This window comes from Solanum dulcamara, chromosome 4, assembly GCF_947179165.1.
Source record: "Solanum dulcamara chromosome 4, daSolDulc1.2, whole genome shotgun sequence".
NCBI classification, from domain to species: Eukaryota; Viridiplantae; Streptophyta; class Magnoliopsida; order Solanales; family Solanaceae; genus Solanum; species Solanum dulcamara.
This window is the reverse complement of record NC_077240.1, coordinates 39,864,657-39,936,745: the sequence shown is the minus strand read 5'-3', so window position 1 is coordinate 39,936,745 and position 72,089 is coordinate 39,864,657.

Sequence of the window (72,089 nt, the reverse complement as noted above, 5' to 3'; positions counted from 1 at the left end):
AGTGTCTTCTTTAGACTTTCAGTGTATCTATTCCTGTTGGTGAGTCTATATTAGTTGAGAGGGTCTATAGAGATTGTAATATGTCTATATATCACAAAGATACCATGGCTGGCTTAGTTAATTGGACATGGTTGATTTTGATGTGATTCTTGGCATGGACTTGCTATATGCTTGTTATTCCTCTGTTGATTGTAGGACTCAGATTATTAAGTTCAATTTTCCGAATGAGCCTATCTTAGAATAGAAGGGTAATCTTATTGTTCTTAAGGGTAATTTTGTCTCCTAACTTAGGGCCATATAGTCGATCTCTAAAGGGTGTATCTATCACATCGTTAGAGTCAAGGATAATAGTGTTATGTCCCTTACTCTTGAGTCAATCCCGATTGTAAATAAGTTTTCTACAAAATTTCCTGAGGGTTTATCTAGAGTCCCTCCTGATAGAGAGATTGACTTTGGGATTGATGTTCTTCCTGATATGCAACTTATTTCTATTCCACCATATAGAAAGGCTCCTACTAAGTCTCACCTTGGGGCGCTCCTTTCCTATTCATGTGAAAGAAGGATGGATCATTGAGAATGTTCATTGACTACCGTTAATTGAACAAAGTCACCATAAAGAACAAGTATCCCCTTTCTAGGATAGATGATCTGTTTGAGCAGCTTCAGGGAGGCACATATTTCTCAAATATAGACTTTAGATCAGGCTACCACCAATTAAAAGTGAGAGAATGTGGCATCCCAAAGACTGCTTCCCAAACCCGGTATGGTCACTTTGAGTTCCTTATTATGTCCTTCGGTCTGACTAACCCTCCGGCAGCATTTATGGACTTGATGAATTAAGTGTTCAAATAGTATTTGGACATGTTTGTGATTGTATTTATAGATGATATATTGATCTACTGGAGGAATGAGGAGGAGCATGCTAAACATATCAAAATTGTTCTTCAGACACTCGAAGATAGAGAGTTGTATGCTAAATTTTTGAAGTGTAAATTTTTGCTTGTTTTTGTGGCATTTTTAGGCCATCTTGTGTCCAGCAAGGGAATATGAGTTTATTCTCAAAATATTGAAATGATTAAGAACTGGCCAAGGCCTATATCCTCGATTGATATAAGAAGTTTCTTTGGTTTGTCCGCCTACTACTGTAGATTTGTTGAAGGGTTCTCATCCATATCTTTAACATTGACTAAGCTAACTCAAAAGAAGGCTAAGTTCCAATGGTCAGATTCTTGCGAGAAGTGTTTTCAAGAATTAAAAACAAGGTTGACTACTACTTCAGTGCTATCCCTACCCGAGGAAACATATGGTTTTGTTATTTATTGCGATGCATCTAGAGTTGGATTGAGTTGTGTGTTAATGTAGAATGGAAAGGTTATTGCATATGAGTCCAGACAACTTATGGATCATGAGAGAAATAACCCAACTCACGACCTTGAGTTGGAAGGTGTAGTATTCACTCTCAAGATTTAGCGTCATTATATCTATGGTGTGTACGTGGACATATTCACAGACTACAAGATCCTACAATATGTGTTCACTCAGAAAGAGCTGAACATAAGGCAGAGGAGATGGCTTGAACTGTTCAAGGACTATAATATGAGTATTCTTTAGCAACAAGGTAAATCTAATGTTATTGTTGATGCTATTAACAAGTTATCTATGGGGAGCACTGCCCATGTAGAGGCGTGAAATAAGGAGTTGGCCAAAGAAGTGCATAGGCTTGCATGTTTGGGAGTTCAACTTATTAACTCTATTGATGGTGGAACCTTTGTTCAGAATGGGGATGAATCATCTTTAGTTGTAGAGGTGAAAGAAAAACAAGATTAATATCCCATTTTCCTCCAAATGAAAGATGATATTCAAAAGCAAAAGGTTATGGCTTTTTCCAAAAAGGGAGATGGAGTGTTGAGGTATCAATGGAGATTGTATGTTACAAGAATTGATGGTATTCAAGAGAGGATCATGGCAGAGGCCCATAACTCCAAGTACTATATCCATCCAGTTTCTACAAAGATGTACTATTATTTGAGAGAAGTATATTAATGGATTGGAATAAAGAGGAATATAGTAGAGTTTGTGTCCAAGTTCCCGAACTTTCAACAAGTTGAAGTTAAGTACCATAGCCCTTGTGGAGTGGCTGAAAACATAGAATTTCTAGAATGGAAGTGGGAGATGATCATATAGACTTCATAACAGGTTTACCGCGATCCCATATACAACATGACTCTATTTGGGTGATTGTGGATAGGATGACTAAATCAGCCCATTTCTTGCCAATTAAGACTACGGACACCAAACAGGATTATGCCAGACTGTATCTTCAAGAGATTGTTAGACTATATGAAGTTCCTTTATCTATCATTTCAGATATGGGAGCTTAGTTCACTACCTATTTTTGGATGTCATTATAGAGAGGTTTCGGTTCAAGAATGAACCTTAGCAGTGACAGACAGCCAAGCAGATTGTATTATTCAAACTTTGGAGGATATGTTGAGAGCCTATGTCATCGACTTCAAAGGTAATTAGGATGATCATTTACCTCTAATTGAGTTTGCATACAATAATAACTTCTAGTCGAGCTTTCGAATGGCTCCTTATAATGCTCTATATGGAAGGAGATGTAGATCACCAATTAGGTGATTTGAAGTTGGTGAAGCTTAGTTGATTTGACCAGAATTTTTTCATCAAGCTATGGAAAAGGTGAAAATCATCTAAGAGAGGTTGAGAACTGATCACAGTCACAAAAAATCCTACACTAATTTTAGGAGGAGAGATTTGGAGTTCGAAGTGCATGATTTGGTATACTTGAAAGTTTCACCTATGAAGGGTGTAATGAGATTTGGAAATAAAGGGGATCTTAGTCCCCGCTACATTGTTCCTTATCATATTGTGAAAAGGGTTGGTAACATAGCATATGAATTAGAGTTGCTATCAAAATTAGCAACTATTCATATTATATTTCATATCTCTATGTTTATAAAGTTTTTTGGAGATCCTTCGCGTGTTCTTCAAACTGAGAGCATTGGGGTGAAAGAGAGTTTGACTTATGAAGAGGTTCCAGTACAGATTCTTGATCGTCAGGTTCGCAAATTGAGAACTAAAGAAGTATCATCCATCAAAGTCCTATGGCGAAACCAGTTTGTTGAAGAAGCCACATGGGAAGTTGAAGAGGATATAAAGTTAGATACTCGCATCTATTCGTGCCTCCTAATGATGATATTGAGGGTAATGTTTCTTTCTCTAACCTTTGAGTTGGCATTTATCCCAAGTTTGAGTATTTGATATGTATTCTTGAGTCAGAATAGTGATTGTTTGGCTGATTAAGTATTTGAATTCTGATTGAATTCATGTCGTGAATGAATTCTTAGCTTGTCTATCATTTAAGGTAGAATAATCCAAAGGAAGAGGTATTATAATACCCCCAAAGTAATTACCTTAAGAGAACACTAAATGATCAAAAAGTTTCCACAGAGGCTAGCCATGAGACCCTTCAAGGGATATATTGATCTTCACGTTCTGTGCAGAATGCCCGTGAAGAGGCCTATCAAGTAGAATATAGGATAAGCAAGGGAACAAAGAAGGCTATACAATACGTGGTGCTTATCACCTTCCATGAGCCCAAACACATAGAACATTGAGACATTCAAGGACCATGGGAGAGGACCTCCCCCAAGCAAGCCTGAGTCTATGAACACAACACCCTTCACGGACCATGGTGGCCTCCGTAAAGGGAAACCCTTCCTGACCCATGATCAAGGACAGGATCATGACACCCACCATGGATCGTGGTGAGCTTCACTAGCCGTGGTGGCCTTCCGTGAAATATGTCCGCCCACTTTTAATAAAGGGCATTTCAATCTTTTCCCACCTTTTCCCAGTTGAACCCAACATGTTCAAGGACTAAAAATCAGTCTTTTATCATACCCAAAAAGGTTTTTCTCTTATTCACACTTGTAGTTTCTTGAGAGAAGTAATTGGAGAAAAAAAAAGAAGCTAGGATTCAAGGTCTTCGAGGAATCCCATCGAGTTTCATTGTATCCTCTAACTTCCAGGTATGTAAAGCTGAGCTAAAATATGGACTTTGTTCCTCCATGTGCCCATGATTGTGATAGATTTATTGTGATTGGATTGAGTACCCATGATTGTGTTTGTAGTGATTTTCTTCCTTAAAATTAATATGTTTTACTGATTATTGAGAAATTAATGTTTTCTTTGAACTAGTTTCTTGAACATATGATTTAAACTATCTATTTGATGAACCCTAATAGCATGTTGATGGATATTGAATGTATATGCTAAGGATTGAGTCTAGAGCCTTGAAATTGTGATTGGGATGTTAGCATGATAATAGTATTGATGAACTTGATAATCCTTTATATTTTCATAATTGAACCCAAGTGAATGGTTTCACCTGAATGTTGTCATAAACAAATGTCCAAACTTCTATTAAATAAATGATTGAGAAATTGATGTGTTGAAATGATTGATTTGCTAGAATTGATGAACTGATAAGAGTCCATTTGAGACTTCTTGATTTGGATTGATAGTTTTATGAGATTTGAGTCTTGAGAGGAGTATCGAGCACCAAATTGGGTATGAGTAAGTAATAACTCCAACCCAATAATTACGTCGCCAAACATTAGAGTGGATTCAACCATTAGGTCGGATGTTTCTTAACTTATTATCCTGATGTAATAGGACTCGATTGGTTTTAGATCCATGATTGGTTGATTCTTTCTTACCCTGGCAAGGTGTTGAATGATGTGGCAACAATATCGGCTTGTTTTATTATCACTAGCTCAAAAGTGATGGTTTTTAGATAAGAGAAAGTACCTTATAGGTCTTGATAGTACTCTGATTGGATTGAATTGTATATGATTGGTCTCTATCAAAATTGTACCGTTGTCTTTAGACTTAATACATCTTGATTGAGTTACTTATCTCGATTGAGTTACTTGAATTGATGTTATTCTTCCTTATGCATGTTTCATTCCTCCATATTACATACTCGTACATTCTATGTACTGAAGCCCATTTAGGCCTGCATAGTTCTATGATGTAGAAACAGGTATTAGAGATCATCTACAGGCACATCGTTTAGGATCTATTTTATGCAGCTGATGGGTGAGTCCTTCCTACTTTCAGAGGATACCATATTTATCTTTCTAGCTGTTTAGTTAGTTTTCTTCATTTGATTTGAGGTGTCCATGAACCTGTCATTGGCAATACTTAGATTGTTGATATAGGCTTCATAGACTAGATTATGATGTTGTCAATTGGTTTTGTCTTTTGGATAGTTTCATTCATAATAGTCTTATTGATTTGATCTATTAGAAAGAATTGTTGGCCTTTGGCCTTATTTAATGAGTTGTGTTCTTTATGAGTTATGTCTCTTGTTGATAGAATACGATTGAATGAATGCATGAATAGGACAGGTGGTTCACTTGAAGATCAGCAATGGTCTTTGAGTGCCGGCCATGTCTAGGGTACCTTCCTGAGGCATGATAGGTAAACTACTTCTAAAAGTTATTCAATGATTTCACTGAAGATTCAATGAATTCCAGGGCTGTAGCATTTATAGATGTCAGGCATAATATTCTTTACTTTGATATCCAATGTTTCATTAAACTACTAATTACAGGGTTTATATTACAGTCATGGTCTTCCGATCTCTTAATGCCTACCTTTATTGACAACCTACCTACATCGTTGAGTGGGGATAGGCATGAACAAACAAAAATGCATTAATTTACCATCTTGTTTAATAACTAAACATGGTGTAGAGGTATGTGTCACAGGCATCCTACACATGTATCATCATGGTTAACCCTAGAACAAATTCACGGTAGACAACACATTCATCCTAATGTTGGCCAGAGATTAAAATAGTAAAATCAAGAATGTAGGAGTAACAATAAACAAAGACCCATTCTCAACCAAAGCAATTTAGCGTTATACCATAATCTTATGGCTACAGCCCTAAAATAAGGAAACTTAGCCACTCATTGTTTGAATAATAATAATCAAAGTAATTAATGACATTCAAGAGTAGTTAAAATAAAATAGAAGAGAAAAATAACCCTAGAGTAGTTCTTCCTTCGTTTCTGTTACTTATCTCCAAAATAAAAGATTGAATGAATAACAAAAATTATAAGTGTTCTATTTATAGTGTTGAAAAATGCAAAATTACGTAGCTGGCACTGAAGTCTGTGACACTGAATTTTTTCATTCCTTCACAGTTTTCAAATATGCAGTTCCTCGGTGAAATTATACTAAACATCAGCAAGGTCCATGATGCAGACTCTACTGTCTAGGCGAGAAAAATTATGAAATTTGAAGTCTTCACTTCGGGCTTCAGCGTGGTGCGGAGTTGCTCCCTTCTAGTTTAAATTTTGCATTTTAGCCTCCCAACTTCAATCTTAAACTCCAACTTTCATCATGATGCTTTTTTAAGGTCAATTTTTCCTTGTTTATCCCTAAAAGTAGATAATCACATTGGTTAGCTTCAAAAGCACACAAATGACTCTAAAAATGAAATAAACTTTGGGATTTTGTTTTCAAACTAGACTAGCATTATGGGTTTTATTGGCTATTGGGCGCATAAATACGCCCAAGCACCACCCACAGTTATAGTTTTGTTTGTCCTCGAACAAACTCCCAAACTCATGTATGCAAAACTTAAACAACATGTGCATAAGAAAGTCCTACTAAAACACACCTGATTGCATGAAAAGCTCACCAAACAACAAGCATGTTCTAATTTCCTCATGATAATGATTAATCCAACACAACCTAACCCCAAGAGTTGACTCAATAATGCAGCAAACTCATGTGAGTTGTTCAATCATGAATCATGCAAAATTACCACACCTTCAATAAACATGTTCCCTCACCATAATGAATTTACCCATATTCATTAAAAAATAATTCCAATCTAAACAACCATGGATATCAAAAATGAAGTTCGCTCACTCTACCCAATGAATTCACATTGTAATGTAGGCTAGGAGACGGGTAGGTCATATTTTTGTATAGGAATAATGACTATGTTGTTAAGCGCTTTAGTACATTAACATTTCAAACACATTCTTTAACAACCTCATTTTTACCCCTTTTTCTTTGGAGTTTACCCATTTCTTTTTAAGCACTTAACACTTGTTTTAGGGAGTTTTTCTCTTTTTCATATTTTTTTTTCAATTTTAATTATTCTTTTCAAAACACCAAGGTTTATTTTTGCACTCCCTAACAAACAGATTTTATCTATCACAGACCATTGATTATTACTTTGTGGCACAAGATTGTAACTTTTCATACTCCTTTTCTTTCTTTGTCCTAAATCTTAGGATCTTTGGATTAAATTCATGGTCTCAATAAAAAAATGGGAATAAGATTCAAACAAGCCTACCATCAAAACAAGTCAAAGGCTCAAAAGAGGTTAACTATGGATTTACATCAAGGTGAATATAACAAAGTGGTATAAAATGAGGCTACTAAAGAAATGCCTAGATCACCTCCTAGACTCTAAACTCCTTTTTTTTCTCGCTTTACACACATCAGGCAAGTTCTAGCAATCAAGATACAACATGGAATATCAAACCATCCTGACATACATGGCACATTCCCAAATCAAGAATGGCAACAATTAACTTTGAACCAAACAATCACATAAATTCAATATTAAGCATGCATAATTTGAGACTAATAAATGAGCTTAGGTGTTTTTAACTAGCAATTAAATTTCATGCTTTTCACAAATCACTTCCTAATTACACAACCATATAGCCTAGAAAGACACCATACATTCACACTACACAATGGCGACGAATACCCTTAGGATGGCCGTCATCCATCAATTATCGGCTGATGTTACTCATCTATGAAATTACTTAATTGTAGGACACTATAACTTTTTGTACGATTCAAAGGAACTATCCATGAGCAAAGAACTGAAAACTAATGCAATGGAACCCAAAACAACTAAAACAATCCAATAAACAAAAACCAAGATAATGTATTTACAATTTTTAAACAAACGTCAATCCCCCACCCTACACTTAAAACATTAGAACTATCCAAAGTGGTACAAAATAACATCATAAAGTACAAGTAAGGTAGGAGATTGGCCTATGTACTTATCCATCCCTTCTGTATCATCAGGATCCTCAAGGGCCAAGGGTGAGACCTCTTCTCCCTCAACATCAGACTCAAACATCAGACCTGATCCTTAGTTTATCCTCATAAATGAGGACATCATCATGAGTGGGATCAAAGAATTTGGGATCGATTCTAAGTACAACCCTTGCATGATCATTCAGAGGGTATTAGTTTTACACCTCACTTAGATCAGTCACTGTGGATGGTCGGCAACATGTCCTGTGATATCATTTATAACCAATATATACGGGCCATGATCATCTCATTTCTCTTTGTTCGCTCCATCCAAGTTAGAGTGGCCCAAATATTGTGTCTGGACCTTTAGTCTAGGTGACATCAAAGGGCTTAGAAGCGAGGGGTACCATGTAATCTAAGGTCTTTTTGGGTTCCCTATCTTGTTGGTACAACAAAGTAATCAAGCCTCTAATGGCATACCCCTACCTCTGTGCACCCCTTCCTTTCTCATAGATGACTTTAGGACAACTCCAACATTTATGTCCTCACCTTTCATGAGGGCGTAAATAAGGCATACCCTGTCCCCAGTGACCTTTATGAATTGGAGCCTGGGTATGGGGTAGTGCATCATAATTTTGACCTAGAATAATGCTTCCCTATTCATGTAGCATAGGGATAAGAGAAGTGGAAGCCTTTATGCCCATGAAGCCCCAATTTAGCTGTCGACCGAGGTCAGCATAGAGTTAGCTAAAGGACTTGATAAGGAGGGCGGATGGTCAGCACTATCAATGTTGCTAGAGGTAACTCAACAGGCTCCAAAATCTCATTGATGACCATGGGGGACAATGGGACATCAAATCCTCTAACTATGACATAATAAGTTTGGGTGTCCAGTTAAAAGTTCATATAGAACTCTCTAACCACGTGCAAGTTTTAGGGTTGTGGGTATGCAAATATGAAGCTCATGTTAAGCTCCATTTACCTCCACATAATCTGGGGAAACTCCTTCTCTAAGATTTCATCATCAAACGGCATATCCGATTCGGCATGGCGCTTATACCTATTTTTCCCTGCTTTGTGCACATCCTTTAGCTTATATCAATGGGCCTACCTTTGTGGGATTTTAGGTGCAGGTGGTACTATGGGCACACCTATCTCTCTCTTTTCCGACTACTATTAGACTTATAGCTATGCCCGAGATCAAGAGGTATAGGATCCTAAGGCATATTGGTAAGGTGGCCTATTATCTTTAATTGTCAGTGGAGTTAACCTCGGTTCATTTAGTATTCCCTGTACTAATGTTGAGGAAATGTGCTAGTGATCCTAATGTCATGGTACCTTTGAGTAATGAGAATATTGAAGAAAACTTGACTTATGAGAAGGTTCTAGTTGAAATTTTGGACCGCCAAGATCAAAAGGTAGAGAAACAAGGAAATTTCATCCACTTAAGTCTTATGGAGGAACCATGAAGTTGAAAGTGCTATATGGGTAGAGAAAGTGAACATGATGAAATGATATCCTTATCTCTTTCTTTCCATTTCGGCTTAAGGTATTTAGCTATTCATGCTCGAATCCTCCAAACTATCATGTTCCAACCTCTCAATGACTTATTACATACATTAATACTCATGAACCTGATTTTAAATAATAATTAAAATTGCATTATTGCATTCATGCTGGGTTGTTAGCTATACACTCTACTCTACTCAAGTTAAGTCTTACCTCATTTGAGGATGAATGTTACCAAGGGGGAAGATATTTTAATATCCCCGGTATTTGAAGGTTGAAATATGAAATAAGGTTAAGCGGTTAAGCATTGCAAAAAAGGCCTCGGAGGATTTTAGGTCAAGTATCCCAAAAGATAATTTTTTCTAAAAATTACATTTTCAAAAGGGTGAATGACAAGTCCGCATTGTAGACCTGCTCCCCCATAGTACAATTTCTCCAAGTCAAAATCTAACCAAAATCTCATTCGCTCAAAATTGACCTGTTAGGGGATAAGTCTGCGTCATGGACTTGGGTTAGGTTTTTTCTCTGAATTCAATTTTTAACTGAGGATAATTTATACATTTTCATAATTATTAGTTAATAAAAATGGACATTTTTAGGACCTAATTCATCTATATGAACTAACTTAAAAGCCTAATTTCATTAATTCTACCACAACTCTTCTATTCCAATAATTGTTTCTGTACAAAAGCTATCAAAATTCTATTGAATACCTTCAAGGGATTCTCTCATGCTCTCTATTAACAGTTCCTATTTCTTTAAGTTTCTTTGGTCTTCTCGCTCAAGGCATGTAGGTATTTCATCCTAGAGTACTTTACCCAATGAAGCCCAATAAATTCTCTACTTTTTCAGTCAATTAAAGTATATATTTTTATGGGTTTATGATCTCTATTTTGATTGCATGAATTATGATTCTAATTATGATTATGAATCTATTTTAATATAAATTGATGATTATTTCATGGATTTGAAGAGCTTTTTCATGCATTTTCCTATATTGATCTTTAGGATTCATGATATGGATTGTGTGTATTTTATATTATACTTCCTCTTGATATTAGTTTCATGAATTATGTATGAGTTTATATAAAGTATATGATCATGCATGTTTTCAATTCAATTTTATGATTTCCAAGCCAATCGATCATGTATTAATGTTTTTACCATTTTTTTAAGTGTAAGCTACGATCATGAATTTCAAGTATGTAAGCAAGTTTTATGAATGAGGAAGACTTATGACCCTAATGATGTTTCTATGAAAATGGTTCTCAATGAGGGAAGACCAACACCACATTACATGAATCACATGATAATGAGTTATTCCTATCAACAAGTTATGAAGTATGATTATTAAAGGCTTATGATTTATGACAAGTATGATTTATGATTATGATATAATATGTATACTGTGGGATGTTGATATAGTATTGAGGGGACTTTGAGGTGGGAGCTCGACATAAGCCTTAGTACTAACCTCTAGTCCCTTAAACTATATTGACACCTTAGGTTTACCAATATGGCCTCTCTAGTGTATCCACATATAGCAATTAATGATGATAATGTTGGATGAAGTCTACCCTGGAAAGTAGCCCCTTCCCTTCTCGATGTAGGGATCATCGAATTCCATGTAATAGCTCGCATAGTCTTATTATCGGTTACAGTTATCTCCCATATATGTATGGTCCTTATGATATTTTAAATGACTAATCTTATCCCTTACTTTTATATAATACTCTTATGGCTTATTTTTCATTGATCTTTCTTATGACTACATATGATTTTACTACCCCTTTTTATGAAGCTATTTGAAATAATCATTTGCACAACACGGTTTTATTATGTATTCTATCACCTATATTATATCACAATGTATAGATGGATGCTCCATCTTATACTTATGGCTAGTCGCTGACTGATTTGAAGATTGTGTGGTGGCTCCTCATGCTTCAAGGGCAAATCGAGTTATTCTTTCCTCTTATTGTCATTTTTAGACTATGATGATGTTTAAATACTATTCTATGTCATGTCATTACTTTCTTTGAGGGTGATCTAGGAACATGTCCTTGTCCCCACCTAGGTAGTCATGTAGAGGCATGTTGGATATATTTGTAAGAAGTCTATGTTGTCTTGATTCTCTCTAGATATGCTATGCTTTCTAAGACTTTTATGATTTTTTGCTTATTTGTTATCTTATGTATGCTTATGATATGCTAAGAGGCTTGGTTAGGGTTTCTTTGGGAATCCTAATCATTTTGCCACATCTAGGACATAGTTTGGGTCGTGACAAATATGCTTTAAAATAATTATATAACAAAGCTAACTGCTCAAAATGTAAAGGTGGCTGCCCAATTTTTTGAAAAAAATATAACACCTATATATATATATATATGCGTGTGTTTGTGTATGTGTCATCGACATTTACTTACCCTAAGATAGTCTTTTATAATACTATCACCATCAAAGAAAATCAAGTTCTCGTACGTCACAAAGTTCGAGTTAAGAAATTGGAAAGTTGGAGTTGATCCTATCATCAATAAAAATCCTCTTGAAGTGCAAATATTATCTTAAATAATAAGGAACATTACAAATATCTCTCTCCTTAAGATATTTCGTCTCGAAATTTACCTTATGCTAGGCCCGGAACAAGTGTGGACATTGGGTCTTTATTTCTTCTTTTCGGTCCTAGGTGTCTTCTTTTCGATAATGCTTCCTCCAATGCATATTTATTAACGGAATTCTCTTGTTTCTAAGCTACTTTATTTCATGAGCTTGAATTCAAATAGGTTCTTCATTATATGTCAAGTATGGATTAACCTCAATAGATTCAACTGGAAAGATATGAGATGGATCAGAACCATATCTTCTGAGCATAGAAATATATAATACATTGTGTATCTTGTCAAACATGAGCGACAAAGTTAATATATATGCAACTAGTCCAACTCATGCAAGTATCTCATGAGGTATGATTCCAAACTATATTTTCCTATGGCCACATTTCATAATCTTTTTCCATGGAGACACCTTTAGGAACACTTTATTACCAACTTGATGCTTAATATCTCACCTTTTAAGATGAGCGTAAAAGTTTTTTCTATCCAAAGAAATCTTTAGATGATCCTTGATTACCTTTACCTTGTCTTCTATTTGTTGCACAATTTCAAGACCAATAAGTTTTCTTACACCAAGTTCACTCCAACAAAGAGGGGTATGACATTTTCTTCCATATAAGACTTCATAAGGAGGCATTCCAATACTCAATTAGTAGCTATTATTATAACCAAACTCTATCAAAGCCAAGTGTTTGTCCCAACTACCGTCAAACTCAATAATATAATCTTGAAGCATATCTTCCAAAATTTATATCACTCTTTCTAACTGACCGTCTATCTAGGGATGGAACGAAGTGCTAAATTTCAATTTAGTCCCAAAGGCTTCCTGCAAGCTATCCCAAAGTCTAGATGTAAACCTTGGATGTCTGTCAAATACAATAGAAATAAGGATCCCATGCAATCTTACAATCTCATTAATTTATAATTCAACAAAACACTCAAGTGAATAATCCATTCTGACTGCCAAGAATTGAGCACTATTTTTAGTCTATCCACTATCACCCATATTGCACCATGATTTGTTTTAGTCTGAGGAAGTACAGAAACAAAGGCCATAGTTATTCTATCCCATTTTTTGGCATCAACAAGGGTTGTAGCGAACCAACTGGTACCTGATGCTCTGCCTTTACTTGTTAACAAGCCAAACATTTGAAATGAACTAAAAATGTCTTCATATCATTCCACCAATAGTGTTCTTTGATGGTCTGGTATATATTTGTACCTCCAGGATCCATTGCATATGGTGAATTATGTGCGTCATTCAAGATTTCATACCTCCATTTCTCATCATTAGGAATGCATAACCTATTTTGGTAAAAAAAGACACCATCATCCCTTAATGTAAGATTAAGCATTTCACCATTTTGAACTTCTTTGGTCAATTTTACGACTATCTCATATAACTTTTCTCTTCTTTCAATTTTTCAAGTAATATTGACTTGACTTGCAAATTAGCAATAGCCTAACCATACAAATCAAATGCAAAACACATATTCATGTCTCTTAAATCAATTAACAAGGGCAAAGGACTCAAACATAAGCTTGCAAAGGATTTGCGACTTAAGGCATCTGTAACCACATTAGCTTTACCCGGATGATAGTCAATAGTGGAATCATAATCTTTGATGAGTTCAAGATATCGAACATTGTCTTAGGTTTAGCTCTTTATGAGTATCCAAGTATTTTAAGCTCTTGTGATCGATGAATATATGATATTTTTCTCCATAGAAATAATGCCGCCATAATTTTAAGGCAAACACCATAACAACAAGTTCAAAATTATGAGTACGATAGTTCAATTCATTTGGTTTTAATTTTCGATAGACATAAGAATGAGTTTGCCTTCATGCATCAAAATACATCCCAGACCACGATGAGAAACATCACTTATATCACGTACTATTTTTCCTCCATTGATAGAGTAAGTATAGGAGCTTGTGTCAACAAGAATTTGAGAGTTTCAAAGCTCTCTAGGCATTTTTCCTCACAAGTGAACTTTACTTCCTTCTTGAGGAGTTTAGTCAAAGGAGAGGCTATGATGGAGAAGCCTTTCACAACCTTCTATAGTATCTTGCTAATCCCAAGACACTTCTTACCTCAGACAAACTTTTGGGAGGTTACCATTTAGCAATGGATTCAATTTTATTAGGATCCACCTCCACACCTTCGGTTGACACATAATGTCCCAGAAAAGCCACTTCATTAAGCAAAATTCACACTTGGAAAGTTTAGCATAAAGTTCTTTCTCCTTCAAAATGTTTAAAATAATTTGAAGATATTTATCATGATCTTGACCACTCTTGGAATATATAAAAATAGTATCTATAAAGACAACCACAAATTGATCAAGATAAGTCTTAAATAATCAATTATTTAGATTCATGAATATTGTAGGAGCATTTTAATCCAAATGGCATCACCAAAAATTTATAATGACAATACCGGGTGATAAAAGTAGTTTTAGAAACATCTTTCTCTCTAACGCGCAGTTGGTGATATCCGTACTTCAAATTAATCTTTGAGAATAATTTAGCACTCTTCAGTTGGTCAAACAATTCATCGATCCTTGGAAGTGGATATCTATTCTTGATTTTTATATGTTGAATTTTCTATAATCAATCAAAGCATAAGAGTACCTATTTCTTTTTTACAAACAAGACAGGGTCTCCCCAAGGAGAAGCACTTGGACAGATAATACCATTTTCAAGAATTTCTTGCAATTGAGTTTTCAATTTCCTTAATTTTAATGGATCTATTCTATAAGGAGTGAAAGAAATAGGGATAGATCCATGAATAAGCTTGATCGAAAATTCAACTTCTATTTTCAGGGGAAACCTAAGAAGTCTTTCTGGGCATGTTATGCCCCGTACTTTTGTACTTCGAAAAGCTTTCTTAAACTTCTTAAAGGTTTCCACGTGACCAAGATTATCTATAATATTATCAAATAACTCTAAGGAAGGGAGGATGTGATGCACCATAAGTGGGAAGGTTGGAGATAGGGTTATAAGGATTTAAAACAAGTTGGGGGCCAAAATAACAAGTCATGGGATTCGACTTACTTGCGTAAGCTAGAAACTTGGATGTCTTACGTACTTAAGCTATTGGAGTACATGTTGAGCTTATGTAGCAAATATTACATAGGTTCTTAAAGTGAGATGAGATGAGGAACCCACGGAAGAGGTGGAAGGAGGCGTAGCACCTACTTGGAAGCAAGTAGCTGATGCACCTACATGTACCAAGTAGGTGATGCACCTACTTGGACCAAGTAGGTGATGCACCTACTTAGGTGGACCCCACGCTGCCACATTCCAACCAAGGATTGGAGGCATGGCGTGAGGTGGCGCCCTAGGGGGATGCCACATGTCACTTCCTAAGGAGGTGTATATATGTACAATAGGCTGAAATATAATTCATTTTCAGTATGTTTAAGAGAAAAACGTTGACGAACAAGAGAGGGCAGCCACGGATTTGGCCAATTTGAGTTAAGCCTCCGACTTTCGTTCTATGAATGAATTATCTAGGATATACATGATGAAATTAAAGTGTTATTAATGTAAATTTATGGTTTGGAGAAGCACCAAAAGGATACAAGTAGTCCGCTAACATTTCAGCACATTAAGGAACTTCCGAAGCCAATTTTCAGCAAGTTTGGGAAACCGTTTGTTAAGGTATGGCTTGATTCTCTTCTTCCACGTTTTTGTAAAGGTTTAATCATGTTATGGGTATGTAAACATGAGTTGTAGACGTGAAAATGTGGACGCTATGGCTGAAGGAAGTTACAGGTCGTGTAGGGACTATTTTGACGTATTCTACTAGATTAAAATATAACTAGTGTCATATTGGAAATTATTTTGTAGTGTTGCAGGGATGAAAAAATGTCTAAATATGGTATAAGGTATGCTTGTTTCAGCCACATGACACCCCATTTCGTGTTGTTAAGATTTTATGAAATAAGGATTGAAAACCATATTTTGGAGTCGTAGTTTTGAGCGGGCTGTTCGGGACTTATTTGGTGTGATGTTGAGGTGGTATAATTATTTATTGGCTTCTGGTTATTGTTGTTGGTTGGATGTGCTAATTGAAAATGTAATTGGAAGTTCGGATAGGGAAAGTTATAGAGGAGATGCTGCCCGAATTCCATTAACTTCTTAACTAACTAATAGACTAGTCGAGACTAGTCAAGAAAGGCGAATAAGGAATTGATTCCTATGGGTGCTTAATTGTGGATTTAGAAGTTGGAAAGTTTAATATTATTAATGTTAGTACTACCTTCATGTTAAATAGGTTCAGAAGGTGACGAGGCAAGAGTGGTTACGATTACTCTATAAAAGGTATGTAAATATATCCCTTTTTCTCTTTTGGCATGTCTTAGATGTAAGTGTTGTGCATATAAAGCTTATATCTTTCTTTTTTTTGGCATGTCTTTAATTTAAGTAATGAATGATATGAGCTTGAGGGTAAATCTACTCATAAATGCCAAGCATAATTCACGGTCCTTACTTACTTCTTGATGAAAGCACTTTTACGATAATTGAACTAGGGCTTCTCAAGCCTTCCATATGTTAGGAAGTGATGAGTAGGTGAAGCTATACTTCTTTGCTCTTGCCATGTCTTAGCCATAAGTGGTTTGTATATGAAATATGGGTATAATACCATTCATAAAACTCCAGGAATGACTCATAATTCTTACCCACTTCGTGGTATTAGAACTCCTATAATAGCTGAGTTATTGCCTTTTAAAGCTTCTCTGTGATGAAGGGTAGTATACATAAAGCCTATCTCTCCTTTCTTTTGGAATGTCTTAAATGTAAGTGAATTGATATATGATATGAGTTTGGAGGGAGTTCCATTCGTAAGTTTCGGACACAACTCATGATTCGTGTTCACTCCTGAATGCTAGAAGTCCTAAAGTTGTTGAACTACTACCCTCGAGCCTTCTATATGTTGAGTAGTGACTTAGTACGTAAGCTCCTATTTCTAAAGACTCTGTGATGATAAATGTCTCTGATTGCATAATCTGTGTAGCATTATCTTAATAAAAGTCTATCATTCTCACATTCTTGAGACTCCGTTGATATGGCCCCTAATGGCATTTAGAGGATACTTGAGATGGTGATCATTTTGATCCTCAAATGATAGTTCATGATGATTGTTATACCGATTTTTAGATGATGAGCTAATTGCATATGGTGACTCACTACTCTACTCATGCATGTTGTTAATACATCTTCCATCGAGTGCCATGAAGGGTTGGGTATGACCGAGTCCCATAAAGGGCAGGGTACAATATATGATGACATGATTATTCACCAAGTCCCCTAAGGGGATGGGTATGACCAAGTCCCATAAAGGTCCGGGTACGATATATGATGATATGGGCATTCATCGAGTCCCATAAAGGGCCGAGTATGATATTTGATGATATGAGTATTCACCGAGTCCCATAAAGGGCCGGGTACGATACATAATGGTATGATTATTAAGATAGTATGATTGTTTACTGAGTCCCTCACTAAAGGGACGGATACAGTATATAGGCATACATATGAAAATATGATGATGTATTTGTAACTTATGAGATGATGTCGTATACGATTGTATGATGCCATATACGATGATATGATAACACCGAGTCCCACAGCGGGTCGGGAACGGTATGGGAGGATGACATACATGCCCTCACTTCATAAGATGCAGATGCAGTGATTTGCTAAATGTTATACTTGTTTCCTGCACCCTTAATTCTACTGTAATATCACTTATACTGTGTTATGTTTTATATACTCAGTACATCTATCGTACTGACCCCCTTTCTTCGGGGGGCTTCGTTTCATGCCCACAGGTACAAATGTTAATTTTGGAGATCTAATATCATCACGCCCTTCATGGTTGATAAACAGAGGAATACTGTATCACCAACGACAAACTTCTACGGTAGATGCCTATGATCTGCATAGCTTCGGTGTCTACTCTGAGCTATCCTTAGCCTATCCTGAATCACCCTAACATGATCTAAGGCCTCCTACATCAAGTTTGTATCATGCAGATTGGGCTCCATAGACTCAAACCAAATAACTGGAGAGAGACAACACCTACAATATAAGGCCTCAAACTGGGCCATCTTAATACTAGAGTGGTAGCTGTTGTTGTACGCAAACTCTGCCAAGTGAAAGAGCTGATCCCATTGACCTCCAAAATCCATAACATAACCTACAATATATCCTCGAGAACCTGTATAGTGCACTTTGACTGACCATCAGTCTGTGGATGGAAAGTTATGCTAAGGTCGACACGGGTACCCAACTCTTCCTAAAAGGTCTTCCACAAGCTAGATTTGAACTATGAGCCCCGGTCTGATATGATAGAAACATACAAACCATGAAGGCGGACCACCTCCAAATTGTAGATAGGGCTAACCTCTCATCACTATTGGAAGTATGAACAAGAAGTAAGTGTGCTCACTTTTTCAACATATCCACGATGATCCGAATGCTATCTAGACCGTGGGAAGTGTGAGGCAACCCCAAAATGATATCCATGGTGATCCTCTCCCATTTCCACTCGGGAATGGGTAATCTCTAAAGCACACCACTGTGGATCAAATACTAGGCCTTACCTACTGACAACTCAAACAAAGTGATACATAGTCCACAATATCTCTCCTTATGCCACTCCCTCAGTAGTGCTGCCTCAAGTCACGATATAGAATATATGGAGTCATAGGCCTCGCTAAGGATCATTCGAATCAAACTCTCAACTCTAAAAACATAGAGAAGACCACAAAACCTCAAAACCCCATCTGAATCTAAGGTAGCCTGACTGGTGTCACCTCCCAAAACCCGATCTCACATTGGAACTAACTCCTTATCCTCAAACTAACTGTTGTGAATACGGTCCAAAAGAGATGAATGAGCTCCCACAAAAGCTAACACACACCGAGAATTAAAGATGTCAAGTTGAATTATCTCGTTATCTAAGGACTAGATGTCTAAAGCTAATGGTTGCTCCACTGTAGAAAGGAAGGCTAGACTACCCATACTCACCGCTTTCTGACTCAAGGTATCCACTACTACATTTTTTCTTTCTGGAATGATAGAGAATAAAGAGGTCATAGTCCTTCAGGAGCTCAATCCGGCGGCGCTGCCTCGATTTAAGATCCCTCAAGCTCATAATATGCTGAAGGCTCCTCTGATTTGTTAAATCTCACATCGAACTCCATATAGGTAGTGTCTCCAAATCTTAAGTGTATCTATTACTGATGCTAACTCTAAGTAATGAGTGGGGTAGTTGCACTCATTAATCTTAAGCTGCATCAACGCATAAGTAATAACCTGAACCTACTTCATTAGTACACAACCCAAACTAATGCCGAATGTATCACAATAAATGGTGAATCCCTTGGCCTCAACTAGAAGAGTCAATATAGGAGTGGTGGTAAGCAATTCCTTGAGCATCAAAACGCTCCTCTCACACTCATTCGGCCACACGAATGAGACATCCTAGAGGGTCAATAGAGTCCGATATTATAGAGAATCCCTCAACAAAGCACCTATAATAGCCTACCAATTCTACAAAACTATGAATTTAACTCACAGAGATGGGTCTGACCCAATCACGAAAAACCTCTATCTTCGCTTTATCTACCATAATGCCATTTTTGGTAGACACATGCCCAATGAATGCAATAGACTCAAGCCCAAACTCACACTTTGAGAACTTGGCATAAAAACGCCGATCTCTCAAATTCCTGAGCACTATTGTCAAATGTTGCTTATGCTCATCCCGACTCCGCGAGTATATTAGAATGTCATTGATGAAGACTATGAAAAATGATTCCAAGTACGTCTTAAAGACCCAGGTCATAAATTCTATGAACACAGTGGGGGGTTAGTCAACCCAAACGACATCACTAGGAACTCATAGTGGCCAAAACAAGTCCTAAATGTGGTCTTAGGAACGTTTGTTGTCTTAATCCTCAAGTGGTGGTAGCCGAATCTCAAATCGATCTTAGAAAACACCAAGACACCCTAAAGCAGGTTGAATAGGTCATCAATCCTATGCATGAAGTAATGATTCTCCACCATCACCTCGTTCAACTCCGTGTAATTGATGCACATCCATATAGTACTATTTTTTTCTTAATGAATAGGACTGGGCACCCCAAAGCGATACACTAGGCCAAATGAATCCATTATCCAAGAGATCCTAAAGCTGAACACTAAGCCTCTTGATCTCTATGGGGCCCATACAATACAGTAGAATGAAAATAGGATGAATACTCGATACTACATCAATGGAAAAGTCAATATCGCAGTCAGGAAGGAGGACAGGCAGATTGGTAGGAAATACATCTTCAAATGCTCAGACTATAGGTACTGAATCAATTGTAGGTCCTTTCCCACTCACATCCTTAACACAAGCCAAGTATACCAAACACTCGCTAACCATAAGCCTCCGAGTCCGAAAAAAGGAAATTACCCCAACCGGTGTTTGACTATAAGATCCTTGCCACATCACCAGTGGAATACCAAGCATGGCTAAGGTAAAGGTCTTGGTATAGTAATCCAAGATCATACAATGAGAGGATAACTGGACCATGCCTAGAATCAGATCAAAATTCACCATATCTAGCAAAATGAGATCATCCCTAGTGTCATGCCCCTAGATAGTCACCACATAGAATCTAAAGACCTGATCTACTACTAAAGAATCACCTACCGAGGTCGAAACATGCAAAGGCTCAACTAAAGGCTCTAGGCTCATACTTAGCCGAGGGGCATAATATATAGATATATAAGAATATATGGAATTGGGATCAAATAAAGTCGATGTGGGCTGATGCCATACCAAAACCATACTTGTGATCACATCGTCTGAGGACTCAGCCTCTACTCTATCTTGAGAAGTATTGTAGTGGGCCTAGGCTATTCTACCTTGCACATTGACTATGCCTCCTAACCTGCCTCCCTAAGGACCTCTCCGTGCACCCTGATGACCACTCCTAAGGTCTTAGCCCTGGCCTCCACCCTCTAACTTGAGGTGTTAGTGCTGGCGCAGGTTTATCTACTTATGGATATGGTAAGGCTAGCCTATGTAAGTTCATTCGTGGGACAATTGATCTAGCTCCCTACACCCATAGCACCTCTATGAATATCGATTAAAAGTTGGAGGTCGGCCACCTCGGCTAGAAGAACCCATTTGTGAACTACCTCAGCCTTGACTCAGACCGACACTAGAGCCAATTTGATAGTGCTAATCATCCTCTTAAGTCTGAAGAGAGGTATGGAAGGAGAGGCTAGAATGACCTGACTGGAATCTCTTGTGAGATCTATCATAGGAATCCCTTGGGTCTAAAGTACTGCCCATTATGGCTATCTTCCTGCCTAGCTCTTTTGCCACTACCCTCTTAGGCCTCATGATAGAATTGCTTGAGTGTACAACTTGGTCTACCACCACAAAAAATGAGTTATCCGCTGAGACTAAAACTGTGTCTTGATCCGCAACTAGAGCCACAATCCTTTGACAAAGCACCAAACTCTCTCTCTTGTGGGTAAGATCATGGTGGCATGTCTCGAGAGCTCATGGAATTGGATTTCATACTCCGATTTGGTCATGGAGCCCTGCTCCAATCATGAAATTTATCTCAAAGATAATCTTTGACATACCTAAGAATAAACTGGCAAAAAAGACCTCTAAAAACTTAGACCACATCACTGGTTTGGGAGCCACCTGGACTGGTATATAAGTATGTATGCCACCATTTCTAGGTGGGACTGTCAGGTTGGAAATTAGTGAAGTTGGCTCCTCTTGACTCTACTAGACCTAAGGTCTGCAGCCATTATCAGCAAGTGAGTAGAAACTACACCGATCCACATCTTCTAGTCTTAAAGAGGCATGACGCCCTTCAAATCATTTGGTTGAGCGACAGTTACCAGTGGCTACTAGACAATTGGTGCCTCTGGTACATGATGATCCTACATCACTGGAGTAGCTAGAGCTAGGGCCTGCTGCATACCCCTAATAGCAACCAAAATTAGTGTGAACATTGCCTGTAAGTCTGGAGCTGCAACTAGCTTGGGCGATGGCTAGGTTGGTTGTGGGAAAATCGACTACAGATGCACTGGAGCTATTGGCGGCTCAACCTTCGGCTCTTAAGTCTGCTCTTTATCTTGAGCTGGTTCTACATCCTTGGCATGACCTCGAGGTCGGCCTCTACATCCAGCGCGCGAGTGATCCTTCCTGCAAAAGAGTGGAATAAGTAAGATTTCCACAAACTAAAAAGGCACACACTACACATTCCTAAAGACATTCTGTACCCTCCTAAAGATAAGTCATGGATGTCTCTACACTGATCCGCAGGACTCTACTAGACGTTAGCTCTATAAAGTGAGACTAGTGAATCTGGGGCTCTAATACCACTTTTTTATGACCCAATTTCTCAAACCGTGATGGCGCCTACTATGACCCACTAGTAGGTAGACCAACTCCTATCCCAGAACCGCGAGTAATGGGATGCCAGGGTAGAAAACTAGCAATTCAATCTAAAACAATAAGGAAATGATAGGACCATACATGAAAGGGTTGAAGCAACTAAATATATACAAACAAAAAGATCCCTCCTAGAACCTGGAAGTCAAATGTATAGAGCTGCTAGTAAAAGAATACAAGTCCCAAAAGTGGACCACGAAAACAAAGTTGTCACAAATAGAAAAATATAGGAAAAATGTATATACAGAGCAAGATGGGTAAATACAGGATGCAATATGCTCACCCTTACCTCCGATCACGACTGCAGCTGGCTCAAATCAAAATCGGTAACTAGTACCTAAACCTGCATCATGATAACTGATGCAGAGTATAATATGAGTACCAAAAAAATAGGTACCTAGAAGGCATCATAGGCCAAGCAATATAAGTAAAAGTAAACTGAAGTGTGAGTAAATGATCACAACCAAAGATAGGGCAGAAGTAAATATAGGTATGTACACAAGCATACTTAAGAAACAAAAGGTAAAGTTTAACTAAATCCATTGGGATCCCATAAACCAAATGGATAGGCTTGTGCACAAGTATATGGTAACAACCTGCACGGACTCCCATAAGCCCAATAGGTGCTAGAAAAGTTGTAGTAAAATCAATAGAGCCAAAAGGATTCCAATAATCTCACCATTTCTCGAACTTGAACCGAACCATTCCCAAACATTAAAACCTTAAACAAAAGTGGAGGGCAGATGAAGACTTGAACCAAAGGTTCATCAGGGAATGCGAAATTGAACCACCTGTAATTGGACAACGTACAACAATCGGGTAACTCTAGCTAATGAGTTGACACGAGTAAGATAGACCATGGACTTCAATCGATTAACTGTAGCCAAGGGGTCGAACACGGGTAAGCTAGACCTCGGAGTTCAACTGGGTAACTGTCGCTAAGGAGCCTGAGCATAAGTAAACTAGACCATAGACTTCAATCGGGTATTTGTAGCTAAGGAATCAAAACACATTAGATTCAATGACCAATAGAGCATCTCGGGGAGTGCCTCCAAATCGGATGCCATCAATATATCATTCTTGCCTGAACTATATACAACCAGAATAGTCACGAAGGCTCCCAGAATTAAGAACCAAGTGATACCGAATCAATAGGAGAATAGGGAAATATGGAGGTAAGGTCACAAGTTGAGTTAATACCTAGCTAAACCTCAGACTATCAAATTTTATTCTACTTTATCAGTCTAGAGAGAGCTAACTATGTGAAACGTCGTCGAAGGGGTTTTATGGCCCTATGACACCAAAATCGTGCAAATTTAAGGGAATCACTACTCTATACGTATACTAAGACCCAATATGCTACCAAACAAATAACCACAGGAAAGGTATACAACACAAGGCGTGGATGAACAATAATAGAAGGAATCATGCTTGAAAAGTCCAACAATTTCCAAAATAGTGCCTAGGACATGAATTCTAAAAATTTGGCATGCTCGACACCCCAACCCCTACAAATCACATATTCAATATACAATTACCTAAACATGCTCATTTTTACGAGGGGAAAACTGTAGCCTAAATGTAGGCCGACCATGCATGCTCCAACTCATGAAATTAAAGATTCTCCCTTTCGAGCGGCTTCCAAATGATGCCACGCTATCAACAATAGAATCATAATGTTAATACGGTTGTTATGACATTAAAATTATCAAATTTGGAGATGGGCTAATTTTAGAGTCAAAAATTAGGAATTATTGAACCCAATCTGTAACTAACAAAATTGACTCTGATAATAGGCTCAAAGTACTACCCTATCTCATGTTCCAAAAAGGAACACAATTCACACACCAAACAGGCCTAAACCTAACATGCATTCATTATCAAATACAAAGCCCAAGAACACTAGAAACACAGAAAAAAGGAAAAATTACCTCAAAAGAAGCCTCAACTCCTAATTCTGAGCACACCACTAGGGGACAAAAATCTATGAAAGCTAGCATTTTGAATAGCTCAAATCGCCCAAGAATTGAAGGAGAAAATAAGGTTTAAAGTTTGATATAAAATCTGAAAAAGGGCCTTAAGAACAACCCTTTGATACCAGCAATTACTTAAGCGACACCTACCTAAAAGGTGGGCATTACTTTAGCGACAGGGCTGCCGTTTATGGGACTGAAACCAAAAACAGCTAGTGTAAGAATGAGCTTAACATTCAAAATCATCCGACGAGGTGCTCGGGATTTATTTGAAACCCCATGCGCGGAAAAAAATATGCTACCCCACCAAATTAAATATTCTGGACTTAATGACACATTTGAAATTTGCATACGATGTCATTTTAATAAAAAGTGGATCCCACACCCAAGTGTAATTTTAAGCCATTTTCCATAAGGGGACTCGGGATTAGACCGGAAGCCTCCAAAAGCAAACAAAGGTTCATTTTAGACCAAATCGATATTAAAGAGCTAAACATACTATCAAAATTTTCATCTGAGCGCATTTTTCAAGAATATCGACCAAAGTCAACTATAGGCTAAATTTACAAGGCAAAAGCGCCATAGGGTCCTAAACCCGTACCGATAGCCTCAACACTCATACCGACAATGATACTAGCCTAATTTGGCTATTCCAGAGTTGATGGGATCGTCAGAATTTTGTTCTTATGTTGTTTTCATGAAGTTATGACCAAAGTCAACTTTTCAATATATAAAATCTCCAAAATAGGAAAACAGGACTAAAACACAAATGAATGACTAGGCAATCAAACAATTAGTGCCAGCAAGTCATAAATGACCTGGGGTCACTATAGGAATTATCTAAACAATGGAATGAATGCTTAAATTTAAAGATGATCTGGAGGGTCATTAAAGTAAGATATGCACCACAACCTTCACGAATCATTTTTCTTGTCAATGCCGTGGAAACAATACTAGATGTCAATGATCTTTCACCTTGTACAATGATTTATAAAAATTGAGGATCTTAAAATGTCATATGCTTTGAGCTACAATCTACTACTGCATGATATTTATAAAGACAATTCATTCTGATAACAATATCAAAATCTTGGAAAGGCATTTCAATCAAATCAGCAAGAAAGATTAGATTTTGAATTACGAAGGGACAAGCTCAGTAAATATGATAACAAAAAAATTGATAACCCAAGGGACTTTCAACAACACATTATAGTTAATCCTCACAGATTTCACATTTTCAGGAAGAATAAGTGATCAAAACATATAGAAATATGTAGAACGAGGATCAAATAGTGTAAACAGACAAGCTAAATAAGTAAAATTTATCAACAACCAAGTCTTTTCTATCTTGTTCATCATTTTGTCTCTTAGCATAAACTCGTGTAGTAACCCTTAACCCACTAGCTTGATTTGCTCCACTTGCCCCTGATGCTTGGGTTTTTTAGGTATTTCACCTCTAATGGTCAAATGAGGATTAGTAGAAGGCTTCTAAACTAATCCTTCAGAATACAAGGAAGGAACATGGTTAGGATTATGACAATCTTTCACTTTATGATCAAAGCTCCCACAAATAAAATATGCACCAGAAGCTCTCCTGCATGTACCATAATGATATTTTCCACATTGTGCACAAGTGGTAATGTGACTCTTTCCTTGGACATAATGTTTAGTGCTAGCTGTAGAAAAATCTGATCTATTTTGCTTATATTGAGATGACTTGTTAACACTACTAGCCTTAGAATCTTCGAACCTTTCCTTTTGGATGGACCTCCAAAATCTAATCTAGCCATTCAGAATTTGTTTTCATGTCTACTAGTGTAATGGCCCTTTAGGTAATTTTGAGAACTAATCATTTCTCTTTCATAAAAACTCTTTTCATAAATTTTAAATTAAAAATTTTGAACTATTCGATAATTGCAGTTTTTTTATTGATGGTATTTATTAAATAATAATTTATTTAGCTAGTGATTTATAGGAAAAGTCCATAATTTCTTTAATATCATATGCCACTTGACCCATATATAAAATAAGTTAATAGTGTTAATATAATTTTAGCCATTTGTACAAACTAATTGCGGCAAACCTGCACCACGAAGAGGATAAAGAAACTGAATACTTCAGGAAAAATCTTTATGCTAGTGATATGTATAAGGTTATACTATCATTATTATATTTCTTGAGTGGTGAAAGAAAAGGGATAGGATAAATTTTATTAGTATTATGTTGATAATTTAAAAGAGAATGAAATTAGTCCAATTGCATATGGGAATGTTTTAGTCTTTTAGACCAAATCTTAGTGGATAATTGATAACAATTAGCCAAAGAATAGGTAATGATGTGCCATCATTAAGTATTGATTTGTAAAGGGTATAACATCGCAAATTTACATAGGTTAATTATTGCACGTAGTTATTCATAAAGGGTATAACACCACTGTTGATATTGTATCATGATTGTGTTGATGTTGTATCATGATTGTGTTGTTGTGAATTCTGCATGGTTATGAAAATGACCATCTTCTTGTTATTTTTGTGAATATATCTATTTTCTTTAGTTCTAAGATAAGGTTGTGACAAGTGTTACGTAAACTGAGAAATAATAAGAAATGAAAGAGGATGTACCATTTTGAGGGATGTGTCATACACCATGAAAAGTATTATGATTCGAGGGATGTGTCACACATTGCAATAGATCCTCTTATGGAGGTTCGTATCACCCACTACGATGGATACATGGACTGATAAGCCCCACATGGGTCCTGTACTTAGATATGGGTATGTATCTCTCGGTTGTACATGCATCACTATACTTGATATTACATTTCATTGCACTGCATATTTGTATTATTTGGGAACGTGTGAGTGACTTTATGTGGCACTTATGATTGATGAACTTGATTCCGTGTGTTGTTGATCTGTAATTGCTGGAGTGTTGTTATTCTTTTATATTCTATATAAACTGTGAACTGTTAGGTTGGGCTGAATCAACCGTAGGGCTCTCCCTACTAATATCTCTCACATAAGCTAGGTAAGCTAAGCATCCATTACCCACTAACCTTCGAGCCTGAATAAATAAGATAACCCCAATTGGTGTGTGACTACAAGAACCATGCCACACAACCATAAAAATACCAGGCACGACTAAGGTAACTATTTAGGGATAAAATCCAAGACGGTGCGGTGAGGGAATAACCAGTCTATCCCAGAATCATATCAAAATCTAACATAACAAGCGATATAAGGTTATCTGGGTGTCCCCCTACTGAATAGTCTTCAAGCGAGATTTGAATAACTTCTCCACTACTAAGGACTTAACAACCGGGGGTCAAAACATGCAATGACACTACTAAGAGCTCTGTACACATACCCAATCGAGGAGAAATATTCACAGATATAGATGAAAAAGTAGAAAATAGATCAAATAATGCTAAGGCATGCTGATGGAATAAATAAACAAACCTATGATCAATTAGTCCAATGTCTCAGCCTTCGCTCATACTAGAGCTGCATAAAATTTTCCATGAGTGCTTCTACCTCGAGCATCAACCTTGCCTTTAGACTTGCGTCCTCGGGGATCACCTTGTGCACCCTAATGAACACCATGGTGGGCCTTACCCTGGCCTCTGCCCCTAATTAGAAGTGTTGCTATTGTAGCTGGTCGAGCTACTTATGGAGATGGTGTGGCTACCCTACTTTAGGGGAACCCTTTAGACCAGTGATCAAGCTCCCCATAATCATAACAACCCTATGGAGGTCTTCTCACAATTGGAGGATTGCTATTATGGCCTAAAGTACCAGACTATGAACTACCTCAACTTGATTTATGCTAGCACTAGAAACACCCTAATGGTGCTAGTCACACTTTGAAGAATGTAAAGAGGCTTGAACTGAACAGCCAGACTAACCTTGTTGGAACCTCTAGTGAGGCATATCATGTGAATCCCTAGGCCTAAGATGGGACCCATTGTGACTATCCTTATATCGAGCCCTAGTGTTCCATCCCCCATACACCTCACGATAGAACCTCTCCAGAAATGAACAGCCTACCTAAACCATAGAATGAGTTTTAATCTGCAGCTGGAGTCTTAACCCTCAAAACAAACACTAAACTCTCTCCTTCTCATTAGGTAGAATTATAGTAGCATGACGGGAGAGCTCATAGAATCTTACCCATACTCTGACATTGTTATGAATCCCTACTCCAACCTTGAAAACTAATCATGGAGATGATCAAGGATGCTCTATGAAACGGACCTTGCCAAGAAGGCCTCCAAAAACTTTGTCCATGACACCGGTGGAGACCCAACTGGTCTGGTCTCTAAATATGAAAGCCATCACTGTCTGGATGGCCCATCAAGCTGATAAGTGGTGATATTGGCTACTTTCCACTCCACCAAAACTAAAGTATGTATATGTTATGGCAAGTAGTGAGAAACTCATGGGTATCCTCCACATCGCCCTAGAAAACCTAAGCGGTGACAGTCTCAGAAAAACCCTGAGCATCTTCTACGGCCGTAGTGGTATTGCTACCAAAGCACACAAAAGTGTACATGGTCTCACAAGTAGTAAAGGGGATCTTTTTAGAGAGGAATTATCAAACCCAAAGAACATTAATGAGCCTCTTGCTTGCTTTTCAATACACTAAATTAATTGTATCTGTAGTAAATAATGGATATTTTGTTACTTCTAAGCCTTAACACTTGTAAACTACTACTAAAAGCGATTCAATGATTTCACTTGAGATTTAATCAAGTAAAAATGAATTCTGAGGCTGTAGCATTTATAGATATCATGCATAATATTCTTTATTTCGTTATCCAACGGGTAATTAAACTACTGAGTTACATGGTTGATATTACATTCATGTTCTTCCGACCTCTAATTGCCTTCTTTTGTTGATAGAATAACTACATCATTGAGGGATAGGCATGAACCAAAAATATGCATTATTATTATCTTCATGTTTAATAACCAAACATGATGTATAGACATGTTTCACAGGCATACTATACACGAATCATCCTAGTTAACCAAAAAACAAACATGTTCCCTACATTCAATGTTCTATCTCCTATTCATCTTTAGAGTTCAAGGTAGACAACTCATTTATCCTAGTGTTGGCGAGACATTAAAATAGTAGCATCAAGAATATAGGACTAATCATAAATAAAGACCCATTATCAAATAAAGAAAAGTAGTATTATACCATAATCTTGTGGCGACAACCCTATAATAGGGAAATTTAGCCACTCATAGTTTGAATTACAATAATCAAAGTAATTAGTGACATTAAAGTGAAGTTGAAATGAAAAAGAAGGAGAAAATAACACTAGAGTAGTTCTTCCTTCTTTCCCATTCGTAACCTCCAAAATTATATACTGAATGAAAAATAATGCTTATAAATGTGCTATTTATAGTCTCGAAAAACAAAAAATTCCATAGTTGGTAGTTAAGTCCGTGAAGCGAACTTGTTTCATTCCTTGACAGTTGTTTTAGCCTTTAATTCCTCAGCAAAGTTACACTACTCATCAGCTCGATCCGCTATGCAAACCTCTAGCGGACTTTGATGTTTATGCGGGGTTTTAAAATAAAATATAGGCCTTCATTCCTAGAGCATGAGCGCGATGTAAAGTTACTCCCTGCCAGTACAAATTCTAAACTTTAGTTTCCCAACTTCACTTTTAAGCTCCAACTTTCATCATCTTGCCTTTTTAAGGTCCATTCTTCATAGTTTAGCACTGAAAGTACACGTTAATTATAGCTTAAAAACACACAAATTACTCTAAAAATGAAATAAACTTAGAGATTCATTCTCAAACTAGAATACAAATATGGGTTATGTTGGCTATTGGGCGAATAAATATGCTCAAGATCACCACCCGACACTTATAGTTTTTTTCAGTCTCAAACAAACTCCTAGACTCGTACATGCATCACTAAAACAACCAGTACATAAAGCAATCCTATTCAAACACAACTGATTGCATAAAAAGCTTACATCATAACAAGCATGTTCGAATTTCCTCACAATAATGATTAATCCAACACAACCTAGCCTCTAGAGTTGACTCTATAATGTAGCAAACTCATGTGAGTTGTTCAATCAAGAATCATGAAAAAAATTCCACTCTTTCAATGAACATGTGCCCTCACCACAATGAATTTACCCATATTCACTCAACATTATATCAATTTAAACAACCATGTGTATCAAAAATAAAGTTTGCTCACTCACCCAAATGAATTCACATGTTACTCAAGATGAACCACAGGCTTTTTCTTAGCGTAATGTGCAATTCATTTAAGGAAGTTAAGAGTTAAGGGTCACTTAGGAGTTTCCAAGTTGTAATGTAGGCTACGGAATTGGTAGGTACTATTTTTGTTAATGAATACTGGCTATTCTTCCAAGAGCTTTAATACACTACATTTAACATTTAAAACACATTCTTAAGAACCTCATTTTACCCCTTTTCTTTGAAGTTCACCCCTTTCTTCTTAAGCACTTAACACATATTTTAGGGAGTTTTTCTCTTTTTCATCTTTTTCTTTTCATTTTTTTCTTTTCCAAAGCACCAAGGTTTTATTTTTTCACTCCCTAAAAAAATTATTTTAGCTATCACACACCAATGATTATTACTTTGTGCAATAAGATTGTAACTTTTCCTATTCTTTTGCTTTCTTTTTCCTAAAGCTCTTAGGCCCTTTTGAACAATTCACAGTCTCAAGAAAAAATGGGAATAAGCTTCAAAAAAGGCTACAAACAAAACAAGTCAAAGGTTCAAAAGAGGTTCACTATGGATTTATATCAAGGTGGGTATAAAATGTGGTATAAAAATTAGGCTACCAAAGAAATGTCAAGATCACCTCCTAAACTCTAACTTTTTTTTTGGCTTTACACACACACTAGGCAAGTTCTAGCAATCAAGATGCAATATGGACTATAAAACAAACCTCACACACTCGGCACATCCCAATTCAAGAATGGCACTATTATGAACTTTCTAACAAACAATCACATGAATTCAATGTTAAGCATGCATACCCTATGTTTAACAAAAGAGCTTAGGTGTCTTCGACTAGCCATTTCATTTAATCTCATGTTTTTCACAAGTCATTTACCAATTATACAACTATGAAACCTAGAAAGACACCTTATATACACACTACACAATGGCAAAAAATATCCTTAGGACGGTCATCATCCATCCATCATCAGGAAATTTTACACAACTATGAATTTACTTAATACTATAAAACTCTAAAATTTTTTGTACGATTCAAAGGGACTATCTATGGATAAAGAATCAAAAACAAATACCATAGAACCAAAAACAACACAATAAACAAAAACAAGATAAAGTATTTACAATTTTTAAACAATCATCCCCCACCCCAAACTTAAAACATCAACACTGTCCCACGTGCAACAAAATAATATCATAAAGTAAAAGTGAGGTAGGAGACTACCCTTTTTAATCATCAATCCCTTCTGTATTGCCCAGATCTTCAAGGGACTAGGGTGAGACCTCTTCTCCCTCAAAAATGGAGTGAACATCAGACCCATTCCTTAATTTATCCTCATCATTGGGGAAATCATAGTGAGTAGGCTCACATAATTTGGGCCCTATTCCAAGAACAACCTTTTCATGTTCAAGAAAAGGGTATTGGTTTTCCACCTCACTAAGTTCTGCCACTGTAGATGGTCAACACTAGTCCTGTGATGGAACATTTCTAACCCATACATATGAGCCATGATCATCTAATCTTGCTTTACCCACTATATGGAAGTGAGGGTGGGCCTATATCTGGTTTTTGTCCCTTTAGTCTTGGTAACATTAAAGGGCTCTGTAGTGAGGGATACCATGTAATCTAGGGGCTCTTCAAGTACTCTAGATCATTGGTATAATAAAGTAATCAAACCTCCAAAGGCATACCCCCTACCTCTGAACACCCTTGCCTTCCTCATGTAGGACTTTAGGACATCACTGACATTTATCTCTACACCTTTCAAGAGGGCATAAAAAACCATACCCTATCTCTAGTGACCTCTGTGAAGTAGCACTCGAGTACGAGGTAGTGAATCACAATTTTGACCCTGACTCATGCTTCCTTATTCATGTGATCATGGTATAAAAGAGGTTGTAGTCTTTTTGCCCATGGCGCACTTATTTAACTATTGACCGAGGCCCGAAGAGATTTTGCCAAATGTATTGATAAGAAGGGAGAAAGTTCAACCATTTTAATGTCGCCGGAGGTAACTTAGGAGTCCCCAAAATCTCATTGATGACCATGGGGAACAATTGGGCATTGACTTCTCGCACTGTGATGTAATGAGTCATGGTGTCTGGTTGGAAGTTCGCATAGAACTCCCTAACTACGTGCAAGTTGCAAGGCTTTGGGTTTGCAAATTTGAAGCTCATGTTAAGCCCCATTAACCTCCATATAATTTGGGGAAACTCCTTTTCCAAGCTTTCATCATCAAGCGGCATATCCGGAAAGCATCCGGATTTGGTGTGGCACTTATACCAATTTTTCCTACTTGGTGCACAACCTTTAGTCCGTATAAGTGGACCTTCCCTAGTGGGACTGGAGGTGCAGATGGCACTGAGGTGTAATATCCCATATTTGAAGGTTGGAATATGATATAAGAAGGTTAAGCATTCCAAAAATGCTCATGATGGATTTTTAGGACCCACATATCAAAAGATAATTGTTTCAAGAAATTGCATAAAATAGTAGGGTAAGCGACAAGTCCTCATCTCCCACTTGCTCCCCCATAGTGAAATTTTTTCCCAAGTTAAAATCTGGTCAAAATCTCATTTCCTCAAAATTAGACTATCCGAGAGCATATTTACTTCGCGGACTTGGTGGGTTTTTCTCTCCATATTAAGTTTTTAAGTGGAGACACTTTAGACATTTTCCTAATTTTTAGTTAATGAACCTGGACATTTTTAGGATGTATTTCGGCTCTATAAACTATCCCAAACCTCAAATTTCATTTATTCTATCACAATTTACCTATTCAAATATCTCACTCTCTAAAAAATCTCTCAAGGACTCCATTGAATACTTTCAAAAAATTCACTCAAGTTCTCCATCAAAACTCCCAAATTCTTCCAAATTCTTTAGTCTTCTCACGTAAGGTATATGGGTATTTCATCCTAGGTTACTTTAATGTAATAAATCACATTGTCTTAATATTGGTTACAATTATCTCCCACATATGTATGGTTCTTATGATGATTTACAAGATTACTCGTATCCTTTACTTTGAAATGATACTCTTATGGTTTAAGGTGTTTTTACCTTCTTATGCCAACTTATGATTTCACTACTTCTTTTATTATTCTATTTGAAATGGTCATTTGCAAAACGTGGTTTTATTGTTCATTACATTGCCTATATACTTAGTACATTCAAACGTACTACCGCATAATTTGTTTACTACATTATATCACAATATAGGGACGGATACCCCATCTTATTCTTGTGGCTAGTAGGTGATCCATTATGAACATTGTGTGGTGATTCCTCATTCTTTTAGGGCTAGTTGAGTTATTCTCTTTTTTATTTTCATTCGTAGACTCTTATCATGTTCATAGACTATTCCATGTCATGTCATTAGTTTCTTGAGGGTGATCTAGAATATGTCCTAGTCCCTGCCTATATAGTCATGTAAAGGCATGTTAGACATATTGTGTAAGGAATCTATGTTATCATGATTCTCTCTAGTTATGTTATATTCTTGGATTTTTATGAGTTTACGCTTATTATTTACCTTATGTATGCTTATGATATGCTATGAGGCTTGGTTGGGGTTTCTTCGAGAATCTTAATTGCCATATCAGAGAACAAGTTTTGAAGTGTCTTAGGGAGTCCAACATGCCACATTGAGTAAAGTCTTATTCATGGATGTGAAGTGTTCCACATTTATGAGTAAGAGACTATGAGGTTTCTCAGGAAATCATCACTTCTTTCATGATCTATGTTAGTTGTAGAGTGAACTCTAAGTCTTTTCCTCTAACAATTGTTTTTTGAGATATTCAAAAAATGTCTCAAAGAAGAGATACACTCCAAAGAGGGGTTAATGATAATGAGAGATAAGCTCCTCAAGCTCCTAATGATCCTTTAGCCGATCAAGTTACCCATGCCAAGTTCCGGACACTATCTCTATGCTAGCCCAAGCCATGACTACTCAAGTGAATCAAGAAGTAATAGCTCCTCCCAATATGTCTACATCCACTTCAAGGTTAGGGATTTCACAAGGATGAACCCTCCCGAGTATCATGATTCCAAGTTTGATGAGGATCCCCAAGAAGTTTTTGATAAGGTACATAAGATTTTTGCTATTATGGGGGTGTCTTCAGAGGAGAAGGTAGAGTTGGCGGCCTACCAACTGAAGGGTGTTTCTTAAGTGTGGTAACATCAATAAAAGTCCAAAAGGGTTGTAGAAGGTCCCATATATTGGTAGAGTTTTAAGTTTCTTTTCTTGAATGCTTCTTCCCGCTAGAGTTGCGAGAGGCGAAGGTGTTGGAGTTTATTAAACTCAAACAAGGTAATATGATTGTGAGAGAATATGCCCTCAAGTTTACAAAACTGTCCAAGTATGTTGCTTCTTTGGTAGTTGACTCTCGTGGTCGAATGAGTATGTTTATATTGGGTGTGTTCGACTTGGTAAGGGAAGAGTGCTGAACTATCATTCTTATGAAAGAGATGGATACTTCTAGGCTCGTGACATATGCTTAACAAATTGAAGAGGAAAAACATAAAGAGAGTAAGGTGACGGAGTTCAAGAGAGCTCAATTTGAAGGTGGATTTTCTCAATCCAAATACAATTGTAATAATGGTCATTTTCGATCAGGTCAAAATTTTCAAGGCAAAAGTTTTTCACAAGTTGAAGGCCAAAGATTTCATAAGAATATGGTGCCTAGTGAAGGATGTCCTCAACGACAAGTTACTCAAAGTGGAAAATCTCAACAAACTGGTGGCCAATCCATATGTACTATGCCCTCCAATCTAGGTAAGATATTAAGGAGTCTCCCGATGTGGTTATTGTTATGTTTTAGGTCTTTAAATTTAATGTTTATGGTTTACTTGATTTGGGTGCCACATTATCTTTAGTTACTCCATACCTTACTATAAGATTTGATATATGTCCTGAAATCATGTTAGAGCCTTTTTTGGTTTATACTCCCGTTTGGTGATTTAGTTCTAGCCAAGAAAGTCTATAGAAATTTCCTCGTATTGGTCTTGTATAAAATAATCCGTTATGATCTTGTCAAAATTGACATGATAAATTTTAATTTTAATCTTGGTATGGATTGTCTACATGCTTCCTATGCATCTATTAATTGTAGAACCTATATGGCCCCGACGGAACTTAAGGAGTTGAATAAACAATTGAAACCTTTGTTAGATAAAGGTTTCATACGGCCAAGTATTTCACCATGAGATGCTTCCATTTTTTTTGTTTGAAAGAAGGATGGGTCACTTTGCATGTGTATAGACTACCGACAATTTAATAAGGTTAGCATAAAGAACAAGTATCCCACTCAAAGAATAGATGATTTATTTTATCAACTCCAAGGTACAAGTCACTTCTCCAAAATTGATCTCTAATCCGGTTATCACTAATTAAGGGTAAGAAAGTGTGACAATCCCAAGGTGGCATTTTGAGCAAGGTATGACCATTTTGAATTTTTGTTTATGTCATTTAGGTTGACTAATTCTTCTTCTATTTTCATGGACTTGATTAATCGAATTTTCAAATCGTACCTAGATAAATTTATGATGGTTTTTATTGATGATACATTGCTTTACTCCCCAAATGAGAAGATAATAAAAGGTAACTTAAGAATTGTGTTGCAAACTTTGGGGGACAAGAAATTGTTTTCCAAGTTTGGTAAATGCAAATTTTGGTTGAAGTCTGTCACATTTTGGTGATAGTATCATGGTTGATCCAAAGAAGATGGAGGCGGTAAAGAATTGTCCTAGACCATTATCTTCTTCAGATATTAGTAGCTTCTTGGTTTGCACTAGATATTATAAGAGGTTTGTAGAAGTATTTTCATCTATTTCATCACCTTTGACTAAGTTGACCAAGAGAAGGTAAAGTTCCAATGGTTGGATGAGTGTGAAAGAAGTTTCCAAATATTGAAGGCTCGGCTTACTTTGGATCCTATTTTGACATTACCGAAAGGCCTGGATGGGTTTATTGTATATTTTGATGCATTTTACAAGTTGGATTGGTTGTGTTTTGATGCAACATGGAAAGGTTATAGCATATGACTCTAGAAAAATAAAGGTGTATGAACAAAACTATCCAATTCGTGATCTTCAAGTGGTGGTGGTTGTTTTTACATTAAATTTTTTTTACCATTATATTTATGGGCTGCATGTTGATATATTTACTGACTAGAAAAGCATGCAATACGTGTTTAGCCAAAAGGATTTGAACCATAGACAAAGAAGTTGGCTTGAACTACTAAAGGGTCATGATGTGAGTGTATTTTACCATCCGGGTGAAGAAAATGTTGTTCCTGATGCTCTTAGTCACTTATCCATGAATAGCGTTGCTCATGTGGAAGATTACAAGAATAAGTTACTTAAATACATGTACTGATTGACCCGTTTGGGGGTAAGATTGACTGACTCTTATGAGGGTGGTATTCTTGTTCAAAATAGTTTGGAATCATCAGTGGTAGCGAATGTAAAAGCAAAGCAAGACATGAATCCAACATTAGTTGAGTTAAAGAAATTGGTGCTTGATAAGAAAATTGAAATTTTCTCACAAGTGGGGGATGGAGTACATCGTTAGCAAGGTTGATTATGTGTTCCAAATATAGATGGCCTAAGAGAAATGATATTGAGTGAAGCCCATAACTCTAGATATTCTATACATTCAGGTTCCATGAAAGTCTATAAGGATTTGAAGGAAGTGTATTGGTGTGATGGTATGAAGAGGCACACAAAAAGGTTTGTGGAGGAATGCTCAAATTCACAACAAGTCAAAATTGAACATCAAAGGCTGGGAGGTCTAGCTCAATATATCGAACTACATGGAAGTGAGAAGATATGAACATGGACTTCCTAACGAGTTTGCCTTGTACCCGAAAGTAACATGATTCTATTTGGTTGGTAGCAGATAGAATGACCAAGTTGGCCCATTTCCTACCAGTTAAGTCTTGTTATAGTGCCGAAGATTATGCCAAGATGCACATCAAGGAATTTGTAAAGTTGCATGGTGTTCCTTTGTCCATCATTTTTGATCTTGGTAGTCAATTCACTTCTCACTTTTGGAAGTCCTTTCAAAGGGTTCTGTGTAACCAATTTAAGCTAAGTACTGTATTTCACCCTCAAACCAATGGACAAGCCAAAAGAACAATCCAAACTTTAGAAGATATATTAAGGGCTTGTGTACTTGATTTCAAAGGATGTTGGGATGATCACATACCATTAGTTGAGTTTTCTTACAATAACCGTTACCATTCAAGTATTGGAATGGCACTATTTGAATCTTTGTATGGAAGAAGGTGTAAATCACACATTGGATGGTTTGAAGTAGGAGATGCTATTTTGTTAGGACCTGAGTTAGTGTTTGAGGCCTTGGAAAAGGTGAAGATTATTCGAGAAAGATTAAGGGCATCCCAAAGTCGCCAAAAATCCTATTCGTACATTAGAAAGAGAAAACATGAGTTTGATATGAAAGATTGGGTTTCCGTGAATATTTCTCCCATGAAAGGGATTAGTTTTGAAAAGAAGGGAAAGCTTAGCTCCCGATATATAGGACCATATAGAATCCTAAAGCGTATTAGTAAGATGGCCTATGAACTTGATTTATCATTGGAATGAACCTCAGTTCATCCAGTGTTCCATGTATCAATGTTGAGTAAGTGTGTTGGTGATCCCACAACCATTGTACCATTAGGTAATGTGAGTGTTGAAGAAAACCTGACTTATGAGGAGGTTTGGTTGAGATTTTGGACCACCAAGTTAAATGTTTGAGGAAAAAAGAAGTTACCCCCGTTAAAGTATTGTGAAAAAACCAAGAAGTTGAAAGTTCTACATGGGAAGTGGAAGCGGTCATGATGGAACGATATCCCTATCTCTTTTCTTCCTTTCCCACCTAAGGTATTTACCTCTTCATACTCAAATCCTCAAAGCTCCTACATTCCAAACTCTCTATGTCTTATTACATGTATGCATACTCATGAACATGATATTAAATTATGTTTAAATTACATTCATGCAGCATTTTTAAGTGGTACACTCTACTTTACTCGAGCTAATTCTACCTCATTCGAGAACGAATGGTTCCAAGGAGGAGATATTGTAATATTCAGGTCATTTGAATGTTAGAATATGATATAATAAGGTAAAGCATGCCATATATGGTCTAAGTGGATTTTTAGGGCCCCTATATCAAAAGATAAATTTTTCAAGAAATTGCACAAAACAGTAGGGTGCGCGGCAAGTCCGCGTCGTCCACTTGCTCCCCCATTGTGCAATTTTTCCCCAACTCAAAATCTGGCCAAAATTGCATTCGCTAAAGTTGTATCTGAGAGCACATCCTCATCGCAGACTTGGTGGGGTTTTTATCTCATAATTTAGTTTTTAATGGGGACACTTTAGACATTTTCCTAATTGTTAGTTAATAAATCTGGACATTTTTAGGACCTAATTCATCTCAATAAACTATCCTAAACGTCTATTTCATTCATTTTATCATAATTCACCTATTCAAAAAAACTTCTATCTAAAAAACTCTCAAGGACTCCATTGAAAACTTACAAGAAATACAGTCAAGCTCTCTATCAAAACTCCTAAATTATTTCAAATCTTTGGTCTTCTCACTCAAGGAATGTGAGTATTCGATCCTAGGGTACTTTTACCCATGGAGCCCTACAAATTCTCTACTTTTTCAATCAATTAAAGTATGTATTTTTATGGGTCTATGATCTCTACTTTAATTATATGAATTATGATTTTAACTATGATTATAATCCTCTCAATATGAATTGATGATTATTGCATTAAATTGATAAGCTTTTTGATGAATTCTCCTACATTGATATTTAGGGTACATGATATGGATGATGAGTATTTTCAATTATGCATCCAAATTATATTATTTTCATGAATAATGTATGGGTTGATAAAATGTATATGATCATGCATGTTTTCAAGATTGTTTCACAATTAACAAGTTAATTAATCATGTACTCGTGTTTCTACCATAATTTCAAGTATAAGCTATGATCATAAATTTCAAGTAGGTACACAAGCTTTCTGAATGAGGGTGATTAAAGAACCTAATGATGTTTTATCAAAAGATTTGTAACGATGGAATGTCTACACCCACATTACATGAATCACATCATAATGAGTTATTTCTATGAACATGATTATGAAGTATGATTATGAAAGACTTATGCTTTATGAAAAGTATGATTTACGATTATGTTATGATATGTATTCCGTGGGATGTTGACTTAGAACGAAAAGACATTGAAGTGGGGGCTTGACCTAAGCCTTAGTAGCAACCTCTAGTCCCTTAATGATGATAATGTTGGACATAGTCTAACTTGGCAAGTAGTGTCCTCACTTCGTGATGTGGGGATCATCGGATTCCATGTAATAGCTCACATGGTCTTAATGTTGGTTATAATTATCTCCCACATATGTATGGTTCTTATGATGCTTTACAAGATTACTCCTATCCTTTATTTTGAAATTATACTCTTATGGTTTAAGGTGATTTTACCCTCTTATGCCTACTTATGATTTCAGTACTTCTATTATCATGCTATTTGAAACAGTCATTTACAAAACATGGTTTTATTATGCATTATTTTGCCTACATACTTAATACATTCAAATATACTAATGCATACTTTATTGCCTATATTATATCATAATATATGGACAGATGCTCCATATTATTATTGTGGCTAGTCCTCGTGCTTTAAGGGCAAGCCTAGTCATTATTTCTTTTATTGTCATTCCTAGACTCTTATGATTTTTAAAGAGTATTCCATGTAATGTGATTACTTTATTGAGGGTGAGCTAGGAACATGTCCTAGTCTCCGCCTCTGGAGTCATGTAGAGGCATGTTGGGCATATTGTGTAAGAAATCTATGTTGTCATCATTATCTCTAGTTATGCTATATTCTTAGATTTTTATGAGTTTCTGTTTATTGTTTACCTTATATATGCTTTTGATATGCTAAGAGTCTTGGTTGGAGTTTCTTTGGGAATCCTAATCGCCATCTCACGGCTATGCCATAGTTCAGATCATCACATGAAGGCATACCTCTTTCTCTTTTTTGGCTCCTAGTGGCTGGCTCTTTTCCTAGTGGGGTTTCTTTAACATGTACATTTAATCACAAAGCTACAATTTCCCATAATTTTTCAACCTAGGGTTTTAGTTCAAGAGGGTCATGCAACAATTTCATGTCCCCAAATAAATCAATTCAAGAGTATAAACTTCTCACCCATTACAATTTACAACAAATTTTAAGCCAAATATAATAAAAAAATTCGAAATTTGGAGAAAAACTACACCCATAACAATCTTCGACTCCCAAAGTGAAGAAAAGTTGAAGAAAACATACCTTAATAACTTGGAGTAAATGAACCATAAGAGGAACTAGTTGAAATTCAAGAGATCGACGCGGATTGAGAGAAGAGCAGAAAGTTTGGGCATAGGGAAGGGGAATATTCATCAGTTTTGGGTGATGGAAATAAGGGTTTGGGTGGATTTGGGTAATAAAAAGGGATGGAGATAGGTTGGGTTATTAAAAATGGGTCAAAACCCATCTTTTTAATAAACACTGCCGAAATTGGACCAAAGTCTACACTACGTACTTGTTGTGAACTTAACTATTTTGTGAGAATTGTTTTCAATTTAGATGGGTGCATAAAATTGATCAGGTCTTCAACGTGGACCTTACTTACCTAAAAATTGAAAAAGTTGAGAAATACCTACTTGGGCCCATTTGTGCGTGAAGGCAACAAGTCTGCGATGCGGGCTTCTGCGGACTCCACTATTTCTATGCAGTTTGAACTTTTCTTTTGTGTTTCAAGTAAAATTCAACCCAAGACTTAATTTACAAGAAAAAAAAATAAAAATTCAATTTATCCTAAGATCACAAATACTTCACTAAATCATAGGTTTCCTCCAATTTAGCCCCTGATTTATTGTGGTGGTACAACTCAGCTCCTTCCTTACTCATTTTATAGCTCTAATGCTTCTTCTACACAATCAAAATCATTTCCAAAATAATGCTTGAATCCTTGTCCATTTATCACGAATGTTGTTTTCATTGCATTCCCCAACTCCACAACTCTATGTAATATCATTCTTTCCTCTTTTCAAAGGGACCACTCCACTTAGGCCTCAACTTTCATGGAAAAATTCGCAATCTAGAATTAAAGAGGAGAACATTTTGCCCTAGTTCGAATGTTCAAGTGATGATGTGCTTATCGTGCCATGTTTTGGTACTTTCCTTGTAGAATTTGGCATTCTCATAGGTGTGTAGCCTAAATTTCTCTAATTCATGCATCTGATCCATTCACTTCCTTCCTGGGAGCTCTAGATCTAGATTCAACATCTTTGTGTCCTAGTAGGCCTGATACTCTAGTTAAACTGATAGGTGGCATACTTTGTCAAACACCATGTAGTACGGCGAGGTCCTAATAGGTGTCTTGTATGTAATCCTATATGCCCAAAGTGCTTCATCGAGCTTAATGGACAATTCTTTCCTTGTGGAATTCACTATCTTCTGCATGATTTGCTTCACCTCTATAATAGACACTTCAACCTATCCACTTATTTGAGGATGGTACCCTGTTGCCACTTTATGCCGCACACTAAACTTACCTATAAGAGTTTTCATTGTTTGATTTTTGTAGTGCTTACCTCCATTGTTGATAATAGCTCTAAGAGTACCGAACATTGTGAAAATATGCCTCTTCAAAAATCTGCTGTCTACTTTTGAATCATTGGTTGGAAGAGCGATGGCCTATACCCACTTGGATACGTAGTCCATTGTAAAAAGGATGTATTGGTTCCCATAAGAGGGTTGGAAAGTTTCTATTATTTTTTATGCTTTTACGGTTTTACCCATTTTTGTAGCTTCTTTATAGCTTTTATGTGATGTTGGAATGGGTGGTACGCTCCTCACGGTGGTCAAGCAAGCTTGGTGTGAGTTTTTACCTTTTTAGAAGTTTAAAGTGAAAAGAGTTAACTTTATTCAATATTAGGAGATTAGGTCATCATATGGAAATTTCGATGGTTCTATCAGCTCTGGAAGATCCTTTTTGTTTTAAAGAAAAGGTTGGTTCAAGTTTTGGAGTCTTCACTTTGTGTTTGTGTGGTTTTTCCATCTATGTTTAATGTTTGGCCAAGTTTGACTTTAATCAATATTTTGAGTAACACGCTCAATTGAAAATTCCTTTAGTGCAGCTAGATCTAGAACACCAAGTTTTGTCTAGAATGACATTTGGTTCGGTTCCCGAGATGCTTGCAAAGAGTTTTATGTTGTTTCAGCATTTTAAGTATTTTTTGGGGAAAGTTTTGACTTGGTTAATATTTCGATGAGACAACCTTCGTTGGTTATTTCATTAATTTCTTTGAGTCTGGAATGTCGTATCCAGTTGGGTACTATAGTTACTTACATCAACGGTGTTCTAAATAAATTTCAGACCTTCTTTGGAGGAAATTCAAATTCCACAATGTTAAGGTCTAGCTGAGATGCTGGTGCAGGCCATATTGCTCTTCGCATTCGCGATCAAGAAGCCACGATAGTGAAGGTAAGGCTCATTGGTCCCCGTGATTGCAGAGATGAGTGTTACGATCGTGAAAGGAATATTTGTCATTGTTCGTGATCGCATACCTGGGTCCCACGATCGCGAATAGCAATTTTCCTGATTCTTGTGATCTTTAAGACCCAGTTTTGTCCATCTATTTCTCATTTCCAACATATAGAAACCCAAATTTTGTGAGAGCCTCTTGATAATTTTCGAAGATTCTTGTTGCCTTGCGCTGTGAACTCTTTCGAGGGTATTCTTAAACATTTTCCCATCCCAAAAAACTTATAAGACTTGTGTGTTTGTGTTGAATTCATCCATTATTTATCCTATTAGGGATTGTGTTTGGTGGGAATGATTTGAGCTCTTTTCTGTGCTCGGAATGTACAAAATTTTGGAGCACAAGTTCCTTGAGCTATTTGGAATGTTACACACTACACTTTTGAGCTCGGAATGTACCTTAAGTTCTTAGAAGTTATCAAGTGAGTCTGATAATCTATCACACTATCAAACGACTCCAAGGAAGGGAGAATGCGATACCCCATAGTAGGGAAAGTTGGAAATAGGGTCAATAGAAGTCGGAAGGAGTTGGAGGCCAAGTAAGGATTCGTAGGAATCAACTTACCTACGTAAGCTATTAATTTAGAAGTCTTACATACCTAATCTATTTGAGTACGTACAAAGCTTACGTAGTATGGATTACATAGGCTCTTAAAATAGGACGAGATTACGAACCCACAAGGAAGAGGAAAAGAGGACACGTGGCAGCCAATGGAGGAGTGACACGTGGAAGCATCTCAAGCAAGCAGGTGACCCCCTACTTAGGGTCAAGTAGGTGACCCACCTACTTGGGGGAGGTGGGCCCCACAAACACATGGCATCCCCTAAGAGGCTGCATAAATGCGGTGGTCCAGTCACGGCTGGACACGTGTCACCCTAAGGGGATGAAACGTGCCACATTCAAGGCATCCCATATATACATGATAAATGACTGTTAACTTCAATCCTTAGCCAAAAAAATCAGCAGCAACATGAAATAAGAACCCTAAGTCTAGAGAGAAAAAGAGGACGACTAGGAGAGAAAAATAGGTACGTTCTGATTTTGCTCCGTAAATTACTTATTTAAGGTATCCTAAGGCATTATAGCGGTGTTTAATAACATAAAAATCCATTTTGGGGCAGATAGAATGAGCTACGAACAGTCCGCAACTTTCAGCACGCTAAAGAGGTTTCTGAAGAGCAATTTTGGCTAGTTTTGGCCAATTTTGGGTAAGGTAAGATTTCTCCTTTAACTTTGGACTTTATGAGGTTGTTAGGGAGTGTATTATGTACCTTTTATACTGCTGAAAGTATAAAAAAATCGTGGATATGCTCAACGAAAGAAACTATCTAAATTAAAGTCGTCGTATGTAAATTGTAGTCGGAATGAGGCGTTGTATGTGTGGAGGCTGATGCTGGTTGTGTGGGGTATGCTGTAGGGTCTAAATTTTTCCTAAAAGAGGTGGCGGATATTCTGGTGGAAGCCACATGACTCCCTCTTTGTATGGTTAAAAGTTTTGCAAAATAGAAACTAGAAACCTTATTTTGGCGTCATAGTTTCGAGCGAGTGATTTGGAGTTTATATTGTCTAATGTTGCCATGTTATACATATATATGATCTGATGGTTATGTTTTTGGTTAGCTGTAGGTGTTAGGGACGTAATTGGGAATTTGGATAGGACACATTATAGAGGAGGTGCTGCCCGATTTTCATTAACGCCTTAACTAGCTAAAGAACTAGTCAGGAAGATGAGCGAGGGGTTGAGTTCTATGAATACTCATATGTAACCTAAGATGCTGTAAAGCCAAGGGTTATTAATATTCATGTTGCTTTTATATTACTTAGGTTCAGAGGACGACGAGACGAACGAGATAAAGAGTAGCCCGTAAGACGTATGTGAAGCTTTCTCTTGGCATGTTCTTGGCATAAGTAGGTAAAGCCTTTCTCTCTTTTCGTATGGTCATGTCTTAGAAATACATTATGAATTGTTTGTATACAAAACATGGGAATAATTCCATTCATAAAGCTCCGAGTACAGTTCATAATTCTTATCCACTTCGTGATGGTACAACTCCTGTAATAGTTGAGCTATTCCCTTTTTAAGGCTTCTATAGGATGAAAGGTAATATATGTAGAGCTATTACCCTTGAGCCTTCTGTACATAAAATAGTAACTGGATGCATGGGAAGCATGAAGTATAACTCCTATTCATTTCTTAATATCAAAGTTCTTGAAGTAGTTAAACTACTACCCTCGATTCCCTATATGATGAATACTAATTGAATGTATAAGCTCCTGGGCCTAAGGACTCTATAATGACAAGTGCCTCTGATTGCATAAGCTATTTGGTATTACCTCAATAAAAGTCTAGGAATCTTGAGACTCTGTTGATATGGCCCCTAATGGCATTTAGAGGATACGTGAGATGATGATCATTTTGATCCTCAAATGATAGTCCATGATGATTGTTATATCAATTCTTAGATGATGAGATAATCGCATATGGTTCCTCGCTACTCTACTCGTACAGGCCATTAATACATCACTCACTGCGTCCCGTAAAGGGCTGGGCAGGATAAAGTCACCGCATCCCATAAAGGGTTGGACATGATAAATTCACCACGTCCCATTAAGGGTCGGATATGATAAACGATAAAATACTGATTCACCACGTCCCCTGAAGGGCCGGGCATGATATATGATGAAATAATTATTCACCGCATCCCATGAAGGGTCGGGCATGATATATGATGAAATGATTATTCACCGCATCCCATGAAGGGACGGGCATGATATATGATGAAATGATTATTTACCGCGTCCTATGAAGGACCGAGCATGATATATGATGAAATGATTATTCACCGCATCCAATGAAGGGATGAGCATGATACACAATAAAATGACAACTGCACTGGGTCCCTCATCGAAGGGCAGGATACAGTCTGTAGGCATGTATGTGGAAATATAGTGACACACTTGAAGTACCAAGTCCCATAGTGGGCTAGGTATGGTATGTAAGGAAGGTATACATGCCCTCATGTCATAAGATGCTGGTAGAGAAATTCGTTAACTGTTATATTTGTTTCTTGCATCCCTACTTTAGTTGTTAGCTCAGTTATGTGTTGTTATGCTTTCTATACTTAGTACATATATCGTACTAATACCCCATTATCCGGGGGGTTGCATTTTATGCCCATAGGTACAAATGTTCATTTTGGAGATCCACCAACTTAGGGTTTCCACTCAGCAATGTTGGGAGCGCTCTACTATTCTGAAGCTTAACTTTTTATACTAGTCATGTAATATGTATGTACTTAATTGTCCTGAGGTACGGTAGGCGCCCTGTCCCGCCATATGTTGTTGTTACTATTTTTAGAGGTCTGTAGATATATGTATATGTGGGTTGTTTATAAGTTTGTTTCGACTGTGCCTATACAACATGTTGTAACTATTTTCATGTTATGGCAGCCTCGTCGGCTTGCGTGCCCTTTCATGATATGATACAAATAAAAGAGGCTATATGTACAAGAAAAAGTTTTAAACTATTGAGGTTTTTGTGTATAGTATCATATCACACACGGTTCAACTTAAGTGTAGCTGATAGATACGCATAAAGGGGTCAAGATCAGACCCCAGTTGCGGACTACGAGGTTGGGTTGTGACATGGAACCTTGTGATGTAATTGGTTTTTGATTTCATATGCGGATCCCAATATCAAATTTTAATTTCCTTTTAAATAGTTGTAATATGGGTATCATTGGCCTTGTTTATATAAGTTATTCGATAATTTGATAGAGCGGCATTGTTAGAAGGAGGAACAGAAAGGAAAAGCTCCAGATTTGGCCTTGAGGTAGGCTATGGTTCTTCCTTTTAGACTTGGCTTGGTCTGAACTTGTATATTATGGGTAGTGATGCATTTTTAGGTCGGTAAATTTATGTAACACCCCAAAAGTTGGAAAGGTCGAAAACAAGGGAAAAGATGAACTTCCAAAAAAATGTAGATTTTTAAACTAGGTGTAACCACGAAGGCCATCATGGGTCATGGTATGCACCACACCTCAGAGTGATCCAATGTGGTGGTGGTTTTGAAACTTAGTCCTATAAGTAAGGGACCACAAGAAATTGCACAAAACAGTAAGGTGCGCGGCAAGTCCGCGTTGTCCACTTGCTCCCCCATAGTGCAATTTTTCCCCAACTCAAAATCTGGCCAAAATTGCATTCGCTAAAAATTGTTGTATCTAAGAGCACATCCTCATCGCAGACTTGGTGGGGTTTTTATCTCAGAATTTAGTTTTTAATGGGGACACTTTAGACATTTTCCTAATTGTTAGTTAATGAATGTGGACATTTTTAGGACCTAATTCATCTCAATAAACTATACTAAACGGTTATTTCATTCATTTTATCACAATTCACCTATTCAAAAACATTTCTATCTAAAAAACTCTCAAGGACTCCATTGAAAACTTACAAGAAATACAGTCAAGCTCTCTATCAAAACTCCTAAATTATTTCAAATCTTTGGTCTTCTCACTCAAGGAATGTGAGTATTCGATCCTAGGGTACTTTTACCCATGGAGCCCTACAAATTCTCTACTTTTTCAATCAATTAAAGTATGTATTTTTATGGGTCTATGATCTCTACTTTAATTATATGGATTATGATTTTAACTATGATTATAATCCTCTTAATATGAATTGATGATTATTGCATTGAATTGATAAGCTTTTTGATAAATTCTCCTACATTGATATTTAGGGTACATGATATGGATGATGAGTATTTTCAATTATACATCCAAATTATATTATTTTCATGAATAATGTATGGGTTGATAAAATGTATATGATCATGCATGTTTTCAAGATTGTTTCACAATTAACAAGTTAATTAATCATGTACTCGTGTTTCTACCATAATTTCAAGTATAAGCTATGATCATAAATTTCAAGTAGGTACACAAGCTTTCTGAATGAGGGTGATTAAAGAACCTAATGATGTTTTATAAAAAGATTTGTAACGATGGAATGCCTACACCCATATTACATGAATCACATCATAATGAGTTATTTCTATGAACATGATTATGAATTATGATTATGAAAGACTTATGCTTTATGAAAAGTATGATTTACGATTATGTTATGATATGTATTCCGTAGGATGTTGACTTGGAACGAAAAGACATTGAAGTGGGGGCTTGACCTAAGCCTTAGTAGCAACCTCTAGTCCCTTAATGATGATAATGTTGGACATAGTCTACCTTGGCAAGTAGTGTCCTCACTTCGTGATGTGGGGATCATCGGATTCCATGTAATAGCTCACATGGTCTTAATGTTGGTTATAATTATCTCCCACATATGTATGGTTCTTATGATGCTTTACAAGATTACTCCTATCCTTTATTTTGAAATTATACTCTTATGGTTTAAGGTGATTTTACCCTCTTATGCCTACTTATGATTTCAGTACTTCTATTATCATGCTATTTGAAACAGTCATTTGCAAAATATGGTTTTATTATGCATTATTTTGCCTACATACTTAATACATTCAAATATACTAATGCATACTTTATTGCCTATATTATATCACAATATATGGACGGATGCTCCATATTATTATTGTGGCTAGTAGGAGATCCATTGTGAAGATTGTGTAGTGAGTCCTCGTGCTTTAAGGGCAAGCCTAGTCATTATTTCTTTTATTGTCATTCCTAGACTCTTATGATTTTTAAAGAGTATTCCATGTCATGTGATTACTTTATTGAGGGTGAGCTAGGAACATGTCCTAGTCACCGCCTCTAGAGTCATGTAGAGGCATGTTGGGCATATTGTGTAAGAAATCTATGTTGTCATCATTATCTCTAGTTATGCTATATTCTTAGATTTTTATGAGTTTCTGTTTATTGTTTACCTTATATATGCTTTTGATATGCTAAGAGTGTTGGTTGGGGTTTATTTGGGAATCCTAATCGCCGTCTCACGCCTATGCCATAGTTCAGATCATCACATGAAGGCATACCTCTTTCTCTTTTTTGACTTCTAGTGGCTGGCTCTTTTCCATGTCGACGAATAGAAGACTTTATGACCTGCATACAATCACCAAACCACATATAAGAAACTTCAAATTGTTACTATAAATAAGATACATACACCAACAACCAACCATCCCACACTTCAACGTTATCATAGAATGCACAACAATTTAAGGTACTCAAACTTCCCTTTTACAACAAATTTTAATCAATATGCAATCTCAAACTCCACAAAAATCACCCTAGGTGAGTGCATAATGAACTCTACTCAAGAATAAAGGCACAAACACATTTCATGCATCAATAATCCCAAAAGGGTATTTAAGCTTCCATAATTTCAATACATTTAAGCTCAAACCTATCTTCAACCCACAATTAAACTCAGATGCTACTCAAGACATCACATACATAATCAATTTTAGCATAACCCCAATAATTACAGATAAATTAGCATGTATGTTACTCCATAATTCACAATGTAATACAAATATAGCACAATTTTCTCAAATTCCCACAACTAAACATGTTTGTTACTTAAGAATTCACATGACATGTACATTTAATCACAAAGCTACAATTTCCCATAATTTTTCAACCTAGGGTTTTAGTTCAAGAGGGTCATACAACAATTTCATGTCCCCAAATAAATCAATTCAAGAGTATAAACTTCTCACCCATTACAATTTACAACAAATTTTAAGCCAAATATAATAAAAAAATTCGAAATTTGGAGAAAAACTACACCCATAACAATCTTCGACTCCCAAAGTGAAGAAAAGTTGAAGAAAACATACCTTAATAACTTGGAGTAGATGAACCATAAGAGGAACTAGTTGAAATTCAAGAGATCAACGCGGATTGAGAGAAGAGCAGAAAGTTTGGGCATAGGGAAGGGGAATATTCATCAGTTTTGGGTGATGGAAATAAGGGTTTGGGTGGATTTGGGTAATAAAAGGGGATGGAGATAGGTTGGGTTATTAAAAATGGGTCAAAACCCATCTTTTTAATAAACACTGCCGAAATTGGACCAAAGTCTACACTACGTACTTGTTGTGAACTTAACTATTTTGTGAGAATTGTTTTCAATTTAGATGGGTGCATAAAATTGATCAGGTCTTCAACGTGGACCTTACTTACCTAAAAATTGAAAAAGTTGAGAAATACCTACTTGGGCCCATTTGTGCGTGAAGGCAACAAGTCTGCGATGCGGGCTTCTGCGGACTCCACTATTTCTATGCAGTTTGAACTTTTCTTTTGTGTTTCAAGTAAAATTCAACCCAAGACTTAATTTACAAGAAAAAAAAATAAAAATTCAATTTATCCTAAGATCACAAATACTTCACTAAATCATAGGTTTCCTCCAATTTAGCCCCTGATTTATTGTGGTGGTACAACTCAGCTCCTTCCTTACTCATTTTATAGCTCTAATGCTTCTTCTACACAATCAAAATCATTTCCAAAATAATGCTTGAATCCTTGTCCATTTATCACGAATGTTGTTTTCATTGCATTCCCCAACTCCACAACTCTATGTAATATCATTCTTTCCTCTTTTCAAAGGGACCACTCCACTTAGGCCTCAACTTTCATGGAAAAATTCGCAATCTAGAATTAAAGAGGAGAACATTTTGCCCTAGTTCGAATGTTCAAGTGATGATGTGCTTATCGTGCCATGTTTTGTTACTTTCCTTGTAGAATTTGGCATTCTCATAGGTGTGTAGCCTAAATTTCTCTAATTCATGCATCTGATCCATTCACTTCCTTCCTGGGAGCTCTAGATCTAGATTCAACATCTTTGTGTCCTAGTAGGCCTGATACTCTAGTTAAACTGATAGGTGGCATACTTTGTCAAACACCATGTAGTACGGCGAGGTCCCAATAGGTGTCTTGTATGTAATCCTATATGCCCAAAGTGCTTCATCGAGCTTAATGGACAATTCTTTCCTTGTGGAATTCACTATCTTCTGCATGATTTGCTTCACCTCTATAATAGACACTTCAACCTATCCACTTATTTGAGGATGGTACCCTGTTGCCACTTTATGCCGCACACTAAACTTACCTATAAGAGTTTTCATTGTTTGATTTTTGTAGTGCTTACCTCCATTGTTGATAATAGCTCTAAGAGTACCGAACATTGTGAAAATATGCCTCTTCAAAAATCTGCTGTCTACTTTTGAATCATTGGTTGGAAGAGCGATGGCCTATACCCACTTGGATACGTAGTCCATTGTAAAAAGGATGTATTGGTTCCCATAAGAGGGTTGGAAAGTTTCTATTATTTTTTATGCTTTTACGGTTTTACCCATTTTTGTAGCTTCTTTATAGCTTTTATGTGATGTTGGAATGGGTGGTACGCTCCTCACGGTGGTCAAGCAAGCTTGGTGTGAGTTTTTACCTTTTTAGAAGTTTAAAGTGAAAAGAGTTAACTTTATTCAATATTAGGAGATTAGGTCATCATATGAAAATTTCGATGGTTCCATCAGCTCTGGAAGATCCTTTTTGTTTTAAAGAAAAGGTTGGTTCAAGTTTTGGAGTCTTCACTTTGTGTTTGTGTGGTTTTTCCATCTATGTTTAATGTTTGGCCAAGTTTGACTTTAATCAATATTTTGAGTAACACGCTCAATTGAAAATTCCTTTAGTGCAGCTAGATCTAGAACACCAAGTTTTGTCTAGAATGACATTTGGTTCGGTTCCCGAGATGCTTGCAAAGAGTTTTATGTTGTTTCAGCATTTTAAGTATTTTTTGGGGAAAGTTTTGACTTGGTTAATATTTCGATGAGACAACCTTCGTTGGTTATTTCATTAATTTCTTTGAGTCTGGAATGTCGTATCCAGTTGGGTACTATAGTTACTTACATCAACGGTGTTCTAAATAAATTTCAGACCTTCTTTGGAGGAAATTCAAATTCCACAATGTTAAGGTCTAGCTGAGATGCTGGTGCAGGCCATATTGCTCTTCGCATTCGCGATCAAGAAGCCACGATAGTGAAGGTAAGGCTCATTGGTCCCCGTGATTGCATAGATGAGTGTTGCGATCGTGAAAGGAATATTTGTCAGTGTTTGTGATCGCAGACCTGGGTCCCATGATTGCGAATAACAATTTTCCTGATTCTTGTGATCTTTAAGACCCAGTTTTGTCCATCTATTTCTCATTTCCAACATATAGAAACCCAAATTTTGTGAGAGCCTCTTGATAATTTTCGAAGATTCTTGTTGCCTTGCGCTGTGAACTCTTTCGAGGGTATTCTGAAACATTTTCCCATCCCAAAAAACTTGTAAGACTTGTGTGTTTGTGTTGAATTCGTCCATTATTTATCCTATTAGGGATTGTGTTCGGTGGGAATGATTTGAGCTCTTTTCTGTTCTCGGAATGTACAAAATTTTGGAGCACAAGTTCCTTGAGCTATTTGGAATGTTACACACTACACTTTTGAGCTCGGAATGTACCTTAAGTTCTTAGAAGTTATCAAGTGAGTCGGATAATCTATCACACTATCAAATGACTCCAAGTAAGGGAGAATGCGATACCCCATAGTAGGGAAGGTTGGAAATAGGGTCAAGAGAAGTCGGAAGGAGTTGGAGGCCAAGTAAGGATTCGTAGGAATCAACTTACCTACGTAAGCTATTAATTTAGAGGTCTTAAATACCTAAGCTATTTGAGTACGTACAAAGCTTACGTAGTATGGATTACATAGGCTCATAAAATAGGATGAGATTACGAACCCACGAGTAAGAGGAAAAAAGGACACGTGGCAGCCAATGGAGGAGTGACACGTGGAAGCACCTCAAGCAAGCAGGTGACCCCCTACTTAGGGTCAAGTAGGTGACCCACCTACTTGGGGGAGGTGGGCCCCACAACCACATGGCAGCCCCTAAGAGGCTGCATAAATGTGGTGGTCCAATCACGGCTGGACACGTGTCACCCTAAGGGGATGACATATGCCACATTCAAATCATCCCATATATACATGATAAATGACTGTTAACTTCAGTCATTAGCCAAAAAAATCAGCAGCAACATGAAATAAGAACCCTAAGTCTAGAGAGAAAAAGAGGACGGCTAGGAGAGAAAAATAGGTACGTTCTGATTTCGCTCCGTAAATTAATTATTTAAGGTATCCTAAGGCGGTATAGCAGTGTTTAACTACATAAAAATCCATTTTGGGGCAGAAAGAACGAGCTACGAACAGTCCGCAACTTTCAGCACGCTAAAGAGGTTTCCGAAGAACAATTTTGGCTAGTTTTGGCCAATTTTGCATAAGGTAAGATTTCTCCTTTAAATTTGGACTTTATGAGGTTTTTAGGGAGTGTATTGTGTACCTTTTATACTGCTGAAAGTATAAAAAAATCGTGGATATGGTCAGCGAAAGAAACTCTCTAAATTGAAGTCGCCGTAGGTAAATTGTATTCGGAATGAGGCGTTGTATGTGTGGAGGCTGATGCTGGTTGTGTGGTGTATGTTGCAGGATCTAAATTTGTCCTAAAATAGGTGGGGGATATTCTGGTGGCAGCCACACGACTCCCTCTTTGTATGGTTAAAAGTTTTGCAAAATGGAAACTAGAAACCTTATTTTGGCTTCATAGTTTTGAGCGAGTCGTTTGGAATTTATATTGTGTAATGTTGCCATGTTATACATATATATGAGATGATGGTTATGTTTTAGGTTATCTGTAGGTATTAGGGATGTAATTGGGAATTTGGATAGGGCACATTATAGACGAGGTGCTGCCCGATTTTCGTTAACGCCTTAACTAGCTAAAGAACTAGTCGAGAAGATGAGCGAGGGGTTGAGTTCTATGAATACTCATATGTAACCTAAGATGCTGTAAAGCCAAGGGTTATTAATATTCGTGTTGCTTTTATATTACTTAGGTTCAGAGGACGATGAGACGAACGAGATAAAGAGTAACCCGTAAGAGGTATGTAAAGCTTAGAAATACATTATGAATTGTTTCTATATGAAACATGGGAATAATTCCATTCATAAAGCTCCGAGTACAGTTCATAATTCTTATCCACTTCGTGATGGTACAACTCCTGTAATAGTTGAGTTATTCCCTTTTTAAGGCTTCTATAGGATGAAAGGTAATAAATGTAGAGCCTATTGACTCGTGTTCACTTCTAAATTCTAAGGCGCTTAAGGTAGTTGAGCAATTACCCCCAAGCCTTCTGTACATGAAATAGTAACTGGATGCATGGGAAGCATGAACTATAACTCCTATTCATTTCTTAATATCAAAGTTTTTGAAGTAGTTGAACTACTACCCTCGATTCCCTATATGATGAATACTAATTGAATGTATAAGATCCTGGGCCTAAGGACTCTATAATGACAAGTGCCTCTGATTGCATAAGCTATTTGGTAATACCTCAATAAAAGTCTAGGACTCTTGAGATCTGTCGATATGGCCCCTAATTGCATTTAGAGGATACGTGAGATGATGATCATTTTGATCCTCAAATGATAGTCCATGACGATTGTTATATCGATTCTCAGATGATGAGCTAATTGCATATGGTTCCTCGCTATTCTACTCGTGCAGGCCATTAATATATCACTCACCGCATCCCGTGAAGGGCTGGGCAGGATAAACTCACCACATCCCATAAAGGGTTGGGCATGATAAATTCACCGCGTCCCATTAAGGGTCGGGTATGATAAATGATGAAATATTGATTCACCGAGTCCCCTAAAGGGACGGGCATGATATATAATGAAATGATTATTCACCACGTCCCATGAAGGGCCGGGCATGATATATGATGAAATAATTATTCACTGCATCCTATAAAAGACCGAGCATGATATATGATGAAATGATTATTCACCGCGTCCCATGACGGGATGAGCATGATACACAATGAAATGACAGTTGCACTGGGTCCCTCACCAAAGGGTGGGATACAGTCTGTAGGCATGTATGTGGAAATATAGTGACACACTTGAAGTACCAAGTCCCATAGCGGGCCAGGTATGGTATGTAAGGAAGGTATACATTCCCTCATGTCATAAGATGCAGGTAGAGAAATTCGTTAACTGTTATATTTGCTTCTTGCATCCCTACTTTAGTTGTTAGCTCAGTTATGTATTGTTATGCTTTCTATACTCAGTACATATATCGTACTAATACCCTATTCTTCGGGGGGGCTGCGTTTTATGCCCGTAGGTACAAATGCTCATTTTGGAGATCCGGCAACTTAGGGTTTCCACTCAGCAATGTTGGGAGCGCTCTACTATTCCGAAGCCTAACTTTTGATACTAGTCATGTAATATGTATGTACTTAATTGTCCAGGGGTACGGCGGGGGCCCTGTCCTACCATATGTTGTTGTTACTATTTTTAGAGGTCTATAGACATATGTATATATGGGTTGTTTGTAAGTTTGTTTCGACTGTGCCTATACGATATGTTGTAACTATTTTCATGTTATGGTAGCCTCGTCGGCTTGCGTGCCCTTTCATGATATGATACAAATGAAAGAGGCTATATGTACGAGAAAAAGTTTTAAACTATTGAGGTTTTTCTGTATAGTATCATATCACACACGGTTCAACTTAAGTGTAGCTGATAGATACGCATAAGGGGGTCCAGGTTAGACCCCAGTTGCGGACTATGGGGTTGGGTCATGACATGGAACCTTGTGATGTAATTGGTTTTTGATTTCATATGCGGATCCCAATATCAAATTTTAATTTCCTTTTAAATATTTGTAATATGGGTATCATTGGCCTTGTTTATATAAGTTATTCGGTAATTTGATAAAGCGACATTGTTCGAAGGAGGAACAGAAAGGAAAAGCTCTGGATTTGGCCTTGAGGTAGGCTATGGTTCTTCCTTTTAGACTTGGCTTGGTCTGAACTTGTATATTATGGGTAGTGATGCATTTTTAGGTCGGTAAATTTATGTAACACCCCAAAAGTTGGAAAGTTGGAAAACAAGGGAAAAAAGATGAACTTCAAAAAAAATGTAGATTTTTGAACTAGGTGTAACCACGAAGTCCATCATGGGTCATGGTATGCACCACACCTCAGAGTGAGCCACTGTGGTGGTGGTTTTGAAACTTTGTCCTAGAGGTAAGGGACCACAAAGAAGGACCACGGGCTGTGGTGAGCACCATGATGCATGGTGCCTTCCGTGGGCACCCCTTCCCTTAGGCCCTCAGAAACTTTTAAAGGCCAGGACCATACCTCACCAACATGGGTCGTTAGCCTTTCATGGACCATGGTGGGTCTCTGGTGAGTACCCCTATAGATCCTCCTACAGGTCTTGCACCATGCCCATGGTTCACCGACTGTAATGACCTCTATGGAACATGAAGATCTATGCTGAGGAAGTCCTGAAACTCTTCCCCTGCAATCTAAATTTCATGATCAAGTTAATAACCAAGGGTCGTGGTGATGATCACAGACCGTGATGGTTCCTCCATGGTGAGTCCTAGTTACTGTTAGATAAAGGATAATTTGGTCATTTCCCTATTCTTTCATTAATGTGTGTTGACATTTTTGAGAATAGATTCATTATATAATTGTCCTAAATACTCCTAAGTCAATTATTTTCCCTCATTAATTCCCAAACAACTTTAAGACTTCTCTATCAAGGTTTCTCAGAAGTTCATTTTCTTCATCAAGTTTTGGCTAGGGTTTCTTCAAGGAGAAGTCTCCTTTCTCAATTCCAAGTTCAAATTCATTCAAGGTATGTGGAAATTGATCCATGGGTTGTTTTCACCCATGGAGTCCTAATGTTTTCATTCAAAATCTCATGATTTTCAATTAGGTATGTAACCCTAGTTTTATAAATTATATTTGGCTATTTCAATTATATTTTGAATCATTATAAATGATCATTGTAAGTATGTTCTACATTAATTCAATGATTTCAAGATGAATTATGAATGCCCATGCATGAAGTGGTTTTCCAGGTTTTTTACATGAATTATGACTATGAAACTCAATGATATTCAAGTATTTCATGGCTTTCAATAAAATTGAATATGTATATGAGTTTTACTCTAAATTGAAGTATGAATTATGATCATGAATTACAATTTTTTCAAGTTATGAATTTCATGCAACTTATAAGGAAAGGTGACTTAGGGCTCTATGTTGGTGACCTAAGAACCAAATAACATGAATTATGCAAGTGTGATATTGTAATGTTGAAATCTTATGCTCACATTCCAAGTATGACATAAAAATGAGCTAATCTATGAATCATGATGTTTATGAACAAGTTTATGATATATGCTATATGTGTTTCCTGGGGTTTGAATTAGAATCGAATGATGACTTGTGGTGGAGGCTTGACTTACGGTATCCTAATATAAAGTGTCTTGTCTTATAATTACATGTCACCATAGGATTGTAGTTATGGCCTAGGTAGTCGATCCACATGTAGCATATGAATATAACTCGCCTAGCAGGGTAGAGTCTACCTTGGAAAGTAAATTCCCCTTTCTTCCATTGTATGGGGAGACATCGGGATTCAATGTTATAGCTAGCATAATCTTATTGTCGGTTATGGTTCTATCCCATATATATGTATACTTTCCTTATGTTTTCTTATGATCTCTTTATGTCTTTTAAATGCTTGGATCATTGCGGTTTTTTTCATTACTTTACTCATTCTCTTTTATCAAATACGTTAATTGATCATTGCATCCTATGATTTTTTTTGGACATCTTGCCTTCATACTTAGTACATTCAAACTTACTAACGTATATTGTTGCCTACATTGTCTCATAATACAGGGGTTGAGATTATTTTCCCATACATGGCTAGTTGAGCTTCCATATAGGTAGATTTTTATAAGTCCTCATCTATCGAGGACTAGTTATGAGTTGTTTTCTTTCAAAGACTTTAATTTCATTCATAATTGAGGGTGATCTAGAGACATGTATTAGCCCCCCGCCTGTCTGAAGTAGCAAAGGCATTGTTGGATAGATATTGTAGAGTCTTTGTTGTCAAATTTGGATACTTTTTATGATTCATGATTTATATTCTTCTTATGTTATTTCCACATTAATATACCTTATGTATGCTTAAGATAGGTCAAGAAGCTTGGTTGGATCCCTTTGGAGTATCAATCGTTATGTTACGATTATGCCCTAGGTCGGGTCATGCCAATTTAGGTGTGATTAGACTTTTATGTGGATTAGGAGTTGATAGCCATCATCAATTATTAGTTTGGATCTTAGACATTAAAGAGTTTGTCTAGATGATTTCTTGTGTTTGTTGTATCTCTTAGTTTCCTTAGAATATGCTTCTAGGTGATTTGCAACATAGGATGCCACTTGTTTATTTTGGTTGATTATGGTTGTTCATTTTGGTGATTTTTTTGGTTGTAATTTTGCCTTACATGCTTGTGTTATTAATATGTTGGAGCAAAGGTTGTGCTTGGGTACATTGGCAGTTCAGGTTGGTAATTTGATGCCCTTAGTGGGACTTTTTCCTGATTGGAGTGATATAGGAATGTATGATATGCCACTCGCCTTATTTGTTTACCGTTTTGCCAAAAACTGGAAATTTTACCTCTAAATGCTATAATTAATTGAAAAGACAGAGATTTTGGTTAGTTATAAATATAAAGTTTTGAGCAATACTAGCAATCTCATTGCTTGTGGTATATCATGCTTTTGATGAGCTCGAGGCACGATTTTGGGTGGCCCTTTTATTGACCTTGGGCTACACTATTATATTCACTTTTGATAAGCTCGAGGTGTGGATTCTGGTGGCTTATTAATACATATTTCTGGTTATTAGTTTGATTTTGATGATCTTGAGGTTTATTCTGGGCATTTTATTATACGTCAGGATTATTTTTCCGTATCTACTATTTTACATTTCATGCATTCTTCCGATATCTTATGAGTCAAGGCTACTACTGTGATTACCTAAGTTGTTCGATTTACTTGACTTTTGTAGGACTGGCCCGTACCCTATTTCACCCATAATTGTAGTTTGATGTGTCGCTCCTTTATTATTATAATCATCGTGCAGCTTAGATATATATTTGTTCTTTCTGAGCTCGATCAGCCTATGATACCTACTAAGTGTCCATGTTATTTTACCTATACTACACTTCTGCATCTTTTGATACAGCTCCTAGTTTGATTCACCCACAGCGCACACATGATCATTCGTTGTTGTGCCAGATTCAGATTGTGGTTAGCTACTAATGTTCAGAGACTAGCTATTTTTCCCTCTTTTGTACTAATTTACACTTGTATTTTCTGACAGTTGGATCTGTACTGTAAATGTATTGTCAGCTTTTGTTCTTAATGGTTCTTGTATAGCAGACACTAGGTCTGGGGTTCCATCTAGCGACAGTTTGTCATTTTGGACACTTTTGAACCTTTTGTATATTTTGTATTGTATTTACATATCTATATCTTTGCCCAATCTTTTTTGTTTTATTAGCCTTGCTTCCACCTTCTTAAGTTATTTTTTTCTATTTATTTAAATTAATGTTTGATTTTCGCTTCTGTGTTCGGTTGGCTTTCATACTCGGGGGGGGGGGGGGTTATAGTATGCACCATCATGGCCTAGGTTCGAGTTGTGATAAAGTGGTATTAAAGATTAGCTTTACCATTTTCACCAGTACAAGAACAAGTGTCTAGTATAGTCTTGCAAATTGGTACAATGACATCGGTATCAAATCTTCGAGAACTTACAGGGCATTGTGAGAAATTTAGTCACCATTCTTGTTTCTAATCAAGCACTAATGATGATAGAAACCTCTAAATCCTATTTATTTCATTCTTTCTTAGATGGAGTGAATGAGGTCTTCTCGAGGTGGACAAGGACCCTCCACGCCAATAAATAGAGCCTTTGCTCAAGATAGAGGCTAAGGTCAACATAGAGGCCGAGGAAGACCCAAGGCCACAACACTAATGTCGGAGCCAGATATAGTGGTTGAGCAGTTTGAGCATCAATCGATGGATGTAGATCCAGCCCATCCCTTACCAAGATTTGTGGCCACATCAATATAACTGGATACCCTGGCCCGGATCCTCAGCTTTGTGGAGGGAATGACCAAAGTAGGAACCCTTCTTAGAACTATAGTTGGACCTCAGTTCTGAGAGGAGGCATAGACCTCAGGCTAGGGAAGGGCACAGTATGATCAGACTCTAGTTCTGCAGCCTACTACTATAGCTCCTCATCCGGTTATTCAGCCTATTCCCACAGCCGCTCAACATATATAACTCAGGGCAGTTATGACTTTGGAGGAGTAGAAGACTTTGGAGAGGTTTATCAAATTGGGTCCTCACAAGTTCTTAGGTTCTATGGGCTAGGATGCCTATATATTTTTGTATAGCTAGTAGCGGAGGTTGCATAACCCAGGTTTGGTAGAGTCCCAAGTGGTTGATTACACTCATTTCCAGCTGGACGGCCCAATAAAGCAGTAGTGGAGGTCCTATTTTCTTTACAGACCCACGAGATCATCAATGATGATAGTCCTAGTTCTCCAAGGCTTTCTTAGAGAAGCATGTACCCCTCAGTTTGATAGAGAGGATGAGGGATGAGTTCATAGAAATAGTGTAGGGATCGATGTTTGTCACAAAGTATAAGTCTCAATTCCATGAGTTATCTAGGTATGCCACCGTGATTATTTTGAAAGTGTATGAGTAACTGCATAGGTTTTTCAGAGGATTATATATTCCTTTAAGGTTAGCTGCAGAGCAGATCATTGCATCAGTCTGTCCATTCTTCTAGATAGAAGACTATACCCGTACTATTGAGGCTATACATAATGCGGCCTATGGAGGCAGCGACAAGAGGCCTCACCTTTAAGGAAATTTTAGTGGATGTCAGTCACATGGTAGTGGTTCTTTTGATAGAGCTTATCTATATCAGTATCCACCTAGCCGACCAATTTAGGAATCCTTACAAATTACTTATGGTGGATCAGTGGGTTCTGGTAGTCAGAGCAACCAAAATCCAGGTCACTTTTCTCGAGGTCAAACTTCTAGGTACTCAGGCTGTGGTGGCCATTCAGGTGCAGCTGGAAATAACAAGGAGGTTCATTCTGAGGGTCGTGCTATGCGTGTGGTATGATAGGCCACTTTCCCAAGAAGTATGCTATGATCAGTCATCGCAGACCCTAGAGTTAGTAGGTTTTGGCCCCCAGGGCCATAATTTAGCTGCCTAAATAGGGTGCACAAAGTGGCAGAGATGATTCTCAGGGTATTAAAGGTAGTCCCAGGTAGGCCGGAAAGGTGGTAGAGATGGACGCAACCGTAAGTTTGGTTTTCTGGGTAGGCCAGAGGTGAAGGCATCAGATGTCGTCATTACAGGTATGATCTTCATCTCTCTATAGATTGCTTATTCTTTATTTTATCTGAAGTCTATTTACATGTATGTTTTTTCTTGTTTTGCGAGTCGATGGGATATTCTGTGTGAGCTATTTTTTGTTCCTAGGCGTGTAGCTATACCCATAAGTGATTCTTTAGTAGTGGATCGAGTGTATTGATCTTATGTGGTGACCATTTTGGTATGATACTAGAGAAGACTTGATTGTACTAGATATGGTAGACTTCGACTTCATTCTACACATAGATTAGTTGTCTACTCATAATGCAATTTTAGATTGCTTCTCCAAAACCATTACCTTGTGCATGCCCGGTATTTCTCCAATCGTGTGGGCAGGTGAAGCTAGTTATGAATCATGTGCTGTGATATTCTTCGTCAAGGCCCAGTGGTTAGTAGAAAAGGGGTGTCTAGCCTATATTTTTTATGTCCATGACACTGGTTATAACACTCTTTTAGTTGATTCAATTTTGGTGGTTCAAGAGTACCCTAATGTCTTTCCAACTAATCTACCTGATGTTTCTCCTGAGTAGGATATTGATTTCGATATTGATGTTGAGTCGGGTACATAACTAGTATCTATTCCCCCATACTAGAAGGCCCTAGCTTAGTTGAGAGAGCTTAAGGTGAAGCTCCAGGATCTCTTGAGTAAGGAGTTTATTAGTCTTAGTGTATCTCCCTGGGGTGCTCGTGTTCTATTTGTGAAAAAGAAGGATGGTACCTTACGTATATTTATTGATTATAAGAAGCTGAATAAGGTGACCATCAAGAATATGTACCTAATGCCGTGTATTGATGATTTATTTGACCATCTTTAGGGTATAGCAGTGTTCTCTAAGATAGACTTGAGATCAGACTATCACTAGTTGAGCATTAGGGAGACGTATATCCCTAAGACTACATTTAGGACTCGACACAACCAGTTCCTAGTCTTGTCTTTTTGGTTAACTAATGCCTTTACAACATTCATGGATTTGATGAATGGCGTGTTTAGGCCTTACTTGGACTCTTTCGTTATTGTATTCATCGATGACATCCTAGTCTATTCTAGTAACATACAACAGCATGTGCAACACCTAAGGATAGTACTTTAGACCTTGCAAGATCAGTAGTTGTATGCCAAATTCACTAAGTGGGAATTCTGGCTTGAGTCTATGGAATTCTTAAGGCACACGGTATCAAAGAATTGGATTATGGTAGATCCGATAAAGATAGAGGTAGTTTTTGATTGGGCTAGACCAACTTCTCCTTTTGAGGTTCGTAGTATATTCCATACCATTTGTATATTCCATACCATTTGTAGAGGGTTCTCTTCTATTGTGGCACCTTTGACCAATTTTACTCAGAAGAATGTTCATTTTCATTGGTCTAATGAGTGGGAGTCGAGCTTTCTAACGACCAAGGCCTTGTTGAATTCAGCTCCAATTTTTACTTTTCCTGTTGGGGGCTAGGGATTTACATCATATTTTGATGCTTTAGGTGTTGGCTTGGGTTGTGTTCTGATGTAGTAGGGTAGAGTTATTGCATATTCTTTTAGGTAGCTTAGGGTGCATTAGTATAACTACCCCACACATGATTTAGAGTTGGAGGCAGTATTCTTTGCATTGAAGATTTTGAGGCATTATATATCTTCAGCCAGAAAGACTATAATTTTAGACAGTGCAGGTGGTTGGAGTTATTCAAGTACTTTGATGTCACTATTCTCTATCACTCGGCAAGGAAAATATGGTACCAGATGCTTTGAGCCGGAAGGAGGTGAGTATGGGGAGTTTGTCATTCATATTTGTCTAGGAGTGGCCTTTAGCTTTATACATTTAGTCCTAAGCTAATCAGATAGTCTTTCTTGATATTTCTTAGTGGGTAGGGTACTTTCTTGTGTAAAGGCTAGATCTTCCTTGATGGTGTTATACCCCATACCTTTGTGCTTTGGAATATCTTCTTAAGCTTCTTAAAAGTTGTCCTATGACCCAGATTGTCTATAACCTGATTAAATAACTCTAAGGAAGGGAGAACGTGAAGCCCCATAAGAGTGAAGGTTGGAAATAGGGATATAAGGATTTGTAACAAGTTGGAGGCCAAAATAACAAGTCGTGAGACTCGACTCACTTGAGTAAGCTACCAACTTAGACGTCTTACATAACTAAGCTACTTGAGTACACGTCAAGCTTAAGTAGCAAGGAATATATAGGCTCTTAAAGTGAGACGAGATTACGAACCCTCGAAAATGAAGTAAGTAGGTGAGAAGTAGGTGACACACCTACTTGGGCTAAGTAGGTGACTCACCTACTTGGGGTGGACCCCATGCTGCCAAATGGCAGCATATGATTGGATACATGGCATAAGGTGGCGCCCTAGGGGAATGCCATGTGTCACCCGTAGGGGATGCCACGTGTCACCTCCTAAGGGACTATATATATGTATATTGATGACTATCCTTTCATTTTTCAGCAACATACACTTAGAAAAGATAAGTTGAGAGATAAACCTAGAAGAAGAGAGAATAGAGCTACAGTTCCCTCCAAAGCAAGGTAAGGCCCGATTTCATTCTGTGAATTAATAATTTAAGGTATTATACGGTGATATGATGGTGTTTTACAACATAAAATTTATCGTTAGGGCAAAGAGGAGGTTTTTGTTCTTGTTAATAGACCTGTTTTAGAATGGTACTAGTGTTAGTAATATGAGTATAACTCCTTGTGTAATGCTTCATTTCAAGTTATTCAAGATATTTTGGAAAGATATTTCATAGGTATATAACTTTCATTTAGACTCTAAACCCAGTTTTGCTTTTATCTACTCGAAAAAAGGTGATGAAGTATGGGGGAGGTGCTGCCCAGATTTTGTTTTGGAAATCCTACACGGACCGCTGTTGGTATTTTGGGCATATATTTTTGTAAAATATTATTGTAGGGGTGATTCGAAATTGTATGCGACCTTAAGACACATGTATATAATTTTACTTGAGGCCAGAAATCCTATTTTCCTCAATTACCCCTTCGAAACTAAGCGACAATATAAGATAGTAGGCTGTCCAGAATTCACGTTTTGATAGTTTTGGTATTTTTGATGAGTTTAATGTAAGGTAAGGTCTTTACTTTCAATTTGGATTTTATGATATTTTTATGAAGTGTATTACAAGTCGTGTAGGTGACTGGAAATATGAAAATCCAACAAAAATGCTTAGCGTTGGAAACAATCTAAAATTGGAGTAGATATAGTTGAATTGTAGTCGAAGCGAGGTGTTGTGCTTGTAGTGTGTGTCTGAAGGTGTGTGGTGATGTTTTTTAGGTCTTAAAAGTGTTCAAAATACATGTATGTGATGCTGGTTTCAGCCACACGGTCCCCCAATTCGTATGGTTAAATATTTTATGAATTAACGACTAAAACCCCTATTTTGGTATCATAGTTTTAAGTGAGTTGTTTGGAGTTTGTGTGGCATAATATTGAAGTAAATTACTTGTGTACATGCTGCTGAATGTTGTTTTGGTTGGATTCTCTTATTGAAGATGTATTTGGAAGTTCGGATAGGGAAGGTTATAAGGAAGATGTTGCCCGATTTCCGTTAACTCCTTAACCGATTAATAAACTACTTAAGAAAGGCATAAGGAAATGATTCCTGGGGATGTTTGGTTATAGTTGAGGAGCTGGAAGGTCGAAAGTTATTAATGTTAGTCTTACCTTCATGTTTAATAGGTTCAAAGGACAACGAGACAAGCCGGGCTAAAAGCAGTTGACAAGAGATATGTAAGGCTATTCCTTCTTCTCTTTGGCATGTCTTAGGTATAAGCGACAAATGGTATGTGTATGAAACTTGGGGTAATTCTATTCATGAGCCCTGAGTATGATTCATGATGCAAACGTTTTGTTCACTTCTGAATGTTAAAGCTCTTAAGTTAGCCGAGCTATCACTCTTGAACCTTCTATACGTGAGATAGTAATTGGACACATAGGAAACATGAACTATAACTCTTCTTCTCTTCTTGATACTGAAGCTCCTATTCCCTAGTTCTGAATACGCTATATGTCTCCGATTCACTCGTTGGCGGGAAAACTCTCATCGTAGTTGAGCTACCTTCCTTGAACCGTCTATATGTCAATTAGTAGTGGGGATATAAGCTCCCATTCCTAGGGACTTTGTGATGACAGATGTCGCTGATTTCCTTAATTCGGTTGGCATTACCTTAAAATGTGCTTACAACTCCTGAGATTTCACTTAATGTAGACCTAGGGGCAGTCAAAGGCTTGAGTACGGTATATGATAATGACACCGAGTCCCATAAAGGGCCAGGTACGGTATATGATAATGACACCAAGTCCCATAAAGGGCCAGGTATGATATATGATGATTATGACACCGAGTCCCATAAAGGTTTGGGTACGGTATATGATGATTATAACACCGAGTCCCCTAGTGGGACGGGTATGATAAATAATGATATGATTATAAAACCGAGACCCCTAATGGACTGGGTATGGTATGATAAGATATAATGGTATGAGAGGGTAACAGTATGATATAGATGTGCACTACTCCCTTCACTAAGTCCCTTACTAAAGGGCCGGATATAATAGACAAGCATATATATGAAAACATTGTAATGTACTTGTAAGGTATGAAATAATGTCATATACGATGGTATGATGCCATATACGTTGGTCTAGTAAGACCTAGTCCTATGGTGGGCCAGGAGTGATATGTGAGGGTGATATACATGCCCTCTTTTCATAGGATGAAGGTATACTGAACTCTTAACTGTTACACTCGCCCCTGCATCACTATTTCAGTTGTTATCTCAGTTATGATATTTTATACTTTACATACTCAGTACATATGTCATATTGACCCCCTCTTCTCGGAGTGGCTTTGTTTCATGCCTGCAGGTACAGACACAGGTTTTGGGAGTCCGCCAGCTTAGGATTCCACTCAGCAAGTTTTAAAAAAGCTCCATTGATTCGGAGTCGAGTTGTGGTACCAAACTTTCTGTGTATATATTTATTTATTTAGGGGTACGGTAGGGCCCTGTCCCACCATATGTTACTATTAAGGTTCTTAAAGGTCTGTGGACATGTGTGTGGGTTATATGTGTAAGTTCTGTTCAGTTCTGTCTACACGATGTATTGTCAATATTAAGATATTGTGGCAGCCTTGTCGGCTTGCATGCCCTTTCATGATAAGATACAAATGAAAGAGGCTACAGATATATGAAAATGCTATGACCCACTGGGGTTCTTATGTATAGTTCTTATATTGATTTTTAAATTTGATAGATACATATACGGGGTCCAGATCTGACCCTAGTCATGGCTTATGGGGTTGGGACATGACAGATGGAGCATATTTAGGCACAACTGTTTGATGAACCATAACTAAGGGTAATTTATAATAGGGTGCTCAGTGGGAAGGCTAGAAAGGTGACCTTAGATTCGTAGGGCATTTTGGGGATCGAGGGTCATATCTGTGACGCCAGTATTGGAGAATTAGTCAGGATAATTCTTGAGCATGCCCATTATTCCAGATATTCCATTCATCTCGGTGCAACAAAGATGCACCGCGACCTATGTAAACATTACAAGTGGTGTGGAATGAAGTGGGACAATACAACTTTTATGGCTAGGTGCGTGAACTTCAGTAGGTTAAGTTTGAGCATCACATGCCATGTGGTTTCACCTAGTGACTACCTATTCCAGAGGGGAATTGGGAGCAGATAACTATGGACTTCTTAGTATGTTTACCACGTACCCTCCTGAGGCTTTTATTCTATTGGGGTCATTGTAGATCAATTGACCAAGTCTACTCATTTTTATCGGTCAGACTACCTATACATCATAGAGGTTGGCTACAATTTACATCCGAGAGATGGTCCGATTGCGTTAGGTGCAAGTATCTATCATTTGAGATTGTGGTACTTAATTCACTTTTTATTTCAAGAGGTCTATATAGAGAGAGTTAGGTATCCAAGTCGATCTCAACACAACTTTCCACCCACAGATCGATCATCAGTCTGAGATGACTATTCAGGTCTTAGAGGATATTTTAGGGCCTATGTTATTGATTTTGTTGGTTAGTGGGATCTTTGTTTGCCTTTGGTAGAGTTTTCACATAACAACAACTACCATTTGAGCATCTATATGGCACCTTTTGAGGCATTTTATTGTAGGAGATGTCATTCCCTAATAGGCTGGTTTGATGCTTTTAAGGTTAGGCCTTGGGGCACTGATTTACTGCATGATTTTATGGATAGAGTTTGTATGATCCAGGAGAGGCTCCATACTACCCATAGTAGGTAAAAAAGTTATGTTGATTGGATGGTTCGACCCTTGGAGTTTATGGTTGGAGATTAGGTATTCCTACGGGTGTCGCCCATGAAGGGGGTGATGAGATTCTAGAGGAGGGATAAGCTTAACCCCAGGTTCATGGGCCCTTTGAAGATATTCATACGAGTAGAAAAGGTAGCTTATGAGTTAGCCTTTCCCCTAACACTTTAAGGTGTCCACCCTGTATTTCATATTTCCTTATTACGGCAGTATGTTCTAGATAAGTCTCATGTACTTCAGCGGGATTTGGTTCATCTTGATGAGTCCTTAGCTTTAGAGGAGGAACCTGTGGATATTTTAGATAGACGTGATAGGAAGCTAAGGTATAAGAAGATTTCATCGGTGAAGGTCTAATAAAGGCATCATATAATCGAAGAGGTCATTTTACAGATCGAGCAGGACACGCAGACTCGATATCTTCATATTTTTAATCCATTAGGTAACTTTTTTTTCCTCGACTTTCAATGATGAACGTCCTATTAGAAGTGGATGTTATAATGACCTCCAAGGTCATTTCAGTGTTTTTGCATGCTTTTACCATTTTACCCCTTCCCGTAGCTTCTTTATAACTTTTATGTGATGTTGGAATGGATAGCACGCTCCTTTAGGTGGTTGGGTGAGCTTGGTATGATATTTTCCCTTTTTAGAAGTTTAAAGTGAAAAAAGTTGAAGTTAGTCAACATTTAGAGATTCGGTCATCATATTGAAATTTTGACGGTTCCATCAGCTTTGAAAGGTCATTTTTTATGTAGAAGGAAGGTTGTTCGGGGTTTGAAATCTTTGTTTTGAGTTTGTATGGTTTTCCTATTTTAACTTTAAAGTTTGGGTAAGTTTGACTTCAGTCAACATTTTAGGTAAATACGCTCGGATGAAAATTCTATTTGTGCAGTTAGCTCTAAAATACCGAGTTTGGTCTGGAACGACCTTTGTTTCAATTTTCGAGATGTTTGGAATCAATGTTAGGCTATTTGGGTGTTTTAAATATTTCCTTTGAAAAATGTTGACTTTAGTCAACATTTCAACGATACGGCCTTCGTTGGTTATTTCATCTATTTCGTTGAATATTGAATGTCGTTCTCAATTTGGTAGCATTTTCCATTTGCATCGATGGGGTTCTTAATGAATTTTAGATCCTTGTTGGAGGAAATTCAAATTTCTCAAAGTACAGCGCCAGCAGAATAGCTGGTACAGTCTATTTTATCTCTACTGGTTCGTGATACAGAAGGCGTGATCGGGAAGGGTAGTGTCATTACTCATCTCAATTTTAAAGAGAGTACCATGATCACAAAAGGTATTTTAGTCAGTATTAGTGATCACAGACTTCGGGTCCCGCATTCATGAAGATCAATTTTCTTGATTCTAGTGATCTTTAAGACCCATTTTTGGTCATCTCTTTCTCATTTCAAAAATATAGAAACCAAAGTTTTGAGAGATCCTCTTGATTATTTTCGAAGATTCTTGTTTCCTTGGGTCGTGAAATCTTGTGAGGGCATTTTGAAACTTTCTTGTCCCAAAAATCTTGTAAGTTTTGCCTATTTTTGTTGAATTATTCCATTTTGACCCTCTTATGCTTGAGTTCACTAGGACTAATTTGGGCCCTTTCGGTGCACGGAATGTGCCCATTTTTGGAGTACAAGTTCCTTGAGCTATTTGGAACCTTGTGATGAAGTTTGTTTTTTGATTTCATGCACGGGTCTTAATGTTGATTTTTAACCCAATTTTGATTTTTATTTTATATATTGGTAGTATGGGTATCATTAGACTTGTTTTGATAAATTCTTTCATAAATTGATAGAGTGTCATCTTTTGGAGGTGGCTCAAAAAGGAACACCTATGATTTAGCAGTTCGTGTGTGGTTTCGACCTTGAGGTAGGCTATGGTTTTTCCCTTTTAGATATGGCTCTGTTAGAACTTGTATATTATGGGTAGTAATGCATGTTTAGGTTGATAAATTTTAGCGTGATTAGCCGTATAAGTTGATTAGGAATTGATGGGCATCATCAGTGATTAGTTTGGATCTTAATCGTTGTACCCTTAGTCTAGGTGATTTCTTGTGTTGGTTGTATAATTTTATATCCTTAGAATTCTCTTCTAGGTGATTTGGAACTTAGGATGCCACTTGTTTGTTTTGGTTGATTACGGTTGTTCATTTTGGTGTATTTCCAGGTTGTAATTATGCCTTACAGGCTTGTTTTATTGATATGTTCGGCCTGAGGTCGTGCTTGGGTACGTTGGCAGTTCAGGTTGGTAATTTGATGCCTTTTGCAGGACTTTTTCCCTATTGAAGTTATATAGGAATATTTGATATGCCACTTGCTTTATTTGTTTCCTTTTTTGCCTAAAACTGGAAATTTTCCCTCTAAATGATATAATTATTTTAAAAGATTGATATTTTGGTAATTTTATAAATATGAGGTTTTGGGAAATACTGGCAATCTCAATTCTTGTGATATGTCATGCTTTTGATGAGCTCAAGGCACGATTCTAGGCAGTTTTTTTATTGACATAGGGCTACACTATAATATTCATTGTTGATAAACTTGAGGTGTAGATTACAGGAGGTCCGTTGATACATTTCTTGGGTTATTACCTTGATTTTGATGAGCTCAAGGTTTATTCCAGGCATTTTATGATACTTCGGGTTTATTGTTCCATATCTACTATTTTACATTCATGCATTCTTTGGATATCTTATGCGCTAAGGCTACTAAAGTAATTACCTGAGTTGTTTGATTTTCTTGAATTTTGTATGATCTTCTCGTATCATATTTCACCCATATTTATAGTTTTATGTCTCTCTCCTATTATTATTAGTATCATCGTGCTGCTCATATATATATTTGTTCTTTTTAAGCTCGGTCAGCATATGATGCCTACTGAGTTTTCTGTGTTTTGGTACTCATATTTCACTTCTGCATCTTTTGATGCACCTCCCATCTCGAGCCACCCCTAATGCATGCTTGATCATCTGTAGTTGTGCCAAATCTAGATTGTGGTGAGCTCTCAGCATTCAGAGATTTGCCGCTTTTCCCTTTTTTATACTAACTTACACTTGTATTTTTGATTAGTCAGCTCTATACTATATATGTATAATCAGATTTTGTACTTAGTAGCTCCTGTATAGGTGACACCAGGTACGGGGTTCGATCTAGCATCACTTCGTCATTTTGGTCACTTTTGGGCCTTTTGTTTATTTTGTATCGTATTTACTTATCTATACCTTCGCTCGATCTATGTTTTTATTTTAGTGTTGCTTCTGCCTTCTTATGATACTTTTTTTTATTTATTAAAATTGATGTTTGATTTCCGCTTTTGCATTGGGTTAGCTTGCCTACTCGGGGGATTATAGTAGTAGCCATCATAGCACAGATTTGGGTCATGACGGAAAGGACCCATGAAGTTCATGCCCCACACATCAAAGATCTTTAAATAATATGGTCCAAAACAAACAAGACTGAAGTACCTTCTGAGAAGTGTGCTCCCCTCCATGATAGCCACTGTAGGATGTTGAATGGAAACTTTGTAACAGTTGGTGAACCTCAGCTTTGGGCACACATCATCTAATCATTCTGTCAGTGCATTTTTTAAACAAGGCTCATCCCATATGTAAAATTTGGCCTCATACATCAACCTCTTCTTTTGCTATGTTGATGCACTTGGTTGGAAGACTCCACTTACTAGGTAATTGATAGTATGTTTATACCATGGCCACTCAGTAACCTCCAAATCTAAAACCTGCTCGTCTAGAAACTCCTTTTTAATTTGAATTTGTTCACCAATATGTGATGAACTCTCCACTCTTAACAAATGGTCTGCAATTTGATGGTCACATCATTTACGATATTTGATCTATATGTCAAACTCTTATAGTAATGGGATTCA